Source organism: Xenopus tropicalis, chromosome 6 (genome assembly GCF_000004195.4).
Source record: "Xenopus tropicalis strain Nigerian chromosome 6, UCB_Xtro_10.0, whole genome shotgun sequence".
NCBI lineage: Eukaryota > Metazoa > Chordata > Amphibia > Anura > Pipidae > Xenopus > Xenopus tropicalis.
In genome coordinates this window covers 3,866,345-3,938,016 of record NC_030682.2, presented here as the reverse complement: position 1 = coordinate 3,938,016, position 71,672 = coordinate 3,866,345, and the positions used below count along the sequence as shown (strand labels likewise).

General features: G+C 47.2%; 3 protein-coding genes and 1 pseudogene across 4 annotated transcripts in view; 1 reads left to right on the top strand and 3 right to left on the bottom strand.

Annotated features, from left to right (window-relative positions):
- Positions 1-19,459: 19,459 nt before the first annotated feature.
- Positions 19,460-22,383, bottom strand: LOC101732149 (gastrula zinc finger protein XlCGF57.1). Its single transcript, XM_012965799.3, has 2 exons — positions 22,247-22,383; positions 19,460-21,218 (listed from the first exon to the last, which is right to left on the bottom strand). The coding sequence occupies exons 1-2, from the start codon at positions 22,302-22,304 to the stop codon at positions 19,990-19,992; spliced, it is 1,287 nt and encodes a 428-aa protein (XP_012821253.1). The 5' UTR covers positions 22,305-22,383; the 3' UTR covers positions 19,460-19,989.
- A 7,805-nt stretch (positions 22,384-30,188) lies between these two features.
- On the top strand, positions 30,189-32,636 carry LOC100487181 (E3 ubiquitin/ISG15 ligase TRIM25-like). The gene has a single exon (XM_004915623.4). The coding sequence runs from the start codon at positions 30,531-30,533 to the stop codon at positions 32,127-32,129; it is 1,599 nt and encodes a 532-aa protein (XP_004915680.1). The 5' UTR covers positions 30,189-30,530; the 3' UTR covers positions 32,130-32,636.
- Positions 32,637-60,779: 28,143 nt separating this feature from the next.
- On the bottom strand, positions 60,780-63,244 carry LOC101732205 (annotated as a pseudogene).
- A 5,833-nt stretch (positions 63,245-69,077) lies between these two features.
- LOC108644467 (gastrula zinc finger protein XlCGF57.1-like) overlaps positions 69,078-71,672 on the bottom strand; it is a 2,976-nt gene continuing 381 nt past the window's right edge. Inside the window, exons 2-3 of one of the 2 annotated variants that reach the window (XM_031904291.1) lie at positions 70,382-70,888; positions 69,078-70,297 (exon numbers count right to left, since the gene is read on the bottom strand). In XM_031904291.1, coding sequence (XP_031760151.1) covers positions 69,660-70,297; positions 70,382-70,844 — 1,101 coding nt within the window. In that variant the 5' untranslated portion in view covers positions 70,845-70,888 and the 3' untranslated portion in view covers positions 69,078-69,659. Of the gene's footprint in view, positions 70,889-71,672 lie in introns of both variants that reach the window. The other variant, XM_004915622.4, reaches the window with a different exon arrangement.

The window sequence follows — 71,672 nt, the reverse complement described above, 5'->3', positions numbered from 1 at the left end:
CTGTCTCCCCCCCCTCTCTATACTGGGATAGGCCACCCCTACCCCCCAGCCCCCTGATTCACTGCCCTCCACTTCCCAGTAATGTCGCCCTGAGGGGAAACTCCTGCTGCTTAAAGCCTGATGATAAAGCTGAAATCTCTCTGGGGATTGTGGGTAATGTAGGGGTGTTTGTGAGAATGCTGCACATTTCTTGTCCCCTGATACAGATAAATAATCTCCAGCTGTGTTTATATCCAGTAAAAGGCCTGTAGCCTCCTGCCCATAGATCAGTCTCCTTATACCCAGCACAGTATCAGCCAATCCAGGGGCCATTATCCCATCTGCCTCTCTGCCCTCATTATCTGCCCCCTCAGCCCCACACAGTGCAGCTCCATCTGATCCCTGTGCCAGTAAGGAACCCAATGTACCAGCCAAGTTGCACAGCTCCTCCATGTCAAGAATCTGCCTGGCCAACTCTTCCCTCTCTGTCTCCCCCTTGTGGATTATATGAGATACAGCAGCCTCCTCCTTCATCCGGGTCTCTGGGTCCAACTTCTCTCTGCCTGGGGTCAGATCCTCACTGTCTCTTATCTGTCTGTCTGTCTCTCTCTCTACTGTCAGTACTTCTGCTCCCTTTTCTCTCTCTCTAATGATTCTCACCCAGGCACCCTCCCACCCTACCCAGAATGCAGCATGAAGGGGCTCAGTGAAGGAGGCAGTGAAGGTGTGTAAGTGCCTGATTGGCTCACTCAGCTCATAAAAGGACAGGCGTCCGGCCTCATAGTCCAACCAGATCCTGATTCTACTGCAGGAAGGGACATGGGGTAAATGGGTCCATTTATTATCATGTCTTACTGAATATTTATTAATAAACCATCTGTACAAACCCCAGGACTTGTTATTATTCCCAATGCAGGACTGATACCCTCCCCTCTCTATACTGGGATAGGCCGCCCCTACCCCCCAGCCCCCTGATTCACTGCCCTCCACTTCCCAGTAATGTCGCCCTGAAGGGAAACTCCTGCTGCTTAAAGCCTGAGAATAATATATAAATCTCTCTGGGGATTGTGGGTAATGTAGGGATGTTTGTGAGAATGCTGCACATTTCCTGTCCCCTGATACAGATAAATAATCTCCAGTTGTGTTTATATCCAGTACCAGGTCTGTAGCCTCCGGCCCATAGATCAGTCTCCTTATACCCAGCACAGTATCAGCCAATCCAGGGGCCATTATCCCATCTGCCCCTCTGCCCTCATTATCTGCCCCCTCAGCCCCACACAGTGCAGCTCCATCTGATCCCTGTGCCAGTAAGGAACCCAATGTACCAGCCAAGTTGCACAGCTCCTCCATGTCAGGGATCTGCCCAGCCAACTCTTCCCTCTCTGTCTCCCCCTTGTGGATTATATGAGACACAGCAGTCTCCTCCTGCATCCGGGTCTCTGGGTCCAACTTCTCTCTGCCTGGGGTCAGATCCTCACTGTCTCTTATCTGTCTGTCTGTCTCTCCCTCTACTGTCAGTACTTCAGCTCCCTTTTCTCTCTCTCTAATGATTCTCACCCAGGTACCCTCCCACCCTAACCAGAATGCAGCATGAAGGGGCTCAGTGAAGGAGGCAGTGAAGGTGTGTAAGTGCCTGATTGGCTCACTCAGCTCATAAAACGACAGGCGTCCGGCCTCATAGTCCAACCAGACCCCGATTCTCCTGCAGGAAGGGACGTGGGGTAAATCTGTCCAATTACTATCATGTCCCATTGAATATCTGTTATTATTCCCTCTGTACAAACACCAGGACTTGTTATTTTCCCCAATCCAGGACTGATCCCCTCCCCTCTCTATACTGGGATAAGACACGCCAACCTCCCATTTCCCAGATTCACTGCCCTCCACTTCCCAGTAATGTCGCCCTGAGGAGAAACTCCTGCTGCTTAAAACCTGAGCATAAAGCTGAAATCTCACTGGGGATTGTGGGTAATATAGTTTTGTTAGAGAGCGGAAAGCAGATTTCCTGTCCCCTGATACAGATACACGATTATGAGCCGTGTTTATATCCAGTACCAGGTCTGTAGCCTCCTGCCCATAGATCAGTCTCCTTATACCCAGCACAGTATCAGCCAATCCAGGGGCCATTATCCCATCTGCCTCTCTGCCCTCATTATCTGCCCCCTCAGCCCCACACAGTGCAGCTCCATCTGATCCCTGTGCCAGTAAGGAACCCAATGTATCAGCCAAGTTGCACAGCTCCTCCATGTCAGGGATCTGCCCTGCCAACTCTTCCCTCTCTGTCTCCCCCTTGTGGATTATATGAGACACAGCACCCTCCTCCTGCATCCGGATCTCTGGGTCCAACTTCTCTCTGCCTGGGGTCAGATCCTCACTGTCTCTTATCTGTCTGTTTGTCTCTCTCTCTAGTGTCAGTACTTCAGCTCCCTTTTCTCTCTCTCTAATGATTCTCACCCAGGCACCCTCCCACCCTACCCAGAATGCAGCATGAAGGGGCTCAGTGAAGGAGGCAGTGAAGGTGTGTAAGTGCCTGATTGGCTCACTCAGCTCATAAAACGACAGGCGTCCGGCCTCATAGTCCAACCAGATCCCGATTCTCCTGCAGGAAGGGACGTGGGGTAACTGTGTCCATTTACTGTCATGTCTCACTAAATATCTGTTATTATTCCCTCTGTACAAACACCAGGACTTGTTATTATTCCCAATCCAGGACTGATCCCCTCCCCTCTCTATACTGGGATAAGACACGCCAACCTCCCACTCCCCTGATTCACTGCCCTCCACTTCCCAGTAATGTCGCCCTGAGGAGAAACTCGTGCTGCTTAAAATCTGAGCATAAAGCTGAAATCTCACTGGGGATTGTGGGTAATATAGTTTTGTTAGAGAGCGGGAAGCCGATTTCCTGTCCCCTGATACAGATACACGATTATGAGCCGTGTTTATATCCAGCACCAGGCCTGTAGCCTCCGGCCCATAGATCAGTCTCCTTATACCCAGCACAGTATCAGCCAATCCAGGGGCCATTATCCCATCTGCCTCTCTGCCCTCATTATCTGCCCCCTCAGCCCCACACAGTGCAGCTCCATCTGATCCCTGTGCCAGTAAGGAACCCAATGTACCAGCCAAGTTGCACAGCTCCTCAGTGATATTGACCCTCAGATCCAGTTGGTGCATCTTTATCCCCAGCTGTTGTCTCCTGCCCCCCTGCCCCCTCGGGGTCCCTCCATCCATCTCTCCTGTGCTTCTGGGGGCAGATCTGCAGATGGATGAGTCCCTTGGTTGCCAGCTCCCTCCTTGGGGGGCAGTTCCCGGGGGGGCCCTTTAGCTGGTGCCTCAGTCAGTGGGAGTCTCTCACTCTCAGTCTGTACAGAACATTTCCCTGAATTTCCTCCTTCTCTCCCCCAGGCGCCTCACTCAGCAGCTCCAACTCTGTACCTACAGGGAGGGAAAAGATTCATATTTATATCTGTTTTACTGAGGAAGCAGCAGCATTTAACCCTTTACGTGCCAGCCGAAATCGTCATTTTGGTTCCCCCCAGTGGCAGACGTTTTTTAAGCATTTTGTACTCATTCACTTTAACAATGTTTTTTGGTAGGAAAACCTCCATGAAACTAGGGAAATTATATATCGTTTTTTTCGTCACTAATTGGGCTTCAACATACATAACAAATTTTATAACTTTTCTGGAGATATGATGTGTATTTTGGGTGAAATATGTAAAAAAAATAATTATAAAAAATTTCTGTATATTTTGAGTTTTTTTTCCATAGAAAAGTTAATTTTACACACTTTTTTTGTTGTTTGTAAAAGCCCTGATACTCCCAAGTCCAACGATACCAAATATGTGGTGGTACCCCACTGTTCCTGTCCAGAAGTAACCCCCAAACTAAAGCAATACTTAGTACAATATCACACCAGAACAAAGTGGAAAAGCGCTTGTAACAGTTGATGCAGCATAACTTACATGTTAATCTAAAATATCCCCTCATGTTCGGTATCTTTAGAAACTACAAACCTTCAGGTTTCTAGGTGCAATGTAGTTTTCACTCAAAAGCCAAATACTTTTTGTCAGTGCATTGTGAAATTTGGAGCTTTTTTTGACATTTTTTTTTTCTAAAACATAAACTTGGACGCATGATCAAATGTGGATTTGACAAAAAAAAATCTCATAAAAATTTTCTAACAAAGGCAAATTTGAAAGACAAACTTCTCCTGAATAAAATGATGCCCCATATGTATGGGTGCACATAAAGACATGGGCACCAAACACCAAAATGTGGGTGCTGTGCTCTATGTGCACTACCTGCAGTTTTTCAGTATTAACCCCCCCTACCTGTGAAATAACCCCCACAAACTATATATTTTTGAAAAGTGCACACCTTCAGCTATTCAGAGATAGCTCAGCGCTTTGGTCAGAAATCAAGGAAAAAACAGATACAAACCTAGATTTCTCCCCAAAATCTCCATGGCAACTACCAAAAACTTACTAAATATCAATCTGGAAGTCCCCCTGAATAAAACTATACCCCATATGTATGGGTGCACATAAGGACGTGGCCACCAAATGCCCCAAAACAGGGGCAATGCAAAAGGGCAATTTCAGTTTAAATTTTGGGGCTGCGCTCTATGTTCACTACCTGCAGTTTTTCAGTGTTAACCCCCCTACCTGTGAGATAACCCCCACAATCTATATATTTACGAAAAGTGCACACCTTCAGCTATTCAGAGACACCACTCTTCTCTTTCTACATGGAAAATTGTGGCCGCAGTCCCATGCAGAAGTCAGCGCTTTGGTCAGAAATCAAGGAAAAACCAGACACAAACCTAGATTTCTCCCCAAAATCTCCATGGCAACTACCAAAAACTTACTAAACATCAATCTGCAAGTTCCCCTGAATAAAACGATACCCCATATGTATGGGTGCACATAAAGACGTGGCCACCAAATGCCCCAAAACAGGGGCAATGCATAAGGGCAATTTCAGTTGAAATTTTGGGGGCTGCGCTCTATGTGCACTACCTGCAGTTTTTCAGTGTTAACCCCTCCTACCTGTGAAATAACCCCCACAATCTATATATTTACGAAAAGTGCACACCTTCAGCTATTCAGAGACGCCACTCTTCTCTTTCTACATGGAAAATTGTGGCCGCAGTCCCTTGCAGAAGTCAGCGCTTTGGTCAGAAATCAAGGAAAAACCAGATACAAACCTAGATTTCTCCCCAAAATCTCCATGGCAACTACCAAAAACTTACTAAACATCAATCTGCAAGTTCCCCTGAATAAAACGATACCCCATATGTATGGGTGCACATAAAGACGTGGCCACCAAATGCCCCAAAACAGGGGCAATGCATAAGGGCAATTTCAGTTGAAATTTTGGGGGCTGCGCTCTATGTGCACTACCTGCAGTTTTTTAGTGTTAACCCCCCCTACCTGTGAAATAACCCCCACAATCTATATATTTACGAAAAGTGCACACCTTCAGCTATTCAGAGACACCACTCTTCTCTTTCTACATGGAAAATTGTGGCCGCAGTCCCTTGCAGAAGTAAGCGCTTTGGTGAGAAATCAAGGAAAAACCAGATACAAACATAGATTTCTCCCCAAAATCTCCATGGCAACTACCAAAAACTTACTAAACATCAATCTGCCAGTCCCCCTGAATAAAACGATACCCCATATGTATGGGTGCACATAAAGACATGGCCACCAAATGCCCCAAAACAGGGGCAATGCATAAGGGCAATTTCAGTTGAAATTTTGGGGGCTGCGCTTTTTGTGCACTACCTGCAGTTTTTCAGTGTTAACCCCCCCTACCTGTGAAATAACCCCCACAAACTATATATTTCTGAAAAGTGCACACCTTCAGCTATTCAGAGACGCCACTCTCCTCGTTCTACATGGAAAATTGTGGCCGCAGTCACTTGCAGAAGTCAGCGCTTTGGTCAGAAATCAAGGAAAAACCAGATTAAAAAACCTAGATTTCTCCCCAAAATCTCCATGGCAACTACCAAAAACTTACTAAACCTCAATTTGCAAGTTCCCCTGAATAAAACGATACCCCATATGTATGGGTGCACATAAAGACGTGGCCACCAAATGCCCCCAAACAGGGGCAATGCATAAGGGGGGGGCTGTGCTCTATGTGCTCTACCTGCAGTTATTTAGTCTAAACACCCCCATACCTGTGAAATAACCCCCGCAAATTATATATTTCTAAAAAGTGCACACCTTCAGCTATTCAGAGACACCACTCTTATCTTTCTACATGAAAAATTGTGGCCCCAGTCCCTTGCAGAAGTCAGCGCTTTGGTCAGAAATCAAGGAAAAACCAGATAGAAACCTAGATTTCTCCCCAAAATCTCCATGGCAACTACCAAAAACTTACTAACCATCAATGTGCAAGTTCCCCTGAATAAAACGATACCCCATATGTATGGGTGCACATAAAGACGTGGCCACCAAATGCCCCAAAACAGGGGCAATGCATAAGGGCAATTTCAGTTGAAATTTTGGGGGCTGCGCTCTATGTGCACTACCTGCATTTTTTTAGTGTTAACCCCCCTACCTGTGAAATAACCACCACAATCTATATATTTACGAAAAGTGCACACCTTCAGCTATTCAGAGACACCACTCTTCTCTTTCTAGATGGAAAATTGTGGCCGCAGTCCCTTGCAGAAGTCAGCGCTTTGGTCAGAAATCAAGGAAAAACCAGATACAAACCTAGAAATCTCCATGGCAACTACCAAAAACTTACTAAACCTCAGTTTGCAAGTTCCCCTGAATAAAACGATACCCCATATGTATGGGTGCATATAAAGACGTGGCCACCAAATGCCCCCAAACAGGGGCAATGCATAATGTGCCAGAAATATACTGACAACTGCAAATCTAGCAATCAGCAGGCAAAGTCAAAACAAGCAAGCAAAAAAAAAAAGCAAGCAAGACAACACTTGGAACACTTGTAAAAAAAACTCACTGTAACCTTTTGATAAACTCAAGCCAGCAAGAGATGACCAGGAGTTAAGGCTCATGCCACACGTGGCGTAGGGCTGATTTTTTCGGCAAGCGGAAAAACAATTGCCGAAAATTCAGCCCTACGCCTGCTACTTGTGCCTGCACCTGAATGAATGGAATACGCTCGGGTGCAGGCACATGTAGCCGATATATGCATGGAAATGCGAGACTTTGCATTCTCACGCGTTTTCATGCATATATCGGCTACATTTGCCTGTACCTGAGCGTATTCCATTCATTCGGGTGCAGGCACAAGTAGCAGGCGTAGGGCGGAATTTTCGGCAAGCGTTTTCCCACTTGCTGAAAAAATTAGCCCTACGCCACATGTGGCATCAGCCTAACCCTAGGCAATAGAAACTACCAGAACAATCTGAACTTAGCACCTCTGGACCTTTCTAGAACAACTGAAATCAAATGAAGTTAAAATGGAATAAAACCACTAAAAGCAATCAAAGAACAATAATTGCAATGAAATCGGTGGTAAAAGCCCTGGATCCACCAATCTCACTGCAAAATCAACCATTTTGGGGGCACTAAACACACAACAAAGAACAATGCAAAGATAAAACACCATAAAATCAGTAAAATCCAATAAAACCACCTAAACCAACAGAAGAACAATAATTGCAATGAAATCAGTGGCCAGAGCCCTGGATCCACCAACGTCACTGCAAATTCAGCACCCAATAGCAATAAAAAAAGTTACAATACAATAAAATAATTAAAAAACAGAAATCAATTATGAAAATGCCAAAAAAACACTAAAATGCAACCAAATAAATCAGATAATTATAGAGCAAGATCAGAAATAAAGTTTTAGTAAAAAAAAAAGACTGCCAAAGAAAGCAAAGAAAGAAAGAAAAGAAAGAAAAAAAGTGTAAGTGTAAGTGTGTGCTTGGGAAAGTTGTAAATAAGTGTGTATGTGTGCAAAAGTGTAATAATGAAAAAGATAGAAGAAAAAATGGAAAAATTTTTTTTTAGACAGTTGAGATAGAAATAAGCAAAATAAACAGTGGTAGAGAGTTGTAGTTCAGCTTACCCAAGGCAGGCAGGCGATCAGGGGCGACCAATCTGGCAGGAAGGCAGCAGGGGGGCTCCATCAGGTCCGAAGTGCGCAGCAGGAGTGATGAGCCGACAGTAGGCGGCGATATTTAAAGGGACAGCAGTGGACACATCATCAACGCGTGTCCACTGCTGTCATTGGCTGGCGACGCGATCGGGGGACCGGATCGGTGAGTATGACTGTCTCTGCTCGTTGCCTAAGGGGTTGTGAAGGGTTTACAAGCGCTGCGCTGCTTTAAAAGCCAGCGCAGCGCTTGTAAACCCGATAGTGCTGTAGGACGTAGATTCTACGTCCTGTGTCACTTTGGTCCTTTGCTACCCAGGACGTAGAATCTATGTCCTATGGCACTAAAAGGGTTAAAGGTGACATATACCTGGATTTTTCACTTAGTCTGATATAATTTTACATTTTAAAAAAGACAAAAAAATCCCCCCCAGGCTGTGAGGGTGAAACATTGCTGTTTGTGGGGGATCTGAGCCACATGTGACCAATAAAGGCTTTTAAACTCCTTTCTGAGATGCTGCTGTGACTGTGACTATTACTTGGCTGATGTGTGGGACAGGCTCACCGGCACCGACGTATGAACGTTTGGAGGGGTGAGTGCCGACTAATAATATTGAGTTGAATGTCTGGCAGAGCTGGGGGGGCACTTACTCATAACCTGGTGATGTCTGTAGCAATATGAGTTAGATTTAGCCACTAGAGGTCTTACTGCTTTTAGACCTGGGTACAAGTTATCCAACAGAGACTTGTGGGTAGCTGCAGACATACCTCCCAACATACCTCCCGGCAATTTTTTGACCACGCCCACTTTTGTGGCCACGCCCCAATTACCACACCCCATCCATTTTTTTTCCCAAAAAATTCTCCTTTTATATAGTAGAAATGGCAGGATCAGACGCAAATGTGCTATACCCTCATACTGTACTACCTAAGGAAAACAATATAGCAACTCCTACATATAAAGTACAAATATATAGAGAAGGCAGTGAGTTATTAGTGAGTTATAACTATCTACCAGTTTTCCCCCCCATACACAGTGCCCCCAATAGCCTAAAAGACAGTACTACCCATACACAGTGCCCCCATACACAATGCCCTCCATAGAAAGTGCCCCCCATACACAGTGCCCCCAATTGAGACAGTCCCCCCCATACACAGTGCCCCCAATTGAGACAGTCCCACCCCATACACAGTACCCCCAATTGAGGCAGTTCCCCCCATACACAGTGCCCCCAATTGAGACAGTCCCCCCCATACACAGTGCCCCCAATTGAGACAGTCCCACCCCATACACAGTACCCCCAATTGAGACAGTCCCCCCATACACAGTGCCCCCAACTGAGACAGTGCCCCCATACACAGTGCCCCCAATTGAGACAGTCCCCCCATACACAGTGCCCCCAATTGAGACAGTCCCCCCATACACAGTGCCCCCAATTGAGACAGTCCCCCCATACACAGTGCCCCCAATTGAGACAGTCCCCCAATACACAGTGCCCCCAATTGAGACAGTCCCTCCATACACAGTGCCCCCAACTGAGACAGTCCCCCCATACACAGTGCCCCCAATTGAGACAGTCCCCCCATACACAGTGCCCCCAATTGAGACAGTCCCCCCCAAAAACAGTGCCCCCAATTGAGACAGTCCCCCCATACACAGTGCCCCCAATTGAGACAGTCCCCCCATTCACAGTGCCCCCAATTGAGACACTCCCCCCATACACAGTGCCCCCAATTGAGACAGTCCCCCAATACACAGTGCCCCCAATTGAGACAGTCCCCCCATACACAGTGCCCCCAACTGAGACAGTCCCCCCATACACAGTGCCCCCAATTGAGACAGTCCCCCCATACACAGTGCCCCCAATTGAGACAGTCCCCCAATACACAGTGCCCCCAATTGAGACAGTCCCCCCATACACAGTGCCCCCAATTGAGACAGTCCCCCCCATTCACAGTGCCCCCAATTGAGACACTCCCCCCATACACAGTGCCCCCAATTGAGACAGTCCCCCCCAAAAACAGTGCCCCCAATTGAGACAGTCCCCCCATACACAGTGCCCCCAATTGAGACTGTCCCCCCCAAAAACAGTGCCCCCAATTGAGACAGTCCCCCAAAAACAGTGCCCCCAATTGAGACAGTCCCCCCCATACACAGTGCCCCCAATAGAGACAGCCCCCCGATACACAGTGCCCCCAATAGAGAGAGCCCCCCCATACACAGTGCCCCCAATAGAGACAGCCCCCCCCATACACAGCGCCCCAATAGAGACAGCCCCCCATACACAGTGCCCCCAATAGAGACAGCCCCCCCATACACAGTGCCCCCAATAGAGACAGCCCCCCCCATACACAGTGCCCCCAATAGAGACAGCCCCCCCATACACAGTGCCCCCAATAGAGACAGCCCCCCCCCATACACAGCGCTCCCTTCGTCTTCTTCATCCCCATCGGCTCCTCGGTGTATGCGGCTCCTTCTGCGGCGGTCCCTTTTATAAGGTTTTAAAAGGGCCTGGGACCGCCGGAGAAGGAGCCGCATACACCGAGGAGCCGCTGGGGAAGAAGGAGCGCCAACGCATCACGCTGTCCCGGGTAAGTCAATGAATGTTCCGCATTTCCGTAATTTATTACGGAAATGCGGGACATTCATGGAACTATCCGGACAGCGGGATGCGCTCTAAAAACCGGGACTGTCCCGTGGAAAGCGGGACAGTTGGGAGGTATGGCTGCAGGGAGTGTATTCAGCAGTAATGGCTTCTGTTAGAATCATCTAATAAAGTTTGATCCTGAGATTGTCTCACCTTGATTTGTCTATCATAACATGGTGGCAGCAGGGAACAGAACCTTGGAGTGAAAAGCCGACTGGAATCACTTGAAGTGAAAGTAAAAAATAAAGCAGCTCCCTGCAGTTGTGACTGGGGGTACGGCTATAACTGTGGGTAACAATCACTGCTAATACTCACATAGTATGGAGAGCGGACTAAAACCCCCTGAGAGACTAAATGTAACATCACAAGCTTGGGAACACTGGAGAGAGGAGTTGGGCCTGTATGTGGCACTCACAGTAGCACCCAGTGATGAGAAGCACAAAATAAAGCTCTTTCATTATTTGATTGGGGAAAAGGGCAGAGAAATCTCACAGACTTTAAGCATAACAAGTGGCAGAGATGATAATCCCACTTTAAGAGACATAATCCAGGCATTTGATAAATACTGTGATCCAAAAAAGAATGAAACGGTGGAAAGATATAGATTCTTTTCAAGGAATCAGGAGCCTGGGGAAAATATTGACACATATGTCACAGAACTGAAAATACTCACAGCCACTTGTGAATTTGGGGATATACGGGATTCCCTCATAAGAGACAGAATAGTATGTGGAACCAGAGACACACACCTGAGAGAGAGAGACTGTGGAACCAGAGACACACACCTGAGAGAGAGAGACTGTGGAACCAGAGACACACACCTGAGAGAGAGAGACTGTGGAACCAGAGACACACACCTGAGAGAGAGAAGAATTTGGCCCTTGAAAAATGTCTCCAGATCTGCAGAGCCTCTGAGCTGACAAAGGATAGTGTGAAAGTGATTGAGGGCCCATCTGAGAGTAGGGTACATGCAGTAACTGGCAAAGGCAAAATAAGATATAAAATCCAGGGAGTATCAATCCTGTGTAAATACTATGGTAAAAGGCATGAAAGAGACAAAGAGAAATGCCCGGCTTATGGTCAGACATGCAGGCTCTGTGGCAAAAGAAATCATTTCTCAGCCCAGTGCAGGCAGAGCAGCAAGTCACACAGGGCACAGACAGCACAGAGACATAATGTGGCTGCAACTACAGTCAGCAGCAGGGAGTGTAAATGTGGTAAAACCACCAATGGGTAATGACTCAAATCAACTTTCTGCCACTTTTCTTCTAGATAAAAAGCCCATTAAGTTCCAGCTGGACTGTGGGGCAAGCTGCAATGTTATTCCTTGCAATATGCTTAAAAAAGAAGTTAAACTAGAGCACACTGACCAAGTACTTATGATGTACAACAAAAGTATTCTGAAACCTATGGGTAAATGCAGACTAAAACTTCATAACCCGTGTAATAAAAAGAGTTTCAGGCTGGAGTTTACTGTTGTAAAAAATAGAGATCATATGCCACTGCTGGGAGTAAAAGCTGTGCAGGCTATGGCCTTAATAAAAGTGCTGTTGCACAACATAATGGCTCTACAGGGCTCTGTAGGTCTCCAAAGTTCTCCAGAAAAGCTGGACTATGATTTAGATTTACAGATAATACAAGCAAACTATGCCGATCTATTTAAAGGGGATGGGTGCCTGGAAGGCAAATATAAACTGGAGGCCAATACTGCCATAGAGCCATCCAGGCTACCCACAAGGAGAGTAACTGTAGCTTTGATGCAACCACTAAAAGAAACTTCAGGATTTACACAGCAGGCACATTATAGAACCAGTACAGAAGGGCACTGACTGGATAAGTAGCTTGGTAATAGTAACAAAACCATCAGGCAAACTAAGGATATGTATAGATCCTAAACCACTTAACAAAGCCCTAAAAAGGAATCATTACCCAATGCCTACAATAGAAGATATTCTGCCAGATTTATCAGAAGCCGGATATTGTCAGTATGTGATGTTAAAAACGGATTCTGGTGGAACTAGATAAGAAATCAAGTTACTTGACAACGTTTTCCACCCCATTTGGGAGATACAGATGGCTCAGAATGCCAATGGGAATAAGTCCAGCTCCAGAAGTGTTTCAGCAAAGGCTAAATCAAGCTCTAGAGGGACTTGCAGGTGTTAAAACAATAGCTGATACTTATTGTTGGTGAAGGTGACAGCCTAGAATCTGCCACCCGGGATCATGAGCTGAAAATGATCAAGCTTCTAGAAAGATGTAGACAAAAAGGCATTAAACTCAACCTGGAAAAATTTAAGCTAAAAAAATGACCGACGTGTCATATATAGGGCATCTATAGTGTGCGCTAAAAATTTTACCGCGTCTTAATTTTGGCAACTTTTCGCACGATTCACTATAAGCATACTTGCGCTTTTTTTACGCGCGATATTGCATGCGTTATTTAACTCGCGAAGACTATTTCAATGCGGTATTTGCCGGTACATGCGCTAAATTACGCACACGAATAGTCGCCACATATGAATGGTAGCATAGAAATAGTGTATAAAAATTGTCGCCGCATATAAATGGTGTATATAAATAGTAGCATATAAATAGTAGCATATAAATAGTAGTATATAAATAGTAGCCACTAGTGATGAGCAAATGTGTTCTGGTTTCTTTAGTGAAAAATTAACAAATCTTTCGAAAGATCCACGAAACGGCAAAAATGTTGTGCGGGCAAAAAAATTGTTGCCCGTGACTATTATTTTTTGACGCTTGTATAAATTTTTGGGTGTGCAGTGAATTTTTGCGTGGCAAATTTTTTCATGAGTTTTGCCATTGGCGGATTGTTTTGCGAAACGCATGAAAAAATCCGCAGCGAAAAAATTCAACGCACGTCCAAAAATTCGCTGCAAATCCATGCCTGGCGAAACATTTCATCACTTGTAGCCAAATATAAATAGTCGCGCAAATGAACGCACGCCATGTTAGCCATACACGCCAATACTTGCGGAAAATTACTGTATTAAAAATGAACATTTCGCTGCAAACTGGCGGCTGCGTCACTCTGGGGGAAACACAGACTGAATAAATAACACTGTAAGTCCATATTTTATTGCAAAAAACTCATTTACTGCACTTTTCTATAATTTTTCACCTGCCTGTAGTAGGTGTTAATTTTCGTATAGCCGAATGCGATATTTAGCGCGAAAAGTTATAGTGAATCATGCGATCGTATTCTTTTCAGCGCGGAAATTAACGCATGCGGTAAAACTAGCGCGAGAAATAACCCATGCGAAAATGGCGATTTATCGCACGCGATAATACTATCGTGAATCGCGCGCAAATTATTGCGTCTTTTTTACCGCCTCAGCACTTCTGGACACATTGGCCATTGCAAACACATTATAATCCACTAAGAATGATTTTTCACTTGATAGGCCCTCGGCCTCTGCCAAACTAGCAGGTTTGCAGCAACTCCTCTCAGGTTCTGCCAGCCCAGGGGTCACACAGCTCCCGGACTCCACACAAAAAGGGGTTTCACTTGGGGAGGCCGCAGCCTCTGCCAATTCCCCACTCTTGGGTTCTGCCAGCCCAGGGGTCACACAGCACCCGGACTCCACACAAAAAGGGGTTTCACTTGGGGAGGCCTCAGCCTCTGCCAATTCCCCACTCTTGGGTTCTGCCAGCCCAGGGATCACACAGCACCCGGACTCCATACAGACAGGGACCTCACTGGGGGAGGCTGCAGGAGGCATCTCCTGTGTAACATCTCCTTGCCTCAGGTTACACACATCAGTAGGTCCTGGTTCTCCAGGGCAATACATTTTAGTCATTTGTGAGGTCTTTTGTTCCTCTCCCACCCCAGCACTGATTGAACTCGGGTGAGAATGAGAATCTCTGGGGCCGACTGTACCCAGAACTGGCTTTGCCTGCTCAAATCAGAATAAATTTTGGGCGCGTGCCTGTATTTCTTCCCTACAATGATCCTCTAATGGTAGGATCCCCACATAGTCTCTTATAATATCCAGTTCCCAGTAAACCAGTTCAGCCAGCCAGTCCCTCCTTTCCTCTGTATCATTCATACCAATATATTTAAATCAATAGAGGTCCCATAACTCCCTCTCTGGGGCACCCACAAAGGTGTTGTAGTTACAGAAGCCCAGCGGGTCCCAGAGCTCTTGCCATTGCTCCCAGCTGTGGGGCCGCACCGTGTAGGGACTGTATTTGTATCTCCCACCTGGTTGGTGCATGGGACTCTGCAGGGCATAGTAACCAGCCTCCAGGTCTGCCTCCATCCTCACCAGATCCTGGGATCTGTAGGGATCTGTGGAGTCCAGCCATCATCTGCGCAGCTGAAGGTATCCCATGGGCCACTGTATATTCCAGGTGGAGCTTCCCTGATGCAGGAATGGATTAGGGAGTTGGAAGTCTGTTCCCCCAGTGCCCCAGTCCCCTATCCCACCGCTTGCCCCAGTGTGTCACATAATGAGGGGGGTCCCTGTATAATGGGGCTAGGGAAGTGCATTCTGGGCCGGGGGTGAGTGAGAGGGAGGGGGAATATGTAGGAATCACATATTAAGCCCAGATACAGGGAGTTACAGAATAATTAGCAAAAATAAAACTCTTACCCGCACCCCCTGGCTCTCCCAACAGTGACGCTTGGTGCACAGACGCTGGGGGGGTCGGCTCCCTCCCAAACAGTCTCACAAACACCCAGCGCTGGCACCCAAAGCAATTATAAGCCGGGCAAGTCCTTCCAAGGTTATTGTGAACCTGCAACATTTCAGAGCACAAAAGCCAGTGCTTAGTGTTTCTTAGTTACAGAATAATGACATTTAGTTGAGCAAACACAGTAACTGCACAGAGACATGTACTGAATATACATCTTGTGACTCTCCCACTTACAGGCAGTAACGGTCTCTCAGTGCCGGGCAGTCTCTCATGGCTGGAAGCTGCAGACTGGGCAGTCTCTGTTAGTGCTGGGGAGTCTCTCATGGCTAGAAGCTGCAGGCTGGGCAGTCTCTCAGTGCTGGGGAGTGCAGGCTGGGCAGTCTCTCAGTGCTGGGGAGTGCAGGCCGGGCAGTCTCTCAGTGCTGGGGAGTGCAGGCCGGGCAGTCTCTCAGTGCTGGGGAGTGCAGGCTGGGCAGTCTCTCAGTGCTGGGGAGTGCAGGCTGGGCAGTCTCTCAGTGCTGGGGAGTGCAGGCCGGACAGTCTCTCAGTGCTGGGGAGTGCAGGCCGGGCAGTCTCTCAGTGCTGGGGAGTGCAGGCCGGGCAGTCTCTCAGTGCTGGGGAGTGCAGGCTGGGCAGTCTCTCAGTGCTGGAAGGCTCAGGCCAGGCAGTCTCTCAGTGCTGGTGAGTGCAGGCCGGGCAGTCTCTCAGTGCTGGGGAGTGCAGGCCGGGCAGTCTCTCAGTGCTGGGGAGTGCAGGCCGGGCAGTCTCTCAGTGCTGGGGAGTGCAGGCCAGGCAGTCTCTCAGTGCTGGGGAGTACAGGCCGGGCAGTCTCTCAGTGCTGGGGAGTGCAGGCCAGGCAGTCTCTCAGTGCTGGGGAGTACAGGCCGGGCAGTCTCTCGGTGCTGGGGAGTGCAGGCCAGGCAGTCTCTCAGTGCTGGGGAGTGCAGGCCGGCCAGTCTCTCAGTGCTGGGGAGTGCAGGCCGGGCAGTCTCTCAGTGCTGGGGAGTGCAGGCCGGGCAGTCTCTCAGTGCTGGTGAGTGCAGGCCGGGCAGTCTCTCAGTGCTGGTGAGTGCAGGCCGGGCAGTCTCTCAGTGCTGGTGAGTGCAGGCCGGGCAGTCTCTCAGTGCTGGGGAGTACAGGCCGGGCAGTCTCTCAGTGCTGGTGAGTGCAGGCTGGGCAGTCTCTCAGTGCTGGGGAGTGCAGGCCGGGCAGTCTCTCAGTGCTGGAAGGAGAATTCACTGCTTGGTACAAGAAGAAAGTACAGAGCTGCTCCATGATGCACTGACACATAACATTTATAGAGCACTTAGTGATTAAGGCCCATAAGTACATTTACACATTTCTCCTATGAGTAATTAGTTGGTTCTGGAAGGCTTTGAAGAAAATCTGTGATGGCATAGAGACATAGAGACACACTCAGACATAGAGAGACACACTCAGACATAGAGAGACACACTCAGACATAGAAAGAGATACACACACACAGACAGACAGAGAGAGACACAGAAAGAATGAGAGAGAGCAAAGATTGGATGGAAGGTCAGGGAGAAGCCTATTCCCCAGTGACCCCCAACCAGTGGCTCGGTGGGAACATGTTGCTCCCCAACCCCTTGGGTGTTGCTCTCAGTGCCCCCAAACCAGGTGGTTATTTTTGAATTCCTGACTTGGGGGCAAGTTTTGGTTGAATAAAAACCAAATAAACCCCCTGTAAGCTGATAGGGTGCATAGAGGCCCCTAATAGCCAATCACAGCCCTTATTTGGCTCCTCCATGAACTTTTATGGTGCTTGTTTTGCTCCCCAAGTCTTTTTACATTTGACTGTGGCTCCCGAGTAAGAAAGGTTGGGCCCCTGCCCTATATAATAGACCCTGTGGGCACATTTCAAAAGCCCATTGTATGATTTGCTGTCTCTGGGCCGGATAATCTGAATAAATGGTTTCATCTCTGGAAAAGAACCAGGGTGTCTCCATTTACCTGCCTGTGGGAAATAGTGGCACCCCCAGTATATTTACTATACTATGTACATCTACACTGTCCAACACTGGGAGCAACTGGGAACTGGTTTCCCTCGGTTTATGGGTAATAATAAGCTCCTTACAGCTCAGTGTGTTGCTCTTTATTCCGTTGCTATGGGGAATCCCTGGGGGATTTCATTGGCCTATTTTCTAGTTTTTTTCAAAACCTGTGTTTAGTGAGCCAACCCCATCAGACACACACAGAATATAAATATAAATTCCCTCTTTTCGGGGTTTAGTGATTATTGTACATTGTCCCTGTTCCATAAGAAGCCCTTATTACATTCAGTGCAGTGCAATATTCCTATTGGGTGGATTTAGAACTCACACGGATGGGTTTGCACCAATTGTAAGAACTCCCAGCATGCCCCGGGCTTTATACATTCTGAGGGGCTCCCAGCCCAACATAATAATAACTGGGCAACAGGCAGTGGGACTAACAAACCCAGTCTGGTACTTACACACTGAGTGGGAATCGGGGGGCAAAGTGGAACAGTTGGGTGCGACCCCCCGGGTTTGTGTGCCCCCAGCAACCTGCCCCATGGATACACTTCTACCTGCATTTAGTAGCAATGTATTCAGCAGGGATGGGGGGGCAGGTATTAGTGATTATTTAATCAAATCCTGTTCCCATGGACTACATTACCCATAAGCCCTTATAAAATATAAAGTACTAGTAACCCCCATACACTGATATCAATCACGTTACATCCCAGTGAAACAGCTTCGACTGTCACATATATTTCTAGAAGTTGAATCAAGTTCAGTGTTTCTGGACTACGTTTCCCATGAGTCCTTGTGAAGCAAATCTGTGACCTGAATGTGTTGCAGAAGCCTAGAAATCTGATGGGAAACAAGAATTGTCAGCTCCTGTTCCCAGCGTATCAGTGGGGGTGGGGGAGAGAGGAATATTTATTACAAATAACAACCAAAATGCATCTCTTGGTGCCGGTATTTACTCCCTTTGTTGATGTAAATTTCCTGCCCCCAATATGTGTGCGGCTTAATGGGATCGGCCCATACGGCTCGGGCCCCAAGAGAGCGGCGCTTACACCCCACAAACTGCAATTTATTGTTTAAATGTAAAGTTTGCATTCATGTTCCGTAAAATAATAATATTTGATTTGCACTTAAATACAGAACCCATTTCCCCTTCTGCCCCCCTCCCAGTTTGAAGGGGACATATTGTGTGAAAGGTTCTGATGGGAGGGGGAGGAGGAGAAGGGAGGGGGAGGGAGAAGCAAACTGAGCAGACTGGTGCTGTGCCCTGAAGGAATTTTCTGAGAGAGGGAGTCTGGCACAGAGAAACATGTGACACAAAAGAAGACAAGAAATCCTGTGTTTCTTTTGATAGAGGACTCAGTGCAGTGTTTCAAAGTATTGGTATTGCTTTAGATTTATTTATACTAGATATACCATGACCTGGAGGAATGAAAATCTTCATAGTCATATTGGTATTGAACATATAAAACAAGGAATGTGTATTGTAATTTGGTTTGTCAGAACCTACTTCTCCATGTGTCTTGGCTTCCCATTAAGTTGAATAACTAATACCCTGCATATGGGGCCACTGAAGGTGGGATAACTCCGGAACGGTTACTGGGGCAAAAAGTCTCCTCTTGGCATCCAGTGGGTGCATCCAGAGGCCCTTTTACAGTGGGAGGCCCAGAGAGACCCAGTTTGTGGACTATAGGAACTGGAAGAATGGGCTGTTTGGGCAGATTGTTGGCGTGTGTTATACTGGTTGGGTTATATACTGAGTTGGGACAGGGATCCCATTCCCATTTGACCCATTCAATTCAGGTCAGCAAGACCAACCACCTAGGGGATCTAGATGGGCAGTGGCTTAAGGATCCAGTCCCCTATGGGGAAGGGCCCCATTATTTCTAATGTAGTCCCATCAGTGCCTGCCATAGGCATTATTGTTTCCCATTGATTTGAAGGCAAAGTAATTTTAGGCACAGAAAGTCATTATAAGCCTTGTCCCTTACAGCCCCGCAGTGTCCCAGACTCCTGATGTCACACAAGCATTATGGCTTAATCAGGGCAGTAGATAAAAACACATAATTCCACTTGCAATAAAAACTCAGGGTTTATTCTGTGGAGACACCATATTCACAGCCACACACAACATTTTGGGGAGGTTTGTAACCCAATCCCTTCCTCAGGTGGCACCTACAGGCTACTGAGTGGTAGGTACCAGGATTCCCCACTTGCGCCACGTTTGTATCTGTTGGTTACACAGGGCAGATCCCAGATTTCCCCCCTGACCCCTCATGCGCCAGTGGGAACCTTGGGAGATGTTGGTTCTACCAATTTGTGTGAAAGATGCCTCAGAGGGTACAAAGGGATTTGCAGGGCACCTTACAGGTGGGGTTACAAGGATATCCCCAGTTTGTGAGTAAATTCCCCCCTCCCTCATAACATAGGAAAGGTTAAAATAAAACATAAGCCCCACACAAACCCTTTTCAGAAAGTCTTCAGACTTCAGTGGATTTGTAGTTCTGGATCACGGTAACTCTCTTCTCTGTGAGTCTGAATGGGAACACTGAGATATCTCTCTGATTGTAGCTTTCCCCTCACTCTGAATGAGCAAGATACTCTCATCTAATGTGAGTCTGAAGATGGTGCCTCAGGGTACTGGAGTCCTTGTAACTCTTCCCACACTCGGCACACACAAAAGGTTTTTCTCCCGTGTGTTTCCGAACATGACTATTGAGGCTCGTCTGGTCCCTACAGCCTTTCCCACACTCAGGGCACACTAATGGTTTCTCCCCTGTGTGAACATAACAGTGCAGAGTGAGTGCAGCCTTTGTTTTGAAGTTCTTCCCACACTCAGTACAGACAAATGGCCTCTCCCCGGTGTGACTCAGTTGGTGATACTTGAGCTGGTGTTTCCATCCAAACTGTTCTCCACACTCACAGCAGCTGAATGGTTTCACTCCCGAATGACTCCGATAATGTATGTTCAGTTTACTTTTCTCCATGAATCGTTTCCCACACTCTGTGCACTCGTGTGGTTTCTCCCCAGTGTGAACCATTTGGTGCCTTTTCAGATTCTTCTTTGCTGCAAAGGATTTGCCACACTCCGTACAGGGGAAAGTCTTTCCTGTGTGTACGTTAATATGAATGTTCAGTTCACTTTTATCCCTGAAACATTTCCCACACTCAGTGCAGACAAATGGGTTCACTCCGGTGTGAATATGAAGGTGCAATTTGAGTTCATGGTTTTTCCTGAAGCCTTTCCCACACTCAGTGCAGACAAATGGTTTCTCTCCTGTGTGAATCCGTAGATGAGATTTCAGAGAGCTCGAATCCCTGAAGCCTTTCCCACACTCAGTGCAGACAAATGGTTTCTCTCCTGTGTGAATCCTTAGATGAACAATGAGTTTAGTCTTATCTCTGTAGCTTTTCCCACAATGAGGACAGACAGAAAGCTTCTCTCCTGTGTGAATCCTTAGATGGAGATTAAGTTTGTATTTATTCTTGAAACCTTTCCCACAATGAACACAGACAAATGGCTTCTCACCTGTGTGGCACAGAAAATGCGCTTCAAGCTTAGACTGCTGCCCGAAGCTTTCTCCACACTCTTTGCAGTCAAATGATATTCTGAAATCAGTATCTTGTAACCTTTGTGTTCTCAGAGCAGGAGATTTCCCATCAGCACCAAACTCTGGAGGCATCGGAGGCCAATCATTACTGGAGGTTTTGCAAAATTCTTTGTGAGTTTGGGTTTGGCTGAGGTTGGCCTGAATGTTTTCACTTCTGTCTTCTCTGATCTTCTTCATCTTGGAGATCTCTGAGGTTCTGCTTCTCTTTCTCAGACTAGTTCCTTTATAAAAAATGAACAAAATCATTATTCAGATTGTCATAAAATGTTTTTTGTTAAAGTTATTGGTACATCTAACCAAGTGGCGCCATGAAAAGGGCAAATTGAGACCAAGAGGTTGAGAACTGGAAGACCAGTTTTTGTCTCAGTCCTCTAGAAAGAGGAATGCCTATACTAGCATAGCTTTATGGTCTCTCCCCATACACCCTATGAACAAGCTCAGTGGTCTGTTCCTGCTGAATAGGAGGAGCATTCTCATGCTCACCTGGATTATATTATACTATGTAGTGGCCAATCCAAATTATTGGATTTAGCAGTGTAAGACCTTGTTGTTGGAATGATTTGGCTGGAAGGTGTATCAGCATATCCTTTATAGGAGAAATTGGTGGAGGGTAAATGTGTGACTTTTTGGCAGGATAGACAATACATGTAATACAGCAGCAAGTGGAACAATATCCCCAGTGAGCCCAACAGAGCTGTGGGACCTTCAGAAGCCCAACCCCCCACACTGGTGCTATATGGCCATTAGTGATGTACAGGGATATATTGCTCTTAATTAGGTATATGGTTCCATTGGTGTTCCTTCACATGACCCCATTTGCTTACTATTCATGGGGCAAGTAAAGTAGTAAGTGGGCAGAATAAGGGAACTGGGTACTGGGTGACTGGTCAGTGGCAGGTAAGTAAGGAACCTCTCATGCCCATAGTGCTAGCCAGGAAAATCCCCTTATCTAGTATCATTGCACAGAGAACACATTTTCCCTTCTGTATCCATCCCAGGAAAATATCCAATAATCCAATAAATAATGACAAAAATAAATAAGGAAAACAAAAGATTCTAATTTTAGATAAAAAAATGGAGGCTAAGAAATATAAAATCTGAAAAATTCTCAGCTATTTGTACCTTCACTTCTTCCTGACAGACTCCTGCCTGGCTCCCCATTAATGAATAAAGAATTTATCATTGGTCCTCCAGTCCTAACATTAGAACATAATAATTACAACTAATAAGGAGCCCATAGTATAGTTACCTGTGTCTGGATAAGAATTCCTTCCTGTCCGGATCTTTTTCTGTTCCCCCTGGAACATTCTCAGCAGAGACTCTCCCCAGAAATCTGCTCCTTGGGGATATTCCCCAACTCTTTATACTAATTCCTCCTTCAGTCCATTCCATGGGCACCAATGAAGATTCTAGGAAGATTCTGCCTCATTATATCAATGGCTCCTCCCATATAGCTCCCATTGGCAGGGGCTGTCTGTGCTATTTGCAAATGAGAGCTAGTATGGAGACGAGCTGCCCAGCAGGAAGTCAATCAACCCCACCCTGACTATTGTCCCACACATAAAGGGGAATCTGTAAAGGTAAACAAGGTTCCACCCATCCTGTAAGTTGGGGCAGGAGGCCTGAAACTGAATCTTATTTTTTCTGACAAAGCAGAGATGGAGAAAAATATTTGTAATATTTTTGAAAATGTTGGTTTAGTCCATCGATTTATGGCCATAGGACAATGGGGGTTTCAATTACCCCTGTACTCAGTGCAAACAATCAAGGTGACTGGTGCTGGGACTGTGATACAATCCTACAATTCAGTGACTGGCTGCCATTTTGAGATGTGGAACGATTCCCCCAATTTACCTTCTAAGACAAAGTGGAGAGAGAACCAGGGGGGTTTAGGAGACACCTGAAAGCAGCAGCGAGTCAGAGACACAGAGTTTGGCCCCTTAGGGGTCTCTCCATGGATCAACTAATAGACTTATTTTTTAACCCCAACTATGTTATATTGCAAACCCAGTGATTGATTTCTCCTTATCAGCTTTTTAATAACTTGTTTACCTTTTTGCAGTTTTTTTATATGTATGTAAGAAATTGCTCATCTTGGGTGCCATTATGTGTTATATAAATGTGTTTGTGTCTTTATACATATTTATGTGTCATACAATCTTACAGATTTGGCGAGCCAGGCAGGAGAGCAATGCATGGCATTTAATTCATATTTTTGTGTATAGTATTGTGTAGCTAACTAGTTGATTGCTTTGTGTTGTTTTAGTTCTTGTTTTGTTAAAAGAATGGATGTTTAAGTTAAAAAGATTGCCAAGGTCACATGCTCAGGGGAGATTGCTAAGTGTATGCAGGGATCCCCAGATCCATGGGCTGAGGCTCAGGCGTATGTGACCAGGGCAATCCAGGAAAAGTGCATGTCTAAATCAAAAGGGAAAAGTGCACTGGTGTTTGCTGCCTGCTGGATAGCAGAACTGTATAAAACTCTAGCGGTGCAGAAAGAGAATCTGGAGGAAAAGATTCTTTATTTGAATGATGTGATTGATTCTCTGAAATTTTCTGTTGAAAATGTGTTGCTATGGCCATTAGCACCAGCAACCAATAGCAGAAAACAAGAAGGAGAATGAGCAGCTCAAACAGAGGCTGAGGGAGGCAGAGGGCACCATTAAAGGTTTGGTTGCAACCTCCAGCAATGTAGGGGCTGATCATTCTGAATGTAAATCAGAGGTTAAAGGGTTAAAATGTCAGTTAGGAGCAAGAATTCCTGTTGTATCAGCTGTAACTGGGCAGAATAATACTAATAAGGGGAGAGATCTGTCTGCTAATGTTATAAAAGAAACCAGTAGGAAATGTGAAACTGCAAGTGAAGGTAATGTGGCTAGTATAGAATGTACCAGTCATGCCAGGCCTTCTAAAGTGATTACTAATTGTGCAGAGTACAGGGCTGATAAACTGAAACATAAAAGTACAGAAAAACAGGTTTCTAACCCCCTGCAATCTAGGCAACAGCATCACAATGACAGGGTGTGAGCGATACAGGCTTCTCCCCTGCAACACAGACTTGTAACAATTCAGTTACACACATACAGGAAAGAAAGTGTTTGGGTGCTGTGTGTGTTCCAGAGTTGGGCACATAGCCGGGTATTGTACCCTGAAACACTATTATTGGGATAATAATAACTGGTACAATGAGAGAGAGATTGGGAATTCCTCTAGGTGGGGATTGCAAAAGAAAAGTAGGAATGGGAATACATGGATCCCATATCAGCTTCTTACAACTCAGAGCAGCGCCGGATTTCAAATCCGGGTGCCCCAAGGCCACCCCCCCATTCGCGCCCCCCGCCCTCTCCATGCGCGCGCATGCGCAAACAAACCTCTCTCTCCCCGTACCACCCCTCCCCGCCGCCACGCAGGGCGCATGCGCACCCATTTAAACTCTGATACGGAGCAGTGGGGAGGAATCCCCATTGCTCCGTATGGGAGAAAATTTCACAATTTCATTGTGGCAGGGCTGCATGCCGCCCCTGCATTTTTGCCGCCCTAGGCCCGGGCCTTTGTGGCCTCTCCACAAATCCGGGCCTGACTCAGAGAGAAAGGCTGAGTGCAGAGAACTCCAACCCCCAAACTGCATGGGGGGCATTTAAACATGAGCTGGAAAGTATCAAATTAGAGCTTTCCCAAATGAAAGGGAGAAGGGCCAATGGGAATAGGGGGAAACACAATGGGAATATGCCCTGACTCTTTCCCTTCACCGAGTTTATGTTTTACAGGATAAACAAGATTTGAAGATTATGTGAAGGAGAATTCCGTGCCTGACCCTGTCCTGTGGGAAACATTATAGAGGCCCTTACTTATAGGTTTTGTTTTCCTTTTTACACAGAAGGAGAAGCCTCTAAATTGGGTTGGTACAGTCAGGTTATACAAAGTAAAAAAAAATGTATTTTAATAGTTAGAATGAGCTGCACTGTGAGGGAGTAAAATGGCTGCTGCTTTAGTTTAATAGGAGAGTAAAAAGCTCTGAGGCACAATCTGAATTTTATTTTTGATATGATTTGCCTGAGTCAGATTTTGTTTCTTTACCCTTTGCATTAGCAGCAACATGTTTGTGCCATTTGTACACAGACTGCGCGCTGCTTGGTTCCCTCCATATACGTTATGTGTGTCTGTAGCAAAGCAGCATTCAGTCTGGAGTTTATTTCTGTCTTTTGTTGTTTGTATGTGGAGTTTGATGTGAGTAAAGCTCTCAAGGTGGGGCGTTTTAAATCACTTCACTCTACTAGTCTGTATTATAGTTACCAGCCCAGTCTGTTCTATACATTTCTAGTGTAGGGAAGTGCTAATTTACACTTTCCCCAAACACACAACCCTGAGACTTTAAATCTGGAGCAACCAAAAACATGGCTGGTGACTGTACTGCAAAGGGACAGTTCCCAGTCACAGCCTGGCCCAATCAGCAGGGGGGATTGGCTTCTGACCTTGTGACCCTGCTGAAAGAGCTTTGGAGCCAAAAAGATATGAAAGTGAGGCAGATCTTATTCAGGAAGAGAGGAGAAGGAAAGCATGGACTCTGCACAGTATTACTGGGAGCTGCCTGAGGTTTCTCCATCTTTCCTGTGAGTGTTCCTGTGATCTATACAAGTAGGGAGCTAGGGTTCCACCTGTAAAACAATCTATTATATATAGGGAACCCCATAATCAGAGCATAGGGAGTTAACCCTTCCCATTCAGCCATTTAGTGAATGGGATTACTGCAGCAGGCCTGAGCTATTGTTAGGGTAGTAATCCCTGTAGGAGAGTTAGGACTTCAGCCCTGTAGTGAGTTACCAGCGTGTACACTGGATCTGGATGTGGGATTACCCATCAGCCTCCGTGACACCTGCAGTGAATCTCCATCAGGATCCCAAGAAGCCTTTCTCTACTCCAGCATCTCAAGCTCAGTGAGGATTAAAGCTGCCAGACTGCTTCCCTGCATCTGCCCCACAGGATCTATTCCCCTTTCACTGCCACCAGGAGTTGGTGAGGTTTTACAGTTACACACCCCGGGGTGCTACAATCTGGTGTTGCAACACATCACTCTGCTACCACTACCTTCATACAAGGAGTTAACCTGTGCACACTCAAGGTTCTTAAAGTGACAAGGGACATATTCTTACACAAAGGGGAATAGTGTCAAATATTATATGTGTTATGTTGAAACTGTTATTCACTGTTTTCATTTCATTGCATCTTGCATATATATTACAATTTATTTCATATCTATCAATTGTGTGGTTTATTTCCATTGCATTTGGTATATTAATCACTGCTGTTGCAGTTCCCAGGGAGTTGTTGCCCATTAATACATGGTTTAGCCCTGGGTGGAGGCACTTAAACTTTCCAAACCCCGCAAATCTCCCACTTAGCGGAGGCTTGGGATTTTTCCTGTTTGCGCCCCAGTGTGGCCCTGGATATCAGTGCCAAGAAAGGGTTACACTACTTACAGCAAAAGTTTTACTTTGTTTATGTTTAGGGTCTGTCTGTCCCAACAACAAACCCACTGGGCCTGACAATGATGCTCCTTACATCTATGTTGCTCTATTTCAGATGATCAGGCAGGAAACTGAGGGGAAATACTGAGACAAAGATGACAAACATCTCACTAGTGATTGTGCTCAGATAGTGCCGCACACGTTAGTGTATCTGTTTCATTCCCTGCAGTCAGTATTGGTTATGGTCACACCTATCCCTGAATTGAGGGGCTAATCCCAGCTATGCTGATTAATAAAATGTGAGATTCTTACCCTGCCCCCAGCAATAAAGTGTTTTCCCTGTGGGGTCTCTTTCATATGGGAACCGGGGTAAGCAAAATGTGTTGGGTGTTGCACACACCAAAGTGTAAAGGCCATGGGTTAGTGCAGGGGCCTGAGATGGGATCCAGCCCAGACATGGGGGGGCAGAATAAGGTGGGTAAGGGGGGGTACAGCGCACAGACAGTGCAGCAAAGTATAAAGGCCATGGGTTACTGCAGGGGCCTGAGATGGGATCCAGCCCAGACATGGGGGGGCAGAATAAGGTGGGTAAGGGGGGGTACAGCGCACAGACAGTGCAGCAAAGTGTAAAGGCCATGGGTTACTGCAGGGGCCTGAGATGGGATCCAGCCCAGACATGGGGGGGCAGAATAAGGTGGGTAAGGGGTGGGTACAGCGCAAAGACAGTGCAGCAAAGTGTAAAGGCCATGGGTTACTGCAGGGGCCTGAGATGGGATCCAGCCCAGACATGGGGGGCAGAATAAGGTGGGTAAGGGGGGGTACAGCGCACAGACAGTGCAGCAAAGTGTAAAGGCCATGGGTTACTGCAGGGGCCTGAGATGGGATCCAGCCCAGACATGGGGGGGCAGAATAAGGTGGGTAAGGGGGGGTACAGCGCACAGACAGTGCAGCAAAGTGTAAAGGCCATGGGTTACTGCAGGGGCCTGAGATGGGATCCAGCCCAGACATGGGGGGGCAGAATAAGGTGGGTAAGGGGGGGTACAGTGCACAGACAGTGCAGCAAAGTATAAAGGCCATGGGTTACTGCAGGGGCCTGAGATGGGATCCAGCCCAGACATGGGGGGGCAGAATAAGGTGGGTAAGGGGGGGTACAGCGCACAGACAGTGCAGCAAAGTATAAAGGCCATGGGTTACTGCAGGGGCCTGAGATGGGATCCAGCCCAGACATGGGGGGCAGAATAAGGTGGGTAAGGGGGGGTACAGCGCACAGACAGTGCAGCAAAGTGTAAAGGCCATGGGTTACTGCAGGGACCTGAGATGGGATCCAGCCCAGACATGGGGGGGCAGAATAAGGGGGGGTACAGCGCACAGACAGTGCAGCAAAGTGTAAAGGCCATGGGTTACTGCAGGGGCCTGAGATGGGATCCAGCCCAGACATGGGGGGGCAGAATAAGGTGGGTAAGGGGGGGTACAGCGCACAGACAATGCAGCAAAGTGAGCTGGAAACAAAGCCTCTAAAAGTGTGTGGGATTTTCTAACTGGCAGAAGGGTTACAATTATGAGTAGAAACTGTGAGTGTTTTTATAATTAGGTTAATTATTACCTCACAGTACCCCAAAACTTAAGCATGTGTGAGTGTTATATAATTTGGGTCTCTCCTTTCACTTTCAGCACAAATACATATTATACATTAATGGGGGTCCCTGAATTTTATACCTTTTTGTATTTAGGGGGCTCTTTCCTTGTAAAGTCCTTCGCCCTCTAGGTGGGGATTTGTAAGAAATTGCTCATCTTGGGGGCCATTATTTGTGTTATATACATATGTGTTTGTGTCTCTATACATATTTATGTGTTACACACTGAGTATGGGGGAGTTCTACTGATTACTATAAACCAGTTGCCCAAGTCACCCCGAAGCCAAATCCCCATATCAAAGGGTATTTCTGGGGATGGGGTGGGACAGTGCGGCTGCTACAGGAGCCATAAACACTCATTACTGTATGGGAGAAGCCTTCTCATTAGTTACTGAACAAAGGCGGGTGTGGCTCTTATCAGCCCCATCTGATCAGTTGGTATGTGGGGGGCAGGGGCTGAAAGGTGTATAAATGTGGGCTGGGCAGTAGTCAGGGGGGAGGAGCATGTGGGAGGAGCATCAGAAGTGACCGGGGGGGGATGTGGGGGCTACAGGCCAGAGGGAGCCATGATCAGCTGGTTAGAGAAAAGGAACCAGACCCCCATGTTCTGTGTTTGTCGGTAGCTATAATGATGTAGGCTTTATTATTAATCTGTAACTGTAAATAATGTAAATATAGTATTTTGATTGAAATAATCCTTTAATAGTAACAATCAACTGATTTGCTATTCAATATATTCATTTATATATACACTTATTGGTGTGGGTTATTTGTCTGCTTTTCAATAGAACGTAACCCTAGTAAGAGGGGTGATTAATATAATTTTATTATAATATATATATATATAGTCTAACACACTGTCTGGGTTTCACATGAGGGGTGGGCGTGTCCTAACGGTCCCTGCCAGAAGCCCAGTAGGAGGGGGAGAGCCAATCACAGCCCTGCACTCACACAAGCACAGACAGGCTCATGGGAAAACACAAAGCAGATAATCCTGCAAAGTATGTTTAATCACATGACATGTTTGGGGTACTGGGCCGTTAATCATATAGGTGTCAGAACAGAACAGTGGGGGGGGCTAACTTGTACCAACCTCTGCAATTTGTATATTTCATTTACCTGTTGGAGCTGCTGGGGAAAAGCCAAAGGCAGAGGCTTCCGTGCCTCTGATTAGTCAGGGTGAATGTCAATCACTTTTTGAACCAATAGCTTCTTGCTCTCAGCTGGCCAATCCCGGAGCGAGCACAGGGAAAGGGAGGGGACTGGGCGGAGCAGACAAGAGGCAGGTTGAGCGGAGGGAAAGCAGTTGAAGGTACAAGTATGTGGCAGTGAGTGAGCTGTGTGTGTTTGTGTGGCAGTTGGAGCAGGGAGGGGGGAGCGTTTGTGTGCCCAGCCTGATGCCCCCCCTTCCCTCATTCCTGCCCATTTTGTTATTATTATGTGGGGTTTGGCATTTGCTTTGTTGCCCCCCACTTCTGCCAGGGACCCCTTATGGCCCCAAAGCATAAAATTATCTGTGGGACTGTCAGCCAAAGGCTTTAACCTGAGAGTGACGTGTGGCCCCAGAGTTCCTGGCAGTGTTTGGCAGTAATTTACCCGAAATTACCTGTGAGATCAAAACATTCCTGATGAAGGGAAAAGAGGGTTCATAGAAAGACAGGGGGGAAAGGCACAAGTGCAGCAAAGGGAAAGAACAAGCCGGTTATATCAGTATATGGGATGTACCGGGGGGGGGGGGGGCAGCCCCCATTGTATTAACTGTATATAATGCACTTGTTGCACCAGAACCTTCCCTGTATAATGTATTTGGAGTTACCTTTTTATTTTATACTATTTTGGGTACAGGATCTGCTTCTTTCATTGTATTATATGGGGGGGTAGCATTGCCCATCTGCAAATCGCTGTGGCGACTAATCTCCCCGCCTGTCACAGGCCTGAAGGTCCTCACCAATAATCCCCTTATCACATGCCCCATATTCACTATTCATTATGTGCTACTGAGTAACAGTAAGTGGCTTTCCTGCCCGTGTAACCCTGCGATACACATGGTTCCTCAAAGGGGAGGAGATTTCAAGCTGAAAGTACAGAAGCAACTGGTGGTCTCAGAAATCAGTTATTGGTCAGAATGAGTCAGCTGAGCTGACGAGTGGAGGGAGGGGTCCGTATCTAAAGAATGTGCTCTGAGTCTGTCCTGTGTGTCTCCCACCTTAGCCTCTTGTCTGAGATATCATGTGACTCCCCAAAGCCTTCCATAATGGGGCCGGGGTCCCCCAATATCCCACCAGGGGGAAATAAATAAGGAACAGCACCTACAGCACCGCGTGATCCCAGGAACTGAGAGGGTTAACTCACAGGAGTCCAAAGTGCTGTTTGTCTCTGGGGAAAGAGAACTTTGTATTTCGTTTCTTGTTCAGTCCCCGTTCTGCTCTCAGCGATGGCGGCTGCTGATCTGAGAGACGAGCTGAGCTGCTCCATCTGCCTGAGCATTTATACTGATCCGGTAATGCTGCCCTGTGGCCATAACTTCTGCCGGGGCTGCGTTGGCAGTGTGATGGATGCCCAGGAGGGATTGGGGGCTTATTTCTGCCCTGAATGCAGAGCCGCATATCAGGAGCGCCCCGCCCTGCCCAGGAACAGAACTCTGGGGAACATAGCAGCGCGGTTCTGTCCGACTGAGCCGGAGCCGGGGGAGACTGGGATTCCCTGCACCTACTGTGACTCCCCTGTACCTGCTGTTAAATCCTGTCTGCACTGTGAGGCTTCTCTGTGTGATACCCACCTGCGGGGGCACAGCCAGTCGGCAGAACATGTACTCACTGAGCCCACCGCTTCCTTTATTGGGAGAAAATGTTCTGTACATCACAAGGTTCTGGAGTATCACTGCTGTGAGGATTCTGCCTGTATCTGTGTGTATTGCTGGGTGGATGAGAAGCACCGGGGCCACAGGGTGGAGCTGCTGAGTGAGGCCTCTGAGAAGAAGAAAGAGAAACTGAGTAAAGTTCTGGAGAAACTGAGCCCAGAGAGAGAGGAGACTGAGAGAGGAGCCCAGAGGCTGCAGGAGCGCAGGAGAGAAGGGGCAGAAGTGGCAGCCGGTGAGACAGAGAGAGTCACTGCCCTGTTTAGGGGCATCAGGGAAGAGCTGGAAGCCCTAGAGAAGCGACTCCTGAGTGACATCTCCAGGCAGAAAGAGGAGCTCTCACTCACACTCACTGAGCTGATCCAACAGCTGGAAATAAAGAAGGACGAGCTGTCCAGGAAGATCCGGCACATTGAGGAGCTGTGCAACATGGCAGATCCACTCACTGTCCTACAGGAACAATGGGAATCCCATGGGGCTGCCTTTTGTGGGGCTGAGGTGGCAGATACTGAGGGCAGAGAGAGAGGGGGTATAAAGGTCCCGGCTGTAGGGGATCTGGATGTGGGTCGGATCTCAGAGACATTACTCACAGGCTTAGCTGGGATTCTGACTGGGGTAAAGGGAAGGATCTATGGGCAGGAGGCTACAGACCTGGTACTGGATATAAACACGGCTCATAATCGTGTATCTGTATCAGGGGACAGGAAATCTGCTTCCTACTCACCAACAAACCAACATTACCCACAATCCCCAGAGAGATTTATATATTATGCTCAGGCTTTAAGCAGCAGGAGTTTCCCCTCAGGGCGACATTACTGGGAAGTGGAGGTCAGTGAATCAGGGAACTGGGGGATAGGGGCGGCCTATCCCAGTATAGAGAGGGGAGGGTGGCAGTCTGGTATTGGGTTTAATAACAAGTCCTGGGGTTTGTACAGAGGGAATATTAATTACAGATATTCAGTGAGACATGACAGTAAATGGACACATTTGCCCCACACCCCTTCCTGCAGGAGAATCAGGATCTGGTTGGACTATGAGGCCGGACGCCTGTCCTTTTATGAGCTGAGTGAGCCAATCAGGCACTTACACACCTTCACTGCCTCCTTCACTGAGCCCCTTCATGCTGCATTCAGGGTATGGGGGGATGTAGGTGCCTGGATGAGAATCATTCGCTAGTAGGATACAGTAGAACAGTTTCTATAGGACAGAATAAGGTGCAGTCAGTAAAGCCCAGCTAATGGCACCCCCTCAGCTCCCTGGCTACCCTATTTTATATCAGTGCTTACCAAATTGTTACATGTATTAGAATTATGTCACTCAAACTGCCTCTCCTCAGTGCAGTGAAGGGGCCCCATTCCCCAAGCACAGATAGAAGCTACATTGGGAGATGGAGGGCCCCTACCCTGTGGGTAGATCAGTGGGAAGCTCTCTGGGATAGCGCTAGGAACAGTGTTATCTGTGTGAGACAGAATGGGCGTAAATACAACACAATACTTTATTGGTATTATACCCCAGGGAAGCTTAGTGAATTATCCCTAGTGATGAGCGAATGTGTCTCGTTTCAGTTTGCCAAAAAATTTGCAAAACCAGGTGAAAAATTTTGCTCAACAATAATTGCACCCAGATACAACCACTATGTGCTGTAGAGAATGTGGACAAGAGTCCACAAGGGATAGTGCTAATTGAACAGAGGTTCAATTGTCCCCACTGCTCCCAGTGCTGTTTAGCCTTCCTGGCTGCTTCAGGCATTGCATTTCCAATTGGTTGGTATGGGGAGCAGTGACGGGAAGGCTATTCCCCACCAGAGAGCAATAGAAGCCAAACATCTCATATGGGAGAAGATAGGAATGATTATAAAAAGCTCTCCCCAATGTTCCTGTGTCTCATCTTATTGTTCCCCTGAGCTAATTCTATATGAAGTATAGAGACAACTGCCCCACAAAATTTGCCTTTAAATATCATAATACATACATGAAGTATCAGAAAAATGTCCCAGCAGGAAAACAATCCGCCCCACCCTGATTATTGTCCCACAGATAAACACAGATCCCCGGGGGGCTGAATGGGGAATATACAGATGGGCTGAAACTGTTATTTGAATATCCTAGGGCTACTACTATTGGTCTAAGGGGTTTCCTTATCCTTTGGAACTCGTAAATGATATAATGAAGTTCCGATATAATCTGTAACGAATGACGACTTCATTTGAAGTTCTTTGTATCACATGTAATTCACTGGTTTGTGTTGCTGACAAGGCTTTGTCTTTTATTAATTAATAACCAAGCATCTTTTATGCTGAAGACCCTGTCTTTTGATAACAACATTGATTATGTGTATTTCTGACTTTTTGCCTTCTGCTTCCAAAAGAGACTGGTTGGTGACTACAGAAAACTAGAAATCTTCACCAGAATAATGACCCATATTCCCTGAATACATTTGCCCCTATGTTTCTCTATGCATTCCTCTTGCAGTATTTGTATATATTGTTCATGAACTCATAAAACAAAATGTGTAATGGTATTTGGTTTGTCCAATTACACCTTTAATGCATTTGTGCTGCTCTCAGAAAGAACCTCAGTCAAAACCCTCTTCTTCATTTGTCTTGGATTCCCATTCACTTAGTCGAGATGAGGGATAGCTCAGGAATGTTGAGATGTGGGATAGCTCAGGAACGTTGAGATGTGGAATAGCTCAGGAACGTTGAGATGTGGGATAACTCAGGAACATTGAGATGTGGGATAGCTCAGGAACATTAGATGTGGGATAGCTCAGGAACATTGAGATGTGGGATAGCTCAGGAACGTTGAGATGAGGGATAGCTCAGGAATGTTGAGATGTGGGATAGCTCAGGAATGTTGAGATGTGGGATAGCTCAGGAACGTTGAGATGTGGGATAACTCAGGAACTTTGAGATGTGGGATAGCTCAGGAATGTTGAGATGTGGGATAGCTCAGGAACTTTGAGATGTGGGATAGCTCAGGAATGTTGAGATGTGGGATAGCTCAGGAACGTTGAGATGTGGGATAGCTCAGGAACGTTGAGATGTGGAATAGCTCAGGAACGTTAGATGTGGGATAGCTCAGGAACGTTGAGCTGTGGAATAGCTCAGGAATGTTAGATGTGGGATAGCTCAGGAACATTGAGATGTGGGATAGCTCAGGAACGTTAGATGTGGGATAGCTCAGGAACGTTGAGATGTGGGATAGCTCAGAAATGTGAGATGTGGGATAGCTCAGGAACATTGAGATGTGGGATAGCTCAGGAACGTTGAGATGTGGGATAGCTCAGAAATGTGAGATGTGGGATAGCTCAGGAACGTTGAGATGTGGGATAGCTCAGGAACATTGAGATGTGGGATAGCTCAGGAATGTTGAGATGTGGGATAACTCAGGAACATTGAGATGTGGGATAGCTCAGGAATGTTGAGATGTGGGATAGCTCAGGAACGTTGAGCTGTGGAATAGCTCAGGAACGTTAGATGTGGGATAGCTCAGGAATGTTGAGATGTGGGATAGCTCAGGAATGTTGAGATGTGGGATAGCTCAGGAACGTTGAGCTGTGAAATAGCTCAGGAACGTTAGATGTGGGATAGCTCAGGAATGTTGAGATGTGGGATAGCTCAAGAACGTTGAGATGTGGGATAGCTCAGGAACGTTGAGATGTGGGATAGCTCAGGAACGTTGAGATGTGGGATAACTCAGGAACTTTGAGATGTGGGATAGCTCAGGAATGTTGAGATGTGGGATAGCTCAGGAACTTTGAGATGTGGGATAGCTCAGGAATGTTGAGATGTGGGATAGCTCAGGAACATTGAGATGTGGGATAACTCAGGAACATTGAGATGTGGGATAACTCAGGAACATTGAGATGTGGGATAGCTCAGGAACGTTGAGATGTGGGATAGCTCAGGAACATTGAGATGTGGGATAGCTCAGGAACGTTGAGATGTGGGATAGCTCAGGAACGTTGAGATGTGGGATAACTCAGGAACATTGAGATGTGGGATAGTTTAGAAATGTTGAGATGTGGGATAGCTCAGGAACGTTGAGATGTGGGATAACTCAGGAACATTGAGATGTGGGATAGCTTAGAAATGTTGAGATGTGGGATAGCTCAGGAATTTGGAGATGTGGTGTTAAATATTGGGTATTGCAAAATAAGTCATATCACAGAGCTGAATGGGTTAACATGGTGAAATGTGCACACTGACTCGACAATTCACACTATCCCTCACATATACCATTGTTCCTTAAGTCTGGAATGTGATTGATTGGAAACATATGGTCTTAGGGGTAATACAGTGGGGAGGGGATTTCCAACAGGATATATACCAGTAACAAAAGGCTGGTCTCACACTTACCCTTACACACTCACACAAGCTCTCACTTACACACATTCACTCTCACACACACACATACATACATTTTTACTACTTTATATGAATACATACATACTTTGTATTGTATTGGGAAGCTGTCAGTATTGTTTGTGACTGGCTTAATCATTGGTAATTTGTATGTAACTTCTGTAACTCTTTTCCACACATTAAATATACTTTAAATATCACCTTGGTGAGTGGTGTTTGTTGACCATAGTACTTACACAGATATATTAGAGAAATAATAGTTATAACAGATGGCGAGTCCAACCAAAATATAGGCCTGGGCACTACACATATACACTCTCTGTCAGCTTCAAAGGGGGACAGAAGGGTGTAGCTGAACTGAAGCTCCCAGATGTCTATATGAGTAAAAGAACCTAGAAGTCACTTGTGTAAGTATTAATAGCGGGCACAGGAGGAATATTCTGCTTTCCGGTGAGTATGGATTTTCTTGGTAATTTGGCTAGGAAAAGCAAATTTGAGTTTAAAATCCCTCATAGAATTATGTCTGATGCAGAGATATGGGCAGATATGTACAGTCAGTGTGTGGGGGCAAATGTAAAGTTAGAAGAAGGAATGTCATTTTCTAAGATGAAGCACAAGATTAACAATGTTATGTTAATGGTGAAAACATTTAATATGTTGATGTGCTCAGGTAGGAAGGGAAATGATGTAGGAAAGACTAATTCTCATTCTGGAAAAAGTGGAATGTGACAGTTAGTACTGACTGTCTGGCTAAGGGGATTGCTCAGCATGAACTGAGATTGGCAGAAGTAGAATCAGTTTTGCAAAGGAATAACCCGGTTTTGGCTATTAGAAAGGAACAGAGATCTACGTTTATTCCGGATCTCAGTGACCCAACTTTAGATTATGACAGGGCAAAACTGCAGTTAAAAGTTAATAAACAGCTTTTAAAAATTGTGAAAAATATTTCACATTTTAATGCAAATAATAATGTTTTAATGAACTGGGATCTGTTCGAGTCTCATATAGAGAGATATGATTTTAGTGAAGAACAGAAGAATAAAGTGTTCAAACTGTGGGTGCCAGCACGTATTTACCAGAGGTTATCAATAGAGATGTAGCGAACTGTTCGCCAGAGAATTAATTAGCACGAAAATTGGGTGTTCGCAAGTTTGTGAACTTTTAGTGATGTTCGCAATTTTGGGTTCGCCTTAGCTGGAGCCAAATTTTGACCTCTCACCCCAGAGCCAGCAGATACATGGCAGCCAATCAGGCAGCTCTCCCTCCTGGACCACCCCCGGACCACTCCCTTCCATATATAAACCGAAGCCCAGCAGCCATTTTAGATTCTGCTTGTGTGTGCTTGATGAGTTAGCGTAGGGAGAGAGCTGTGCAGGGATTTGAGGGACAGTTTAGGTAGCTTTGCTGACTAGTAATCTACTTTCTACTGCTCTGTATTAGCACATAGGGAGAGAGCTGTGCAGGGGTTTGAGGGACAGTTTAGGTAGCTTTGCTGACTAGTAATCTACTTTCTACTGCTCTGTATTAGCACATAGGGAGAGAGCTGTGCAGGGGTTTGAGGGACAGTTTAGGTAGCTTTGCTGACTAGTAATCTACTTTCTACTGCTCTGTATTAGCACATAGGGAGAGAGCTGTGCAGGGGTTTGAGGAACAGTTTAGGTAGCTTTGCTGACTAGTAATCTACTTTCTACTGCTCTGTATTAGCACATAGGGAGAGAGCTGTGCAGGGGTTTGAGGGACAGTTTAGGTAGCTTTGCTGACTAGTAATCTACTTTCTACTGCTCTGTATTAGCAAATAGGGAGAGAGCTGTGCAGGGGTTTGAGGGACAGTTTAGGTAGCTTTGCTGACTAGTAATCTACTTTCTACTGCTCTGTATTAGCACATAGGGAGAGAGCTGTGCAGGGGTTTGAGGGACAGTTTAGGTAGCTTTGCTGACTAGTAATCTACTTTCTACTGCTCTGTATTAGCACATAGGGAGAGAGCTGTGCAGGGGTTTGAGGGACAGTTTAGGTAGCTTTGCTGACTAGTAATCTACTTTCTACTGCTGTGGGCAGCTGTCCTGCTGATCTCATCTGCTGTAACCCAATAGTCCTTGTAAGGACTGCTTTTATTTTCTGATTACTGTTACTCTTCTTTTCATTGTGTACTGCAGCTCCGTCTGTGTGTGTTGGAGACAGGTGTGCTGCTCATAGTAGTGCACTAAGCACCAACCACACATTCACATCATTTTTTTTATTTGTGTTATTTTTACTTTGCTACTGTAATTTATAGAGCCCAGTGCTATTAGTCTAGGTGTGTTGGGGACTGGTGTGCTGCTCCTAGTAGTTCACCCCCAGCACCAACCAGAGATCACTTTTTTTTATTAATTTTTTTGGTTTAACTTACTGTTCTTTAATGTGTCCAGTGCTGTTTGCTGTTGTTCATAGTAGTGCACCAAACATGTTACACATAGTAGTGACATTGCATTGCAATAAAATCACCTGAGCGACGTTTTTCCAGCAGCAATAATATATTCCGTATCCACTACTGCGGCGTTTTGTCTTTGCGTGGGAACCGGCCGTAACCTTTACACGACTTGATTGGCATGTAGGCGCCGGACGTTTTAAAGCAGTTTATTACACAAGTTTAGAAATGTAGTGTGATTTCTGCCTTTTACAGCACAAAACGCAACGCTGTGTCAACAACGTATTTTTCAGAGAAATTTTTGCCCTTGATCCCCCTCCTGCATGTCACTGCCCAGGTCGTGGCACCCTTTAATCAACTTTAAAAGCCAGAAATGGCTTTTCTAGTTTTTAAGTTCGCCTTCCCATTGAAGTCTATGGGGTTCGCAAAGTTCGCAAAAGTTTGCACCTTTTTGTGAGGTTCGCTACATCTCTAGTTATCAATCCCTGCGAGTGCTCCCGGCACTCATACAGATGGGAATCTAATACACGGCACAAGAAGGGACAGTCTATTAATGCTCAATTATATCATTAATGGTGAGAATGTACTTGATATAGAAGTGCTTAAAGGAACAGTAACACCAAAAAATTCAAGTGTATAAAAGAAATTCCAATATAATGTACTGCTGCCCTGCACTGGTACAACTGGGGTGTTTGCCTCAGAAACACTACTATGGTTTATATAAAGAATGTAGCTGTGTAGCCATGGGGGCAGCCATTCAAAGGAGAAAAGGCACAGGCACATAGCAGATAACAAATAAAACACTATTGTATTCTACAGAGCTTATCTGTCATCTGCTATGTAACCTGTGCCTTTTCTCCTTTTTTCCAGCTTGAATGGCTTCCCCCGGGGCTACACAGCGGGGTATTTATATAAACTATAGTAGGGTTTCTGTAGCAAACACCCCAGCTGTACCAGTGCAGGAACGGCTGCCCCCGGGGCTACACAGCGGGGTATTTATATAAACTATAGTAGGGTTTCTGTAGCAAACACCCCAGCTGTACCAGTGCAGGAATGGCTGCCCCCGGGGCTACACAGCGGGGTATTTATATAAACTATAGTAGGGTTTCTGTAGCAAACACCCCAGCTGTACCGGTGCAGGAATGGCTGCCCCCGGGGCTACACAGCGGGGTATTTATATAAACTATAGTAGGGTTTCTGTAGCAAACACCCCAGCTGTACCAGTGCAGGAATGGCTGCCCCCGGGGCTACACAGCGGGGTATTTATATAAACTATAGTACGGTTTCTGTAGCAAACACCCCAGCTGTACCAGTGCAGGAACGGCTGCCCCCGGGGCTAAACAGCAGCTTATTTATATAAACTATAGTAGAGTTACTGTAGCAAACGCACAACTTTAACAAGTGCAGGGCAACAGTACATTATATTTCTTTTACTTTAAAAGTCTTTAATTTTTTGGTGTTACTGTTCCTTTAATAATCTAGAGATCTCTATAGATGATGACCCCTTTACATTTCTGGTTTTGTTTGAGCAGCTTACAGACTGGTTATGGGTATTGGAGAAGATCAAGTTACACAGCAAATGATAAAAGCTTTTGTAAACAAGTTTAAATATCTAGATCCTGTAGCTAATATTTGTGCTTGCAGTTTGGATACTCTTCAGAAAGCAGCCTCACATATAGATAAGTACAGGAGACAGCTTATACTGCAGAACTCAGGCCCCTCAAACATTCATGTGATAAGTGAAATATGCCAATCAAATAAAGCAAAGATAAGGGAATATTTTTGCCATTTTTGCGGGAGGGCTGGGCATTATTTCAAAAAGTGCTTTAAAAGACGGAAATTATTTAAAAAGCAAATTAATGTTGATAAAGATTCTGAAATGATACATGAGCAGCTCAGGTCTGTGCTGTTACACAGGCAAGGGAACCTGATGCACAGAATGGCCGCTCCCAGGGTTCCATGAACAGACCAGTCTGTCGGTATAAAAGACCCAGGGCTGAAGAGAAAAGGAGTTACTCATTGTTACTGAGAAAAGGAATAATCACATTATAGGGTTAGTGATAAAGAAATGTTAGTACTTATTCCTTAAAGGTTTGTAAACATTGTGTAAATGATTGGGTATGGCTTTTGAGAAACACTTACATGGAAATATGTAGCAGTGTTATTGTGATTGTAATGTTTTTCATTAACCTGCAGGAAAGTTTAATGTGTGTTAAAAGTTTTATACTGTAGAATTTCTGCAAATGATAACCCCCTATTTAGCCAAATGCCAAGTTAGGTTTGGTGAAAAGCTATTTTGCCAGTGGGATCATAAACATCAGAATTGTATCTTGTTTTATTTGTAGCATAAAGTGTCTCTGTATGCATTATGGATTCTGAAGCCATATACTGTCTGTAGCCTGAATGTCAGGAAATTATTCTTTTTTTATTCACCTTTTAAAACATTTTATTGAAGTTTTGCAATAAACATGTAAGATGAATAATGACAAATTATTTAAACATAGGTTGTACAACAATAGTCACATTCGACAGTTTGTCCTTCAAAAAGATAAGAAATGAAGAAAATAGAATACAGAGAAACAAAATAAGTCATTTAAATAGAGAAAAACAAAACAAAAACAAATTAACTAACTTTGCCCGGTGGATAAACTATAAGAAGAAGAGGAAAGAAAAGTTTCCTAGAGAGCAAAATCAAGGATAATGTTGCTTATATGTTTGTGAATTATTGAAATAAATCTATATATGCAGCATTTTATAAATCTGATCCTTATTACTTATATCTATAGCATTAAAGAAAAATGACCATGTATTTTTAAAAGGAATCCTGGATTTAGCATCACTTGTTTTTGCTTTGATGGCCTCTTGCCAGCTCAGCTTAATTTCTGTTATAGGAGGGCTTTCCTCTTTTAACCAATAGTAAAATAAAGCTTTTTAGAGGCAGCCATAAACAAAAATAATCATTTAGCAATTTTTTGTGCTAAGGAGACTGGTAAAATGCTTGATAACACCTCCTCTTTGTTACTGTGTAATAGAGCAAAACTAGGAGAGAGCTTTATATTTAAATTCCACCTGTGGTTCAAGAATCTTCCCACCATGTTCCGGAAGTTCCCAATCTTCGGACAAGACCATAGGTAGTGGAATAAATTAACACCCGTTTAGTTACATTTGGGGCAATAAGAGTTTGTTTTAAAGCACTTATTACTAACAAAAAGTTTTTCATACCCTTAATGGACAAGTTTGAATTGCTGAATCCTCCAGCTTTCAGCAAAAATCAGATTATTGAATTCATGCCTAGACTTAACCAATTGGGAAGGGGATATAGAGTGTTGTAGATAAACAGACCACTTAGCAGACACATTCTCCAATGATTATCTTGGGTAAAAACATCCCAGAATGTAACAGAAAGTATGTTGATTTTTATATTATGTGGTTTGTCTTTAAATTCTAATATTGCCTCAGCCAGTCTGTGTTTAGTGACAACAAAATTGTCTTTATTGTGAGTCACTGATAAACCCCATTGGCAGCTAAGTAAAAGTATTTATCAATTTCAAGTAACTCTAATTTTTCTTTAAACAATGGCCGGGGAATTAAAGAATAATTGTTTGGATCTAGCAGGTCTTTTATCAATATGATGTTTTTTTTCTCAGATGTTAGTAAAAAGGAAGAAGACCTTAATGGGTCGGAGGTTTTCAATAGAAGTTTAACTGGCATAAAGGGAGTTTGAGAGTAACTGAAGCTGAGGCAGGAGAATAGATATTTCCATACAAAAATAGTGTCCTGATATAGAGGATTCCTTTTATTATCTCTTGGTAAATTACTCCATTTACTATGTAATGCAGAAAATATATCAGAATAAGCTTCATGGAGTCATTCTATTTCTGGGTTGGTGTATTTGTTACTTTGAAAGATCCATTCAATAGGGAATCTTGTTAGAGCAGACAGGTTAAATGTTCTAACATTCTGTATTTTTAGTCCACCAAGTTTAGCAGGTCCTCTTAATTTAGACAAAGCTATTTTTTATTTTTTTATCATTCCAAATAAATTTCACAAGTGCAGAATCTAGCTTTCTAATATCTGAATGTCTAATAAGTAAAGGTGAGTTGATTAAAGAATAAATCAGTTTAGGAAAGAATAAAGTTTTGAAAAAGATCACCCTGCCTTTTAAATTTAATGGGGAATGCGTCCATTTTTTACACATTGAGAGGATATTATTAATGGCAGGAGTATTGTTCAAGGGATACAAATTATTTAAATCTATGGAAATAGTTAAGCCCAAATATTTGAGTTGTGTTTTTGGGGGTCTTAATTGCAGCTTCTTTAAAAGAGAGTTAGATATAGAGCCAAATGGATTCATTATCTCAGTCTTGTCAACATTTACTTTATATCCTGAAAAGGACTGAAAATTCACAAGCATATCAAAAACTGCTTTATTGGAGTTATTGGGATTTTTTATGATTAGCAGCAAGTCAACTGCAAATGCTAGTACCTTAAGTTGCTGCTTGTCAATAGTAATACCTTGGAAAGCCTTAGAAGAATTGAAAGCTCTAATCAATGGTTCTAAAGCTATATTAAATTACAAGGGAGATAAGGGGCAGCCTTGTCTAGGTCCCTTAAAAGGTTTGGATTGGGCACCTCCTAAAATGACTTGAGTTTTGGGATTAGAGTAAAGATATTGAATGTAATGATAAAATGGGCCATTAATCCAAAATAAATCCAAACAACCGAAAAGATGGTCCCAAATCAAATTATCGAAAGCTTTCTCAGCATCAATATTAATTATGGAGCAAGGAATCTTATGTTTCTTGGTATAAAATATTATATTACGTAAAGCTCTTATGTTTTTAGCCCCTGATCTATTTTTAATAAAAACCGTTTTGAGCTTCGGAGATAACAGAAGGAAGGATCAGGGACAATCTATCAGCCAAAATTTTTGATAATAACTTAATATCTTGATTTAATAGAGATATTGGCCTATAAGATGAGGGGAGTGAAAGATCTTTATCTATTTTCGGTATAACTTTAAGGCTAGAAAGTTCACTAGAAGGAAGTTTTTTACCGGATAGTAGAATATCATTAAAAAGATGAGTTAGGAAAGGAGACATTTTGTCCTTCAGAAGTTTATAAAAATTATGGGGAAGGCCATCAGGACCACCCACTTTTCTAGATTTTAAATTGTCAATGGCATAAGTAACTTCTTCAATTAAAATTGGTCCATTAAGATCTTTTAATTGTTCCAAAGAAATTTGGGGGATCTTGCAGTTAGTAAGAAACAATGTCTTTGTCTCAGAGTTGTTATGAGTGTTATGTGAGTGCAGCTTTTCATAGTAATTTTTGAATATATCAACTATTTTATTGGGATCATTAGTTAATACATTGTTATAATCTTTAATTCTAATTACTTTAGTATGTCTATCATATAATTTTGTTAGATTGAAAAGCATATAATTAGCTTTGTTATTTAAATTACTATATTTAGCATGTAAATATAAAACAAAAAAGGTGTTTCTAAAGTCAATCCAGGCCTTGGGGTCTTCAGTAACTTTTTGGATATTAATGCATTCTCCAAAGATGGAAATTGTGTAAGGGGAAGATGTAAATCTTTTTGCCTTTTACGTAAGTTTAGATTGTTTTTTGTACCTTACGATAATAATGAGACCTAAAGGATAAAATCTCTCCCCTAATCACAGCTTTCCAAGTTTCCCAAAACAATGGGAAATTATCTAAATGGTCTTTATTATCAATTAAAAAACATATCCCATGTATCTTGAAGCATTTTGATGAAGTCAGGGTTATCTTTCAAAGGACTAGGGAAGGACCAAGAAACAAAACTTTTAGATGTTGTTGAATTGGAGAACTGGATAGAAACTGGTGCATGATTAGATATATCGATGTTACCTATATCAGCTCTTATCATTTTAATTAGTACATTATTTGACATCAAAATATAATCTATTCTAGTTCCTGTATTGTGGGGAGAGGAGAAAAAGGCAAAGTCTTTCTCTGTTGGATGGAAAATTCTCCAAGTATCATTTAGGCCAGTGTCTTTAAAGAATTTGTGTAAAAGTTTAGAATTTTTGAAATGATCTTTAAATTTCCAGTCAGTTCTGTCAAGGGACCATAAATAAGATTCAGTTAAGTCACCTGCTAAAATTAGATTAGTATGGGGAAGTAAAGACATTTGTTGTTTAAGCCAGGAGAAGTATTTATTTTTGGTATTATTTGGAGCATAAGCAGAACATAAGTGCCAGGGAGTATCATTAATAGGATAGCTACACCACATTTTTATTAACTGCTGGAGAAAAAACAACTTCTCCTGCCCAACCCTTTTTTAACTATTTGTTATCTGATTCATTCAGGTGGGTCTCTTGTAAAAAAGCTACATCACATTTAAATTTTTGTGAAATACTTTTCCTTTTTATATGATGATTTTATCCATTGACATTCCAGGAAACTATGTTCAATGGTAAAGACTTATGTTGGAATTATATCAGAAAAGATGAGCAAGAGCAGAATTTGATTCTCTAACATACTTGTAATAACAAGACTACTTTCTTGATTTGTTAAAATAATTGAGAATTTATTGTTATTAGACAATAGTATGATTATTAACAATCAGTATTACCAATAGCTGCTGTTACTTTCTCTGTCGCTGAAGCTTGTAGGGTTAAGACAGGTTGCAGGTAGGTGCTTGTTGGCAGAGGGAGCGCGCCTGATCTTCAAATAAAAGCGCACGAGATCTTGCACGTGATCTCAGTGACTGGCGCACACGTCTCTGCTGCAAGGTGTGCGCTCATATTACACAGTCGGCGCGCACCCGTACAGACGCAAGTCGGCTCCCAGGAGGGTGGGGGCTTCCACTCCTTCTCAAGAGATTTTAAAGATGGCGCATGTGACAGGGTGATAGCAGGGCTAACGCTGAATGCTGTGAAAATAAGGTAGGCTTATAATAAAAATGAAGGTAGCCTAAAGTGTATAGAATACTGATCTAAAGCTAAATATGCGATTTGGATTTTTAACATTTACATCTCCTTTAAAGGACAATGAAAGGTTAATATAAATTGAAAGTAAGTCTAAAGGCATTCTTTTAAGTACTTACTGCATATCTAAATTCCCAGATCCCTGCTTGCTTCTCTGAGATATGGTGCTGGCAGCCTACAGCAGTGTGAAGCCTACAGTGACATCACTGAAATCTCTCTCCCCTTCCTGTAGGTGCCAGCGGCAGCCTTCCTATTCACTGAGCATGTGTGTAACTTGATCCTGTCTCCTGTTCTGAGCTACCCTAACTAATGATTCTCACCCAGGTAGCCTCCCCCCATACCCAGAATGCAGCATGAAGGGGCTCAGTGAAGGAGGCAGTGAAGGTGTGTAAGCGCCTGATTGGCTCACTCAGCTCATAAAAGGACAGGCGTCCGGCCTCATAGTCCAACCAGATCCTGATTCTCCTGCAGGAAAGGACGTGGGGTAAACGTGTCCATTTACTGTCATGTCTCAATGCATATCTGTTATTATTCCCTCTGCAGAAACACCAGGACTTGTTATTATCCCCAGTAGCAGCCTGCCCCCCTCCCCTCTCTATACTGGGATAGGCCGCCCCTACCCCCCAGTTCCCTGATTTACTGCCCTCCACTTCCCAGTAATGTCGCCCTGAGGGGAAACTCCTGCTGCTTAAAGCCTGAGCATAATTCTGAAATCTCTCTGGGGATTGTGGGTAATGTTTGTCTGTTAGTGAGTAGGAAGCAGATTTCCTGTCCCCTGATACAGATACATGATTATGAGCCGTGTTTATATCCAGTACCAGGTCTGTAGCCTCCTGCCCATAGATCAGTCTCCTTATACCCAGCACAGTATCAGCCAATCCAGGGGCCATTATCCCATCTGCCTCTCTGCCCTCATTATCTGCCCCCTCAGCCCCACACAGTGCAGCTCCATCTGATCCCTGTGCCAGTAAGGAACCCAATGTACCAGCCAAGTTGCACAGCTCCTCCATGTCAGGGATCTGCCCGGCCAACTCTTCCCTCTCTGTCTCCCCCTTGTGGATTATATGAGACACATCAGCCTCCTCCTGCATCTGGGTCTCTGGGTCCAACTTCTCTCTGCCTGGGGTCAGATCCTCACTGTCTCTTATCTGTCTGACTGTCTCGCTCTCTAGTGTCAGTACTTCAGCTCCCTTTTCTCTCTCTCTAATGATTCTCACCCAGGCACCATTCCCATATACCCAGAATGCAGCATGAAGGGGCTCAGTGAAGGAGGCAGTGAAGGTGTGTAAGCGCCTGATTGGCTCACTCAGCTCATAAAAGGACAGGTGTCCGGCCTCATAGTCCAACCAGATCCTGATTCTCCTGCAGGAAAGGACGTGGGGTAACTGTGTCCATTTACTGTCATGTTCCACTGAATATCTGTTATTATTCCATGTGTACAAACACCAGTACTTGTTATTATTCCCAATGCAGGACTGATCCCCTCCCCTCTCTATACTGGGATAGGCCGCCCCTACCCCCCACTCCCCTGATTCACTGCCCTCCACTTCCCAGTAATGTCGCCCTGAGGGGAAACTCCTGCTGCTTAAAGCCTGAGCATAATTCTGAAATCTCTCTGGGGATTGTGGGTAATGTAGTTCTGTTAGTGAGTAGGAAGCAGATTTCCTGTCCCCTGATACAGATACATGATTATGAGCCGTGTTTATATCCAGTACCAGGTCTGTAGCCTCCTGCCCATAGATCAGTCTCCTTATACCCAGCACAGTATCAGCCAATCCAGGGGCCATTATCCCATCTGCCTCTCTGCCCTCATTATCTGCCCCCTCAGCCCCACACAGTGCAGCTCCATCTGATCCCTGTGCCAGTAAGGAACCCAATGTACCAGCCAAGTTGCACAGCTCCTCAGTGATATTGACCCTCAGATCCAGTTGGTGCATCTCTATCCCCAGCTGTTGGATCCTGCCCCCCTGCCCCCTCGGGGTCCCTCCATCCATCTCTCCTGTGCTTCTGGGGGCAGATCTGCAGATGGATGAGTCCCTTGGTTGGCAGCTCCCTCCTTGGGGGGCAGTTCCCGGGGGGGCCCTTTAGCTGGTGCCTCAGTCAGTGGGAGTCTCTCACTCTCAGTCTGTACAGAACATTTCCCTGAATTTCCTCCTTCTCTCCCCCAGGCGCCTCACTCAGCAGCTCCAACTCTGTACCTACAGGGAGGGAAAAGATTCATATTTATATCTGTTTTACTGAGGAAGCAGCAGCATTTAAAGGGGAAATATACTTTTATTTTTCACTTAGTCTGATATAATTTTACATGTTAAAAAAGACAAAACAATCCCCCCCAGGCTGTGAGGGTGAAACGTTGCTGTTTGTGGGGGATCTGAGCCACATGTGACCAATAAGGAGACTTTGACTTACCTTATTGATGTAAATTCTATTTCTTCTAGTCCCGACATGTCAGTACACATGGGTAACATCGCCCCTCCCACACAGGAGGTAGGACCTATAACAAAGCCAATTAAAATAAATCCCGCCCTGTAATAACTTCCTCCTCACCACTGTTATACATTGGCCATAGCAGTACAGGAAGCAAAATTGGGATGGGAAACCTGTACTAACATGTCAGGACTAGAAGAAATAGAATTTACATCAAGAAGGTAAGTGAAATTCTCCTTTTCTTCTGCGTCCCTCCATGTCAGTGGTCATGGGATTTACCAAGCCCCGCCCCACAAAGCAGTAATGGGTGGGAAACAAAAGGGTACAAAACCCAAAAGAGCAATACAGGCCAAAAACAAGGCCAACATCCCGTAGAGGATACAGGGACACTAATGAATCCCTGGAAATGAGACAAGAATGCTGAACAACCAAAAGAACAACAACAACATTCCCCCCCCAGGTATTGGTAAGTGGCTGACAACCAAGGCTCAAATTCCCAACTACTGCAATTAACATAATGAGAGAAAGCAAGAACAATAAATGTCCATTCCCTGTGACAGGGGTTCCCTCACAGACCCAAGGGCCCTTCACAAGACCCAGACGCTCACTACAGACAACCATAATCCTGGCAAAACCAGCTCAATACTATCACTACCCAGAAAAACCACACCAGAACCTGGCAACAACTAGGATAATAACCCCACTAGTGCTGGGGCTGAGGAACTGACCCTTGTCACCTGCAAATCCACACTCACCAGCACACCCCGGCCTTTTCACTCTGTTCCACCTGGTGCACAGAACTTTTAGAGACGTCGGTACTCTCCACCACGATCCAAACTTGCACAAAATACCGGCACAACAGGATTTGTTTTAGCGGGATAAACCCTGCTGATTTTAATAGTAGCAAAGCATGTAACGTTTCGGGGGCACGCCCCTTCGTCAGACATAACGACCAGTGCAGCAGTGCAATATTTAAAGTGTAGCAGCAATGACATCACACATTTAATTAACTCATTTGTTCCCAATAAAATACATAAAAGCTCAGGGGTTAATTAGTCCATAGTCCAAAGTCCTTTACCCCTTGTGCTAATTTGAAAAATATCACCTGTAAAAAAACAATGCAGTATTTGAACTATAGCAGCAATAATATCACACATTTAATTAATTCATTTGTTCCTGATACAATGCATGGAAACTCAAGGGTTAATTAATCCCTAGTCCAAAACCCATTATCATTTGTGCTATGTGTGAAAGTTACCACCTAAGTGAATAGATACTGAAACCAAACAATGTTGCAACAAAGCAACTTTGAAAACTATGACAAGTAACATTTACATGTAACCAAGGAACTTAATATGGAAGAAAGTAACTACTTTACCCTACATGACAGAAGGTGTAGAATCTGTCCCTGGTATATTCAAAATTCATCTCTGCAAATAAATAAAATAACATTAATCATAAATAACACAACATTTTACAAGAAACAAGTCAAATTAAACTCTTCATTCAGGCCCCGGGGGACCCTAGTTTGAAGAGCCCAAATCCAATATGATTCACGTTGCAAAAGAACCCTTTTCTTATCCTGCCCCGGATTAACTTCAATCTTTTCCAGTATCTGCCATCTTACTTGTGATACCCTGGGGCCCATGTCAAAAAAATGTTTTGCCAATGTAGTTTCCTTTCTTTTTTTATTATTTTTTTGATCAGTATTATCCGCTCCTGAACTGGTTTTAGTGATCTCCTCCTGTTTTGGTGGTGAATAATTACGAATAGTAGATTTATGTTCATTCAAACGTGTTTTAATAGGTCTGCCTGTTTGCCCCACATAAGCAAGCCCACAAGGGCATTTAATACAATATATTACATCCAAACTGTTACATGTAGAATACCCCCGAATCGGTAGCTTAGAGCCCTTCAAGGGATGGGACGCGAAATCCCCTGGAATGACGCCATTACAGTGGCCACAATTTAAGCATGGGTGTGTGCCTTTCAATCTCCCCTCTCGTCTACTTTTGATTTTCTTTGTCTCTGATTTTATTAAGTCACCAATAGCTTTAGCCTTTCTATAGGAGAATAATGGGGGTTCACTAAAACGTTTCCCATATCTGAGGTCAGATTTTAATATCCCCCAGTATTTAAGCATTGCCCTTTTGACCAACCCTGAATTGACATCATATGTTGAAACAAATGGGATACGATATCCTTTTCCTGCTGTTCTGCTGTTCTTTTTTAATAAACTTTCCCTGGGGATAAGTTTTACCTCATCTCTGGCCCTTAGGAGTTCACTCTCCTTGTAACCTTTTTCCAAAAATTTGTCACCTGCAGGCATCTACTCCACAGCTCAATGGGAGCAGCTCACAAAAAAGTGGACAACCGTTGAGCCAACAAGCGCTGATGCAACATGCAGAAGTCCAACTGTATAGCGACGCTGCAGCACTCAAAGCCCACTGAGCCCAACCAAACTGGGGAACATAAGAAGCTAATGAACCAGCAATACTGGTATAAGCACTGTGCAAGCAACTGCTGATGCTAAAACAACTAACAGTCTGCACACCATTCTGAACCAAAAAGTCAAAATGCATATAGCCAATGGCACAGAAGCCAGGCAATGCATATCAAAACAATGTTGCACGAGCTAGCTGGCCTGAATGCACAACTGGTGTGCCAATGCAACAACCACACAGACAAAACCATGAGAGGGAAGGCTGCTAGCACACACGCCATAACACCAAAACAACCAAACATTGCCAAACACCAAATGTGAATCCATGTATGAGCACTCCCGCTGCAAGCATGCCAACTTTTGGAGCACTAAACCAAGTCAGAAGTCCCGGGAGGCAATGACCCTAGTCTTCTCTAGAACTGCCAGAGAGCAGACCCTCATGCATGCCCACGGCCTAAAAGATAACACAAGGCTATAACTAAAGCAAAGTCCAGAATCTGCATGCACCAAGGGCCACACCAAATAAAATCGGTCACCAACACCAAAGGCTATCCTGAGACCAGCTAACCCATGAGCCAATCCCCCAGGAAAAGCTCAGCAACCACAAGCAACCAGGGACAAGAAGCCACAACAGCAAGGACCGCAGCCATGCAAGCAAAGGGCCAACCAAAACCCCTGGGTGCATGAGTCAAAGGACACAACAAGCACCCATGACCACTCAATTCCGTAGGACAACACAAGTGCCAGCAGACACGTGGGCCAAGGGCCACGCCACACACCAGCAGACTAAGGGCTGCGACACACACCAGCGGACATGCTGGCCACAACACACACCAGTGGACACGTCGCCCAAGGCCCAAAACAGGGGCCAGTGGACACACGGGCCATGACACACACCAGCGGACCAAGGGCCACAACACACACCAGCGGACATGCAGGCCAAGGCCCAAAACAGGGGCCAGCGGACACACGGGCCACGACACACACCAGCGGACCAAGGGCCACAACACACACCAGCGGACACGCAGGCCAAGGGCCAAGACAGGGGCCAGTGGACACGCAGGCCATGACACACACCAGTGGACACAGCCCAAGGGCCAAAACAGGGGCCAGCAGACACATGGGCCAAGGGCCACAACACACACCAGCTGACATGCGGGCCAAGGGCCAAAACAGGGGCCAGCAGACACACACCAGTGGACCAAGGGCCACAACACACACCAGCGAACATGCGAGTCAAGGGCCAAGATGGGCCAGTGGACACGCGGGCCACAACACACACCAGCAGACACGCAGGCCAAGGCCCAAAACAGGGGCCAGCGGACACACGGGCACGACACACACCAGCGGACCAAGGGCCATGACACACACCAGCGGACACGCGGGCCAAGGGCCGACAGGGGCCAGTGGACACGCAGGCCATGACACACACCAGTGTACACAGCCCAAGAGCCAAAACAGGGGCCAGCAGACACATGGGCCAAGAGCCACAACACACCAGCAGACCAAGGGCCACAACACACACCAGCGGACACGCAGGTCAAGGGCCAAGATGGGCCAGTAGACACACGGAAACACAAAAAGCAAAATGGCACTCGGGGCTAGAGGAAAATAATTCCTTTTAAAAAAAATTTATTTGCGAAAAATGCTTTTTTGCATTTTTCGTAAATAAAGATTTTTTAAAAATAATTATTTTCCTCTAGCCCTGAGTGCCATTTTGCTTTTTGTGTTTCCATTGGTTTTGGGAGGGTGCCGATCCCTCCAGCAGTGTGCACCGGGTGTTCAATTTTGGAGAGCTAGGGTGTGCGGTAAAGGCCTCTGTTGTACCAGCGGACACATGGGCCAAGGGCCAAAACAGGGGCCAGCAGACACACGGGCCAAGGGTCAAAACGGGGGCCAGTGGACATGGGCCAAGGGCCAAAACAGGGGCCAGCAGACACACGGGCCAAGGGTCAAAACGGGGGCCAGTGGACATGGGCCAAGGGCCAAAACAGGGGCCAGTGGACACGCGGGCCAAGGGCCAAAACAGGGGCCAGCGAACACGCAGGCCAAGGGCCAAAACGGGGGCCAGTGGACATGGGCCAAGGGCCAAAACAGGGGCCAGCAGACACACGGGCCAAGGGCCAAAACGGGGGCCAGTGGACATGGGCCAAGGGCCAAAACAGGGGCCAGCAGACACACGGGCCAAGGGCCAAAACGGGGGCCAGTGGACATGGGCCAAGGGCCAAAACAGGGGCCAGTGGACACGCGGGCCAAGGGTCAAAACGGGGGTCAGTGGACATGGGCCAAGGGCCAAAACAGGGGCCAGCAGACACACGGGCCAAGGGTCAAAACGGGGGCCAGTGGACATGGGCCAAGGGCCAAAACAGGGGCCAGCAGACACACGGGCCAAGGGTCAAAACGGGGGCCAGTGGACATGGGCCAAGGGCCAAAACAGGGCCAGTGGACACGCGGGCCAAGGGCCAAAACAGGGGCCAGCGAACACGCAGGCCAAGGGCCAAAACGGGGGCCAGTGGACATGGGCCAAGGGCCATAACAGGGGCCAGCAGACACACGGGCCAAGGGCCAAAACGGGGGCCAGTGGACATGGGCCAAGGGCCAAAACAGGGGCCAGCAGACACACGGGCCAAGGGCCAAAACGGGGGCCAGTGGACATGGGCCAAGGGCCAAAACAGGGGCCAGTGGACACGCGGGCCAAGGGTCAAAACGGGGGTCAGTGGACATGGGCCAAGGGCCAAAACAGGGGCCAGCAGACACACGGGCCAAGGGTCAAAACGGGGGCCAGTGGACATGGGCCAAGGGCCAAAACAGGGGCCAGCAGACACACGGGCCAAGGGTCAAAACGGGGGCCAGTGGACATGGGCCAAGGGCCAAAACAGGGGCCAGTGGACACGCGGGCCAAGGGCCAAAACAGGGGCCAGCGAACACGCAGGCCAAGGGCCAAAACGGGGGCCAGTGGACATGGGCCAAGGGCCAAAACAGGGGCCAGCAGACACACGGGCCAAGGGCCAAAACGGGGGCCAGTGGACATGGGCCAAGGGCCAAAACAGGGGCCAGCAGACACACGGGCCAAGGGCCAAAACGGGGGCCAGTGGACATGGGCCAAGGGCCAAAACAGGGGCCAGCAAACACGCAGGCCAAGGGCCAAAACAGGGGCCAGCGGACATGCGGGCCAAGGGCCAAAACAGGGGCCAGTGGACACAGGAGATAGAAAGGAGGCAGTAGTTCCTGCCTATCCACCCAAACATGGGATTGCTAAGGAGGATGGGAACCAGGCAGCCACCAACACTCAGTGGGAGAGGTTGAACTACAACTAGGCTCACACCTGAGCCACCAGATAGAAAAGAAATCTATATAGAGAAACATATGAGTAATACAGGTATAGGACCCATTATCCAGAATGCTCGGGACCAAGGGTATTCCGGATAAGGGGTCTTTCCGTAATTTGGATCTCCATACCTTAAGTCTACAAAAAAATTAATAAAACATTAATTAAACGCAATAGGATTGTTTTGCATCCAATAAGGGTTATTTATATCTTAGTTGGGATGAATTACAAGGTTCTGTTTTATTTCTACATAAAAAAAGGAAATCAGTTTTAAAATTCTGAATTATTTGCTTATAATGGAGTCTATGGGAGACGGGCTTTCCGTAATTCGGAGCTTTCTGGATAACGGGTTTCCGGATAAGGGGTCCGATACCTGTACTGTAAAAAAGCACAGTAAACCTGTCTGCCCCGAAGAATTCAGGCTCCCAATAACACTCAAAATGACAAAGACCCAAAGGAAAACAAGCTCCTTACCAGATAGCACTGGCTTGGTGGAAAAAAGCAAATCCCTGTTAGAACCCCAAGAAGGTTACTTATAGGGAACATGCACATAATATAACAATACTGATAGAGCAGCGCAGCCCCCAACCAGTGCTGGGAGTGCCTGGTAATATCAGGAGCACAAATACCTGCTGTGTCTGCCCAGAGAACTCAGGCTCAGGATAAAAAACTAGCAAAGTGCCCCAGTAATACACACGCAGCTAGCCAGAAAGCATTGCCTGTCAGAAGAATGCAAACTCCAGTAAAGCCTGGGGAAGGCTGCTAATTGGGAGCACACAATATGAGAGAGGCAGGAGATACCATACTGCTGCAGCAGTGCAACACCAACAGCTATGGAAGCAGCTGGTGTGGAAATATGGATAAAACCCCACCCCTGTAGCCTACCCAATAGGCATCAGTTTGAATACTGTGTGTAGTTGGGCGTAGCGCAGGGGGGCTATTTTAGCACAAGGCTAGGCCCATGGGTATGCCCACACCTGCATTTCTTCCCAATAGGCGTCAATTTGAACATTTTGCATATTTGGGGCATCAGGTAAATTCTTCTCCTTTACCCGGGAAACTTCCCTCTGTGTCTGCACAGAAGTGTAAAAAAAAAAACCTACCCCTGTCCGGTAGGACAAAAAATAACAGTGGTGAGGAGGAAGTCAGGTGGTCTTATAGGGCAGGATTCATTTTAATTGGCTTGGTATAGGTCCTACCTCCTGTGGGGGAGGGGCGATGCTACCCATGTGTACTGACATGGAGGGACGCAGAAGAAAAAGGCTTTAAACTCCTTTCTGAGATGCTGCTGTGACTGTGACTATTACTTGGCTGATGTGTGGGACAGGCTCACCGGCACCGACGTATGAACGTTTGGAGGGGGGAGTGTTAATAATATTGAGTTGAATGTCTGGCAGAGCCGGGGGGGCACTTACTCATTAGTATAACCTGGTGATGTCATTGAGTGACAAGCAGAACTGTGCAATAACAGCCCAAGCCCCTCCCCCATGGTAGTGAGGGCAATAACCCCCTCATGGATATGGCAAGGATGGCTAACAAAGGGTTAAGTTTAGGTACAGGGACGGGCAGGTAACAGATTGGTATGTTCCAGCCAATCATAATTATCTGGTCACTTGGATTGGATTCCTTGCCACTCGGTACCTTAGGTTCTTGCAGCCCACTATTTCCTGGGCAGATGGACCAGACTTGGGCATTCCCATTATCTGTGCTTAAGTCATAGCTCTGATCCTCTCTAACCAGCAGCCAGTCCACTGGTGATGGGAGATCCTCCCGCTCTCTTCCATGCAACCTTTTTCACCTTCTGCCAGTCCAGAACCCTCAGCACTTCTGGACACATTGGCCATTGCAAACACATTATAATCCACTAAAAATGATTTTTCACTTGATAGGCCCTCGGCCTCTGCCAATCCAGCAGGTTTGCAGCAACTCCTCTCAGGTTCTGCCAGCCCAGGGATCACACAGCACCCGGACTCCACACAGACAGGGACCTCACTGGGGGAGGCTGCAGCAGGCACCTCCTGTGTAACATCTCCTTGCCTCAGGTTACACAGATCAGTAGGTCCTGGTTCTCCAGGGCAATACATTTTAGTCTTTTGTTCCTCTGCCGCCCCAGCACTGATTGAACTCGGGTGAGAATGAGAATCTCTGGGGCTGACTGCACCCAGAACTGGCTTTGCCTGCTCAAATCAGAATAAATTTTGGGCACATGCCAGCATTTCTTCCCTACGATGATCCTCAAATGGTAGGATCCCCACATAGTCTCTTATAATATCCAGTTCCCAGTAAACCAGTTCAGCCAGTCAGTCCTTCCTTTCCTCTGTATCATTCATACCAATATATTTAAATCAGCATCTATAGAGGTCCCAGAACTCCCCCTCTGGGGCACCCACAAGGGTGTTGTAGTTACAGAAGCCCAGCGGGTCCCAGAGCTCTTGCCATTGCTCCCAGCTGTGGGGCCGCACCGTGTAGGGACTGTATTTGTATCTCCCACCTGGTTGGTGCATGGGGCTCTGCAGGGCATAGTAACCTGCCTCCAGGTCTGCCTCCATCCTCACCAGATCCTGGGATCTGTAGGGATCTGTGGAGTCCAGCCCATCATCTGCGCAGCTGAAGGTATCCCATGGGCCGCTGTATATTCCAGGTGGAGCTTCCATGATGCAGGAATGGATTAGGGAGTTGGAAGTCTGTTCCCCCAGTGCCCCAGTCCCCTATCCCACCGCTTGCCCCAGTGTATCACATAATGAGGGGGGGGCCCTGTATAATGGGGCTGGGGGAGTGAATTCTGGGCCGGGGGTGAGTGAGAGGGAGGGGGAATATGTAGGAATCACATATTAAGCCCAGATACAGGGAGTTACAGAATAATTAAAAAAATAAAACTCTTACCCGCACCCCCTGGCTCTCCCAACAGTGACGCTTGGTGCACAGACGCTGGGGGGGTCGGCTCCCTCCCAAACAGTCTCACAAACACCCAGCGCTGGCACCCAAAGCAATTATAAGCCGGGCAAGTCCTTCCAAGGTTATTGTGAATGGGCAACGTTTCAGGGCACAAAAGCCAGTGCTTAGTGTTTCTTAGTTACAGAATAATGACATTTAGTTGAGCAAACACAGTAACTGCACAGAGACATGTACTGAATATACATCTTGTGACTCTCCCACTTACAGGCAGTAACGGCCTCTCAGTGCCGGGCAGTCTCTCAGTGCTGGGGAGTCTCTCATGGCTGGAAGGCTCAGGCCGGGCAGTCTCTCAGTGCTGGAAGCTGCAGGCCCGACAGTCTCTCATGGCTAAAAGCTGCAGGCCGGGCAGTCTCTCAGTGCTGGGGAGTCTCTCATGGCTGGAAGGTGCAGGCCGGGCAGTCTCTCATGGTTGGAAGGTGCAGGCCGGGCAGTCTCTCAGAGCTGGGCAGTCTCTCATGGTTGGAAGGTGCAGGCCAGGCAGTCTCTCAGTGTTGGGGAGTCTCTCATGGCTGGAAGGTGCAGGCAGGGCAGTCTCTCAGTGCTGGGGAGTCTCTCATGGCTGGAAGGAGCAGGCCGGGCAGTCTCTCAGTGCTGGGGAGTGCAGGCTGGGCAGTCTCTCATGGCTGGAAGGTGCAGGCCGGGCAGTCTCTCAGTGCTGGGGAGTCTCTCATGGCTGGAAGGTGCAGGCTGGGCAGTCTCTCAGTGCTGGGGAGTCTCTCATGGCTGGAAGGAGCAGGCCGGGCAGTCTCTCAGTGCTGGGGAGTCTCTCATGGCTGGAAGGTGCAGGCTGGGCAGTCTCTCAGTGCTGGGGAGTCTCTCATGGCTGGAAGGTGCAGGCTGGGCAGTCTCTCAGTGCTGGGGAGTCTCTCATGGCTGGAAGGTGCAGGCTGGGCAGTCTCTCAGTGCTGGGGAGTCTCTCATGGCTGGAAGGTGCAGGCTGGGCAGTCTCTCAGTGCTGGGGAGTCTCTCATGGCTGGAAGGTGCAGGCTGGGCAGTCTCTCAGTGCTGGGGAGTCTCTCATGGCTGGAAGGTGCAGGCCGGGCAGTCTCTCAGTGCTGGAAGGAGAATACTGCTAGTAGAACTGGCACCTTGGTACAAGGGAGAAATACAGAGGCCGCTCCCTGATACACTGGCACATAACATTTATAGTGTTTATTGTAACCTTTATACCCTGTGTATGGGAGAGGCACATCCCCAATAATGTCTGTGTGCCAGGGACTGAGAAATGGCCAATCAGTAACTGCTGCTTGTAGTTATATTTATGGGGACTATGGGTGCATGTGTAACCCCTATTTGGCTGTAAAACAGTCCAGCACCAGCTAGAATAGGTTAGAGCATGGGGTACATGCCACTCTCTTAAACAGGATGGGCCTTCACTATATGGAAGTATCCTGGGGTGTAGTGCAACTACAACTCACTATGCTGTGTGCAGAGTAAAGTAGCAAATAATGGGCACCAGAAGGTTCTTGCTGATGAAATAAACAGAACTGGGTTTATTGTCCAAGACAATTAGTGCACAGGGTTGATCATATACTCAATAATAATACAGAAATGACAGTAGTACTCTAATGACAAGATAAGAGGGTGCCACTGGTTTATCCCACCTCTTTGGGAGACTGGGCAGGGTAAATGCACCGGGTCAGCTTGGCACCCCTATGGAGGGCAGTCTGGGTAGATACCTCAGTCCTTGGGTTGAATACCTTTAGCTTTAAGGAGTCCTACAGCCGACTGTGGATCAGGGTTAGGTACTGCCTGTATCCTGTGTCTTAACCGTGGCCCTATGCTGAGGCAACACTGCCTGTATGGAAGGTACTTCCAGCTACTTTCCTGGTTGGAGCCAAAGCTGCTCTTGCTTCCTTCACCTAACTACCTCACTTTCCTAGAAAGTGCTCTACTGAGTATAACTGTATAACTGGTCCTCGTTCATGGGGTCCCTGTCCCCGACTTCACTAGAGTGTAGATGGATACTCTAGGGTAGAGATGGCTTTATTGGGGCCCTGTTGATCCCAAGCTCAGTGGACCTTCCACCTGAGACATCAGAGGCATCCAAAGAGGAAGATCAAACCCTTTGCTGAACACTATATTGGAGTGCAAGGGGTGTGGCCAACCTAATAACCAATAGGCATATAATACAATACTTGAACTGGATACATGGGTCTTTGCCCAGTAACAGCATAAACTAGGAAATGGTAGGGTTTAAAGCCATAGGGGCAGATTAACCCAATGGGTCCCTACACATACATGCAAGAGCACTTAGTGATTAAGGCCCATAAGTACATTTACACATTTCTCCTACAAGTAATTAGTTGGTTCTGGAAGGCTTTGAAGAAAATCTGTGATAGCATAGAGACATAGAGAGACACTCAGAGAGAGACACACACAGACATAGAGAGACACACACACAGACATAGAGAAACACAGACATAGAGAGACACACACACAGACAGAGAGAGACACACTCAGACATAGAGAGATACACACAGACATAGAGACACACACACACAGACATAGAGAGACACACTCAGACAGAGAGAGATACACACAGACAGAGAGAGACACACTCAGACAGAGAGAGACACACTCAGACAGAGAGAGACACACTCAGACAGAGAGAGACACACTCAGACAGAGAGAGACACACTCAGACAGAGAGAGACACACTCAGACAGAGAGAGACACACTCAGACATAGAGAGACACACATTGACATAGAGACACACTCAGACAGAGAGAGACACACATTGACAGAGAGAGACACACATTGACATAGAGACACACTCAGACAGAGAGAGACACACACAGATATAGAGAGACACACATTGACATAGAGACACACTCAGACAGAGAGAGACACACACAGATATAGAGAGACACACTCAGACATAGAGATACACACTCAGACAGAGAGAGACACACTCAGACAGAGAGAGACACACTCAGACAGAGAGAGACACACACAGATATAGAGAGACACACTCAGACATAGAGATACACACATTGACATAGAGACACACTCAGACAGAGAGAGACATAGAGAGAATGAGAGAGAGCAAAGATTGGATGGAAGGTCAGGGAGAAGCCTATTCCCCAGTGATCCCCAACCAGTGGCGCGGGGGGAACATGTTGCTCCCCAACCCCTTGGGTGTTGCTCTCAGTGCCCCCAAACCAGGGAGTTATTTTTGAATTCCTGACTTGGGGGCAAGTTTTGGTTGAATAAAAACAAGATTTCCTACCAAATAAAGCCCCCTGTAAGCTGATAGGGTGCATAGAGGCCCCTAATAGCCAATCACAGCCCTTATTTGGCTCCTCCATGAACTTTTCTTGCGTTGCTCCCCAAGTCTTTTTACATCTGACTGTGGCTCCCGAGTAAGAAAGGTTGGGGCCCTGCCCTATATAATAGACCCTGTGGGCACGTTAGAAAGCCCTTTGTATGATTTGCTGTCTCTGGGCCGGATAATCTGAATAAATGGTTCCATCTCTGGAAAAGAACCGGGGTGTCTCCATTTACCTGCCTGTGGGAAATAGTGGCACCCCCAGTATATTTACTATACTATATACATCTACACTGTCCAACACTGGGAGCAACTGGGAACTGGTTTCCCTTGGTTTATGGGTAATAATAAGCTTCTTACAGCTCAGTGTGTTGCTCTTTATTCCGTTGCTATGGGGAATCCCTGGGGGATTTTTTTTATTTTATAGTTTTTTTCAAACCCTGTGTTTAGTGAGCCGACCCCATCGGGCACATACAGAATATAAATATAAATTCCCTTTGCTCTCCCTCTTTTCAGGGTTTAGTGATTATTGTACATTGATGTTTATTCAGTCTCCCCCTCATTGTGTGACAGGTCTGTCCCATATAGATGAGCCCATAGGGGCAGCTTTCATCAGGGCCGGAACTAGGGGGGGGCAGAAGAGACAGCTGCCTAGGGCGCAACGATTGGGGGCAGGATACCTCTCCTGCCTACCCCTAGTCCTCCTTCTCTGTCATTGCCCTTGTCGCTTGTCATTAGCGCCGGGGCAATGACCCATCGCAGCGCACCCCCCCCCCAAACTGCGCATGCACGCCGGGGTGGGGGGGTATGGTGGCTGACCAGGTTGCCTAGGGCGCCCAGTCGGCTTTGCCCGCCCCTGGCTTTCATATAGAACTCAAAGTGCCAAAAGAAAAAATGTATGTAAAATGTATGTATTCTATGTAAAAACATATACAACTTTTTCATTAAAGGGGAAGTTCAACGTAATGGAGTCACTCTTTGACTTCCATTTTCTTCATACAGATCATTACACCATTATATTTAACCTGTTGTTATTGAATGGATATTGCTATTGGCCTGTCTCCAACACTACTGGGAGAAATCGTATATAGGTTTCATACTGTAGGAGCCGGGCAGGAGGGGCCACACTAGGAGGGGCCAGTGGGGTTCTGAGCCAATCCCCTTTGAGCTGAGAGCAATGTGGCTGCTACATAATCCAACTGTATAAGCAGCGAGATCATGGCTACTGCCCCCTACAGCAACGGTTGGAGCAAAACATATAAAACATAGGGAGTGGCCCCCCAGTGCCGCCTCAGTCTCACCATATTCTACACTGGTCCCGGCTCCCATAGGCACAGCCCTTACTATTCATGTAAAGGGGAACTGTCCCCCACACATACAAAACTGTTTAATAAAACATGGACCCAAATTCTTTTTTTAATGAAATCACCCACAGCAGGCATAGAGGCGGGGCAGGCGATATATGATTGACAGCTCAGATTTTTAATTACATTTACTTCAACTTTCCATTCAGCACTTCCTAGATATCACTTAGATGGCAGATGCAGATACACAGCTTCCCTTAATAACAGTGCCCACAAAATGGCGCCACCCTGCTGGCTGTGACTATAAATTCCAAGACTTAATAAAAAAAAATGAATCATTTATACAGTGTAAGTAACGTTTATTTTGCTCAACTAACATAACAGAAAAGAACTTGGAATTATTTCCTTTGGTGACAGTTCCCCTTTAAACAGAAAGTAGCGGGCCCTGTACATGATAAGGGTGGCCCCTGGGGAGAATCTATGGATCGGGGCCAAGGCTGAGCTTGAAGTTTCCACTAATTAACAAGAGATTTGTCTCCTGTGTGAGTATGAAAATGAGCAGCGAGGCCTCTCTTGGATCTGCAGCTTTTCCCACACTCATTGCACACATACGGTTTCTCCCCCGTGTGGATACGAGAGTGCGCAGTGAGTGAAGCCTTGCTCTTAAAGCCCTTCCCACACTCGGGGCAGACAAAAGACTTAGTAACGTGAGTCTGAAGATGGAGCCTGAGTGAAGTGGAGTTCACGTGGCATTTCCCACACTCATTGCACACATATGGTTTCTCCCCCGTGTGGATACGAGAGTGCGCAGTGAGTGAAGCCTTGCTCTTAAAGCCCTTCCCACACTCGGGGCAGACAAAAGACTTAGTAACGTGAGTCTGAAGATGGAGCCTGAGTGAAGTGGAGTTCACGTGGCGTTTCCCACACTCATTGCACACATATGGTTTCTCCCCCGTGTGGATACGAGAGTGCTCAGTGAGTGTAGCCTTCCTCTTAAAGCCCTTCCCGCACTCGGGGCAGACATGTGGCCTCTCGCCGGAGTGATCCAATTGGTGAGACTGGAGCTGCTGCTTAATGGCAAATGCTTTCCCGCACTCGGGGCAGATGAACTGCTTTACCCCGGAATGCTGCAGATAATGTCTCTCTAGTTTGTGCTTCTGCAGGAATCGTTTCCCGCACTCTGTGCACTCGTGGGGTTTCTCCCCCGTGTGGATCTTCTGGTGCCTCTTCAGAACCTCCTTTGTTGAAAAGAACTTGCCGCACTCGGAACAAGAGAAAGTCTTTTCAGCGTGTATTTTAAGGTGAATGTTCTTCCTTTGTCTGGTCCGGAAAGTTTTCCCACACTCGGTGCAGGCAAATGGTTTCTCCCCTGTGTGAGCATGAAAATGAGTTTTGAGGTCCCACTCTTTCCTGAAGCTTTTCCCACACTCTATACAGACCCAAGGCATCTCTTCTGTGTGACTCCAACTGTGGCTTTTGAGGGAGCTGGATTGGCGGAAGCCTTTCCCACACTCGGGGCACACAGTCTCCCTGCTGTATGAACCCTTAGATGTACACTGAGGTTATATTTATCCGTGTAGCTTTTCCTGCAGTGAGGACAAACACAAAGCTTCTCTCCTGTGTGAATCCTTAGATGTACATTGAGTTTAGCCTTGCGCTTGTAGCTCCTCCCACAGTGAACACAGACAAATGGTCCCTGATCTACGCGACTCCGAAAACGGACTTCAGGGTTAGACTTTTTTCCGGAGCTTTCATTGGGGTGTAAGTAGCCGGCAGCTGGATTCTCTCCACTGGGAGCCAAGAGATGATTTATTTGTTCTTTATGGCTCTTTTTATGTTCCTGAAGGTCCCTGTTCCACAAGAAGCCCTTATTACATTCAGTGCAGGTGAATGGTTTCCTCCCAGTATGAACCCATTTATGAGCAATGAGGATCTTCCTGTGAGAGAAACATTTCCCACATTTAGAGCAGACAAAGCTCCTCCCCGTGTGGATTCTCTGGTGGGTGAGAAGGTTCCGGTGACTATGGAATCTCCTCCCACGTTTAGAGCAGACAAAGCTCCTCCCCGTGTGGATTCTCTGGTGGGTGAGAAGGTTCCGGTGACTATGGAATCTCCTCCCACAACGTGTGCAGATAAAGGGTTTCACTTCCACCTCTTCTGATCTTCCCCCCGGCACCTCCGACCCATATGGAACTGGACAATATCTCCCAGCTCTGAGGTTCTGCTCCTCTTTCTCAGGCCAATTCCCTAATAACAAAGAAATAAGATTATTAATAACAGTATTTATAAAGAGGCAACATATTCCCGGCGCTGTTATTACAATAAAACTAAAAACAACAGAATTGTAACGTTATTGATACATGTAACTAAACTACTGACACTATTCCTGGGGTCTCCCTGTGTGGGGAATTAAACCAATGGGGCTGTTGCTGCTGATTTGTGTTTAAAGGAGAACTAAACCCCCCCAGACAAAAGCCCCACCCACTGCGGTCTAATGAGCCCCTTCCCCGCTAACCCTGCAGAACAGCGCAGCGGAGCCAGTAGGCGCCATCTCCCATGTTCTTTCTCCCAAACCTTCCCCTTGTGTATCCCAGCTTGGGGGGGGGGCAGTATGTGCTGCTAAATGCCAGGCTCAGTGCCCCATACTGCCCCCCCCCCCCCACACCTTAGGGCTCATTTATAATCACAAGCACAGTGAGCAACTCGCACTTTCCCCCATAGTGACTTGTGCGCTAATCCCATTCATTAAAGGGGGGCTCTCTGTGTTCCGTATACTGGCGCTCCCGCCCCCAGGGGAACCCTGTAACTGCTGCCATCTCCGGGCCAGGTGGTACCTCCAGGGTCCCCCGGCCCCCTGTGTCACTAGGCACCGCCCACTTGTACCTAAACAATGAGGCGCCACTCACCCCCCAAACACAGGGAATGATGCCGGGGGGGGGGGATTTTGCGTAATTGCACCAGAATCCATGCACAAAAGTCTCAATGTTGGTGAATGGAACAGAATAGCTATTGGGGAGGGGCTTAGAATGACATTTCCTTATTATTAGGCTAAATCTGTTTGAGTGTAGTTCCCCTTTTAAAAGGGGCGGGTTCACTTTTAAGTTCACTTTTAGTAGGTTATAGAATGGCCAATTCTAAGACACTTTTCAATTGGTCTTCATTATTTCTTTGTTATAGTTTTTGAATGATTTGCCTTCTTCTTGCAACTCTTTGCAGCTTCCAAATGGGGGTCACTGACCCCGGCAGCCAAACCCTATTGCTCTGTGAGGCTCCAGTTTTATTGTTATTGTTACTTTTTATTCCTTATCTTTCTATTCAGCCCCTCTCCTATTCATATACCAGCCTCTTATTCAAACCACTCCCAGGTTGCTAAAGAAATTCAGACCCTAGCAACCAGATAGTGGCTGAAACTCCAAACTGAGGAGCTGCTGAACAAAAAGTAAAATAACTAAAAATAATAAAAAATGAAGACCAATTGCAAATTGTCTCAGAATATCCCTCTCTACATCCTTCTAAACTCAAAGGTGAACAAACCCTTTAAAAGCAAAGGTGCGTGTGCATAGCGTGTAATTAGCGTGTAAGTGGGATGTGGGGGTGTTTATCTGATACAATGACACACAGACTGCGGGGTACAGGGGGATAGAGGGGTGCGGGGAGTGTGACAGGGCAACAGCCTTATTCCTAAGAAGAGCTGACAAAAAGTGGCCTACTGAGTGTAGCAAATGGAACCTTTACATTAAAATGAACGCGGTGGATGTGCTTCCCTTGTAACAGCCCCTGGGGGTAGTTCTGTGGGGAGCCCCTGGGGATAGTTCTGGGGGGAGCCCCTGGGGGTAGTTCTGGGGGGAGCCCCTGGGGGTAGTTCTGGGGGGAGCCCCTGGGGGTAGTTCTGGGGGGAGCCCCTGGGGGTAGTCCTGGGGGTAGTTCTGTGGGGAGCCCCTGGGGATAGTTCTGTGGGGAGCCCCTGGGGATAGTTCTGTGGGGAGCCCCTGGGGATAGTTCTGGGGGGAGCCCCTGGGGATAGTTCTGGGGGAAGCCCCTGGGGATAGTTCTGGGGGGAAGCCCCTGGGGGTAGTTCTGGGGGGAAGCCCCTGGGGGTAGTTCTGGGGGGAGCCCCTGGGAATAGTTCTGGGGGGAGCCCCTGGGGATAGTTCTGGGGGGAGCCCCTGGGGATAGTTCTGGGGGGAGCCCCTGGGGGTAGTCCTGGGGGTAGTTCTGTGGGGAGCCCCTGGGGATAGTTCTGTGGGGAGCCCCTGGGGATAGTTCTGGGGGGAGCCCCTGGGGATAGTTCTGGGGGGAGCCCCTGGGGATAGTTCTGGGGGGAGCCCCTGGGGATAGTTCTGGGGGGAGCCCCTGGGGATAGTTCTGGGGGGAGCCCCTGGGGGTAGTTCTGGGGGGAGCCCCTGGGGATAGTTCTGGGGGAGCCCCTGGGGATAGTTCTGGGGGGAAGCCCCTGGGGATAGTTCTGGGGGAAGCCCCTGGGGGTAGTTCTGGGGGGAAGCCCCTGGGGGTAGTTCTGGGGGGAGCCCCTGGGAATAGTTCTGGGGGGAGCCCCTGGGGATAGTTCTGGGGGGAGCCCCTGGGGATAGTTCTGTGGGGAGCCCCTGGGGATAGTTCTGGGGGGAGCCCCTGGGGGTAGTCCTGGGGGTAGTTCTGTGGGGAGCCCCTGGGGGTAGTTCTGGGGGGAAGCCCCTGGGGATAGTTCTGGGGGGAGCCCCTGGGGATAGTTCTGGGGGAGCCCCTGGGGATAGTTCTGGGGGGAGCCCCTGGGGATAGTTCTGGGGGGAAGCCCCTGGGGATAGTTCTGGGGGAAGCCCCTGGGGGTAGTTCTGGGGGGAAGCCCCTGGGGGTAGTTCTGGGGGGAGCCCCTGGGAATAGTTCTGGGGGGAGCCCCTGGGGATAGTTCTGGGGGGAGCCCCTGGGGATAGTTCTGTGGGGAGCCCCTGGGGATAGTTCTGGGGGGAGCCCCTGGGGGTAGTCCTGGGGTAGTTCTGTGGGGAGCCCCTGGGGTAGTTCTGGGGGGAAGCCCCTGGGGATAGTTCTGGGGGGAGCCCCTGGGGATAGTTCTGGGGGGAGCCCCTGGGGATAGTTCTGTGGGGAGCCCCTGGGGATAGTTCTGGGGGGAGCCCCTGGGGGTAGTTCTGGGGGGAAGCCCCTGGGGATAGTTCTGTGGGGAGCCCCTGGGGATAGTTCTGGGGGGAGCCCCTGGGGGTAGTCCTGGGGGTAGTTCTGTGGGGAGCCCCTGGGGGTAGTTCTGGGGGGAGCCCCTGGGGATAGTTCTGGGGGGAGCCCCTGGGGATAGTTCTGGGGGGAGCCCCTGGGGATAGTTCTGGGGGAAGCCCCTGGGGATAGTTCTGGGGGGAAGCCCCTGGGGTAGTTCTGGGGGGAAGCCCCTGGGGGTAGTTCTGGGGGAAGCCCCTGGGGGTAGTTCTGGGGGGAAGCCCCTGGGGGTAGTTCTGGGGGGAAGCCCCTGGGGGTAGTTCTGGGGGGAAGTCCCTGGGGATAGTTCTGGGGGAGCCCCTGGGGGCAGTTCTGGGGGAGCCCCTGGGGATAGTTCTGGGGGAGCCCCTGGGGGTAGTCCTGGGGATAGTTCTGTGGGGAGCCCCTGGGGGTAGTTCTGGGGGGAAGCCCCTGGGGGTAGTTCTGGGGGGAGCCCCTGGGGATAGTTCTGGGGGAGCCCCTGGGGGCAGTTCTGGGGGAGCCCCTGGGGATAGTTCTGGGGGGAGCCCCTGGGGGTAGTCCTGGGGATAGTTCTGTGGGAGCCCCTGGGGGTAGTTCTGGGGGGAGCCCCTGGGGATAGTTCTGGGGGGAGCCCCTGGGGATAGTTCTGGGGGGAGCCCCTGGGGGTAGTTCTGGGGGGAGCCCCTGGGGATAGTTCTGTGGGGAGCCCCTGGGGGTAGTTCTGGGGGAGCCCCTGGGGATAGTTCTGTGGGGAGCCCCTGGGGTAGTTCTGGGGGAGCCCCTGGGGATAGTTCTGGGGGGAGCCCCTGGGGATAGTTCTGGGGGAAGCCCCTGGGGATAGTTCTGGGGGAAGCCCCTGGGGGCAGTTCTGGGGGGAGCCCCTGGGGGCAGTTCTGGGGGGAGCCCCTGGGGGTAGTTCTGGGGGAGCCCCTGGGGGCAGTTCTGGGGGAAGCCCCTGGGGGCAGTTCTGGGGGCAGTTCTGGGGGGAGCCCCTGGGGGCAGTTCTGGGGGAAGCCCCTGGGGGTAGTTCTGGGGGCAGTTCTTGGGGAAGCCCCTGGGGGTAGTTCTGGGGGGAGCCCCTGGGGGCAGTTCTGGGGGCAGTTCTGGAGAAGCCCCTGGGGGCAGTTCTGGGGAAGCCCCTGGGGGCAGTTCTGGGGGCAGTTCTGGAGAAGCCCCTGGGGGCAGTTCTGGGGAAGCCCCTGGGGGTAGTTCTGGGGGCAGTTCTGGGGGCAGTTCTGGAGAAGCCCCTGGGGGCAGTTCTGGGGGCAGTTCTGGGGAAGCCCCTGGGGCAGTTCTGGGGGCAGTTCTGGGGAAGCCCCTGGGGGCAGTTCTGGGGGCAGTTCTGGGGTAGTTCTGGGGGGAGCCCCTGGGGGCAGTTCTGGGGGAAGCCCCTGGGGGTAGTTCTGGGGGGAGCCCCTGGGGGCAGTTCTGGGGGAAGCCCCTGGGGGCAGTTCTGGGGGAAGCCCCTGGGGGCAGTTCTGGGGGAAGCCCCTGGGGGCAGTTCTGGGGGCAGTTCTGGGGGGAGCCCCTGGGGGCAGTTCTGGGGGAAGCCCCTGGGGGCAGTTCTGGGGGCAGTTCTGGGGGAAGCCCCTGGGGGCAGTTCTGGGGGGAGCCCCTGGGGGCAGTTCTGGGGGGAGCCCCTGGGGGCAGTTCTGGGGGAAGCCCCTGGGGGTAGTTCTGGGGGCAGTTCTTGGGGAAGCCCCTGGGGGTAGTTCTGTGGGGAGCCCCTGGGGGTAGTTCTTGGGGCAGTTCTTGGGGCAGTTCTGGAGAAGCCCTGGGGGCAGTTCTTGGGGCAGTTCTTGGGGCAGTTCTTGGGGCAGTTCTGGGGGCAGTTCTGGGGAAGTCCCTGGGGGCAGTTCTGGGGGCAGTTCTGGGGAAGTCCCTGGGGGCAGTTCTGGGGGCAGTTCTGGGGGCAGTTCTGGGGAAGTCCCTGGGGGCAGTTCTGGGGGCAGTTCTGGGGAAGCCCCTGGGGGCAGTTCTTGGGGCAGTTCTGGGGAAGTCCCTGGGGGTAGTTCTGGGGGCAGTTCTGGGGGCAGTTCTTGGGGAAGCCCCTGGGGCAGTTCTTGGGGCAGTTCTGGGGGCAGTTCTGGGGGCAGTTCTGGGGAAGCCCCTGGGGCAGTTCTTGGGGCAGTTCTGGGGGCAGTTCTTGGGGCAGTTCTGGGGGCAGTTCTGGGGGCAGTTCTGGGGAAGCCCTGGGGGGGTGAGTGTAACCGGTTACACAGGCTGCCGGGGGTGGGAGTTACATAAGGAATTCTCCTCAACTAAATGATTGGTTGGTGCTGGAAATGCAGTTCATGCTGGAAAGGGTTAAACACAAGCACTCAGCTCCCTAACAGCAAAAGGGTTAAACCTGACAAGCAGCCCCCCCCCCCCCAAGTTCAGTGTTTCTGGACTACGTTTCCCATGAGCCCTTGTGCAGCAAATCTGTGCCCTGAATGTGTTGCAGAAGCCTAGAAATCTGATGGGAAACAAGAATTGTCAGCTCCTGTTCCCAGCGTATCAGTGGGGGTGGGGGAGAGAGGAATATTTATTACAAATAACAACAAAATGCATCTCTTGGTGCCGGTATTTACTCCCTTTGTTGATGTAAAAATGGTTTCATGTAAAACTAAGAGAATGACAAGATCCCATTGCTGATATTGTAGCACAAAGTGTATCCGTGTGTATCCGTATCCTTGGCTCCTACTTACAGACAGACTGGTTACTGACTAGAGAAGAAGACATTTTCCCCAGAATAACCACTTATCTTCTCTAATGTAATTTGGGACATTTTTGCTCCGCCCTCTTTGCCTATTTGTTCCCCTCAAAGTGTTGGTATTGAGCCTTCATGAACATAAAAAGCCAGGAATCTGTATTGTAATTTGGTTTGTCAGAACCTACTTCTCCGTGTGTCTTGGCTTCCCATTAAGTTGAATAACTAATACCCTGCATATGGGGCCACTGAAGGTGGGATAACTCCGGAACGGTTACTGGGGCAAAAAGTCTCCTCTTGGCATCCAGTGCCCAGGGTCCCCCTCAGGGGTGCGAGTGGGTGCAGCCAGAGACCCAGAGAGATCCAGTTTGGGGACTATAGGAACTGGAGGAATGGGCTGTTTGGGCAGATTGTTGGCCTGTGTTATACTGGGACTTGGCCAGGGATCAGGGACAGCTTTAGGCCTTTCCTATTAATGTGACTTCTTTGACGCATTCAATTCAGGTGAGCAAGACCAACCACCTAGGGGGTCTAGAGGGGCAGTGGCTTAAGGATCCAGTCCCCTATGGGGTAGGGCCCCATTATTTCTAATGTACTCCCATCAGTGCCTGCCATAGGCATTATTGTTTCCCATTCATTTGAAGGCAAAGTAATTTTAGGCACAGAAAGTCATTATAAGCCTTGTCCCTTACAGCCCCGCAGTGTCCCAGACTCCTGATGTCGCACAAGCATTATGGCTTAATCAGGGCAGTAGACAAAAAAACACATAATTCCACTTGCAATAAAAAGTCAGGGTTTATTCTGTGGAGACACCATATTCACAGCCACACACAACATTTTGGGGAGGTTTGTAACCCAATCCCTTCCTCAGGTGGCACCTACAGGCTACTGAGTGGTAGGTACCAGCATCCCCCACTTGCGCCACATCTGTATCTGTTGGTTACACAGGGCAGATCCCAGATTTCCCCCCTGACCCCTCATGTGCCAGTGGGAACCTTGGGAGATGTTGGTTCTACCAATTTGTGTGAAAGATGCCTCAGAGGGTACAAAGGGATTTGCAGGGCACCTTACAGGTGGGGTTACAGGGATATCCCCAGTTTGTGAGTAAATTCCCCCCTCCCTCAGAACATAGGAAAGGATTATATTAAACATAAGCCCCACACAAACCCTTGTGGGAAAGTCACTGGTGAATCCATGAAACCCCAAGATGAGCCGTGATATGGTACATAGGGAAGTTTCATCTCAGTGGATCTGTAGTTCTGGATCACGGCAACTCTCTTCTCTGTGAGTCTGAATGGGAACACTGAGATATCTCTCTGATTGTAGCTTTCCCCTCACTCTGAATGAGCAAGATACTCTCATCTAATGTGAGTCTGAAGGTGGTGCCTCAGGGTACTGGAGTCCTTGTAACTCTTCCCACACTCGGCGCACACAAAAGGTTTCTCTCCCGTGTGTTTCCGAACATGACTATTGAGGCTCGTCTGGTCCCTACAGCCTTTCCCACACTCAGGGCACACTAATGGTTTCTCCCCTGTGTGAACATAACAGTGCAGAGTGAGTGCAGCCTTGGTTTTGAAGTTCTTCCCACACTCAGTACAGACAAATGGCCTCTCCCCGGTGTGACTCAGTTGGTGATACTGGAGCTGGTGTTTCCATCCAAACTGTTCTCCACACTCACAGCAGCTGAATGGTTTCACTCCCGAATGACTCCGATAATGTATGTCCAGTTTACTTTTCTCCAGGAATCGTTTCCCACACTCTGTGCACTCATGTGGTTTCTCCCCAGTGTGAACCTTTTGGTGCCTTTTCAGATTCTTCTTTGCTGCAAAGGATTTGCCACACTCCGTACAGGGGAAAGTCTTTCCTGTGTGTACGTTAATATGAATGTTCAGTTCACTTTTATCCCTGAAACATTTCCCACACTCAGTGCAGACAAATGGGTTCACTCCGGTGTGAATATGAAGGTGCAATTTGAGTTCATGGTTTTTCCTGAAGCCTTTCCCACACTCAGTGCAGACAAACGGTTTCTCTCCTGTGTGAATCCGGAGGTGAGATTTCAGAGAGCTCGAATCCCTGAAGCCTTTCCCACACTCAGTGCAGACAAATGGTTTCTCTCCTGTGTGAATCCTTAGATGAACAATGAGTTTAGTCTTATCTCTGTAGCTTTTCCCACAATGAGGACAGACAGAAAGCTTCTCTCCTGTGTGAATCCTTAGATGGAGATTAAGTTTGTATTTATTCTTGAAACCTTTCCCACAATGAACACAGACAAATGGCTTCTCACCTGTGTGGCACAGAAAATGGGCTTCAAGCTTAGACTGCTGCCCGAAGCTTTCTCCACACTCTTTGCAGTCAAATGATATTCTGAAACCAGTATCTTGTAACTTTTGTGTTCTCAGAACAGAAGATTTCCCATCAGCACCAAACTCTGGAGGCATCGGAGGCCAATCATTACTGGAGGTTTTGCAAAATTCTTTGTGAGTTTGGGTTTGGCTGAGGTTCGCCTGAATGTTTTCACTTCTATCTTCTCTGATCTTCTTCATCTTGGAGGTCTCTGAGGTTCTGCTTCTCTTTTTCAGGCTAGTTCCTTAATAACAAAAGCACAAAGGAATTATTCAGGTTGTCAACGTTTTTTGTCAAAGTTATTGGTACATCTAACCAAGTGGCGCCATGAAAAGGGCAGAATGAGACAGCGCGGTTGAGAACTGGAAGACCAGTTTTTGTCTCAGTCCTGTAGAAAGAGGAATGCCTATACTAGCATAGCTTTATGGTCTCTCCCCATACACCCTATGAACAAGCTCAGGGGTCTTTTCCTGCTGAATAGTGCGAGGCAATACTCATGCTCACCTGGATTATATTATACTGTGTAGTGGCCAATCTGAATTATTGGATTTAGCAGTGTAAGACCTTGTTGTTGGAATGATTTGGCTGGAAGGTGTATCAGCATATCCTTTATAGGAGAAATTGGTGGAGGGTAAATGTGTGACTTTTTGGCAGGATAGACAATACATGTAATACAGCAGCAAGTGGAACAATATCCCCAGTGAGCCCAACAGAGCTGTGGGACCTTCAGAAGCCCATCCCCCCACACTGGTGCTATATGGCTATTAGTGATGTACAGGGATTTATATTAATTAGTTATATGGTGCGGTTGGTGTTGTTTCAAATGTTCCCATTTAGTTACTATTCATGGGGCAAGTAAAGTAGTAAGTGGGCAGAACAAGGGAACTGGGTACTGGGTGACTGGTCAGTGGCAGGTAAGTAAGGAACCTCTCATGCCCATAGTGCTAACCAGGAAAATCCCCTTATCGAGTATCATTGCACAGAGAACATTTTCCCTTCTGTATCCATCCCAGGCAAATATCCAATAA

What these genes read in the sequence shown, in the direction of transcription:
- LOC101732149 (XM_012965799.3), bottom strand. Translation starts at nt 22,304, where the DNA reads ATGTTCCAGGGGGAACAGAAAAAGATCCGGACAGGAAGGAATTCTTAT. An exon ending in GAATTCTTATCCAGACACAG is followed by an intron (nt 21,219 to 22,246) that starts GTAACTATACTA and finishes TTTTTTATAAAG; the next exon opens with GAACTAGTCTGAGAAAGAGA.
- LOC100487181 (XM_004915623.4), top strand. Translation starts at nt 30,531, where the DNA reads ATGGCGGCTGCTGATCTGAGAGACGAGCTGAGCTGCTCCATCTGCCTG.